The sequence below is a fragment of the Papaver somniferum genome, chromosome 7 (genome assembly GCF_003573695.1).
Source record: "Papaver somniferum cultivar HN1 chromosome 7, ASM357369v1, whole genome shotgun sequence".
In the NCBI taxonomy this organism is placed as follows: domain Eukaryota; kingdom Viridiplantae; phylum Streptophyta; class Magnoliopsida; order Ranunculales; family Papaveraceae; genus Papaver; species Papaver somniferum.
In genome coordinates, this window is record NC_039364.1 from 131,887,823 (window position 1) to 131,959,911 (window position 72,089).

The 72,089-nt window shown below is 36.8% G+C and overlaps 4 protein-coding genes and 1 long non-coding RNA gene across 6 annotated transcripts; 1 reads left to right on the top strand and 4 right to left on the bottom strand.

Annotated features, from left to right (window-relative positions):
- The first annotated feature begins 7,716 nt into the window (after positions 1-7,716).
- Positions 7,717-13,527, top strand: LOC113298442. The gene is made up of 5 exons (XM_026547191.1): positions 7,717-7,892; positions 8,785-10,296; positions 11,327-11,440; positions 11,637-11,786; positions 13,129-13,527. The coding sequence occupies exons 2-5, from the start codon at positions 8,899-8,901 to the stop codon at positions 13,264-13,266; spliced, it is 1,800 nt and encodes a 599-aa protein (XP_026402976.1). The 5' UTR covers positions 7,717-7,892; positions 8,785-8,898; the 3' UTR covers positions 13,267-13,527.
- Positions 13,528-14,392: 865 nt separating this feature from the next.
- Positions 14,393-16,065, bottom strand: LOC113298443 (vegetative cell wall protein gp1-like). Its single transcript, XM_026547193.1, has 2 exons — positions 15,618-16,065; positions 14,393-15,536 (listed from the first exon to the last, which is right to left on the bottom strand). Exons 1-2 carry the CDS (start codon positions 15,805-15,807, stop codon positions 14,557-14,559), a joined length of 1,170 nt encoding a protein of 389 aa, XP_026402978.1. The 5' UTR covers positions 15,808-16,065; the 3' UTR covers positions 14,393-14,556.
- A 1,274-nt stretch (positions 16,066-17,339) lies between these two features.
- Positions 17,340-21,706, bottom strand: LOC113298444 (probable galacturonosyltransferase 11). The gene is made up of 2 exons (XM_026547194.1): positions 21,046-21,706; positions 17,340-19,223 (listed from the first exon to the last, which is right to left on the bottom strand). The coding sequence occupies exons 1-2, from the start codon at positions 21,193-21,195 to the stop codon at positions 17,772-17,774; spliced, it is 1,602 nt and encodes a 533-aa protein (XP_026402979.1). The 5' UTR covers positions 21,196-21,706; the 3' UTR covers positions 17,340-17,771.
- Positions 21,707-22,254: 548 nt separating this feature from the next.
- LOC113298445 (AUGMIN subunit 5-like) lies at positions 22,255-27,962 on the bottom strand. The gene is made up of 10 exons (XM_026547195.1): positions 27,054-27,962; positions 26,374-26,904; positions 25,657-25,798; positions 25,209-25,385; positions 24,607-24,816; positions 23,962-24,147; positions 23,512-23,671; positions 23,107-23,302; positions 22,842-22,974; positions 22,255-22,621 (listed from the first exon to the last, which is right to left on the bottom strand). The coding sequence occupies exons 1-10, from the start codon at positions 27,593-27,595 to the stop codon at positions 22,490-22,492; spliced, it is 2,409 nt and encodes an 802-aa protein (XP_026402980.1). The 5' UTR covers positions 27,596-27,962; the 3' UTR covers positions 22,255-22,489.
- A 21,539-nt stretch (positions 27,963-49,501) lies between these two features.
- On the bottom strand, positions 49,502-53,283 carry LOC113298446. Of its 2 annotated transcripts, XR_003334196.1 has the most exons (5): positions 53,044-53,283; positions 52,574-52,758; positions 51,564-51,670; positions 51,011-51,443; positions 49,502-50,262 (listed from the first exon to the last, which is right to left on the bottom strand). It is a non-coding gene; the product is annotated as an uncharacterized LOC113298446 (long non-coding RNA). The 2 variants fall into 2 exon arrangements; XR_003334195.1 differs by having other exon boundaries at positions 49,502-51,443.
- Between the last annotated feature and the right edge of the window lie 18,806 nt (positions 53,284-72,089).

The following is a 72,089-nucleotide window of genomic DNA, read 5'->3' on the forward strand; positions in this document are numbered from 1 at the left end:
TGGAGAGGTTAAAAAGAGATAGCAAAAACAGTTGAACATTCTAAATATACAAATTTTCAGTTGTATGTGTAACTTAAAGTTACATAAGCACATTTTATATGTGTAACCTATAGTTACATAAGCACATTTTATAGTTACACATATAAAATGTATAACTTATAGTTACACATATAAAATGCATTCACTTGTGTTATCTTTTGCATGTGTAACTATAAGTTACACAAGCACATTTAAATGTGTAACTTATAGCTACACATGACAATTTTGATTACATCAAAGTTTTATCTAAATTATATTACCATAAATTTACAAAACCTAAACCAACTGACATATAACACTTACCGAAAACTCTGTCATGTCTGTTTTCCAAATGTAATCAGAAATCTGGTATATATCCCACCTCCCAACCCTCGGGATATCTTCTTCGTGGTTCTCAACTTTCGGGATTAATCCTCCTGGTGTGTGTTCAGCAAACAATAACTGCAACATATAAATTTTAATTAGTCGATTGAACAAAAATATCCACAACATAACACTAAAACTGCTGGAATAGAAATTACACATAAGCTTTTACCAGTAGGTATTGCACACAAGCCTTCACATTTGACAAACAACCAAGATTAATATGAATCTCTTCAAACAAGTGCTCGTGTATTAAATCAGGCCACGACACCTTGAGCACCGTATCATAAGTTTCAAAGATACTAAGATATTTCGCGTTCACTCCATTGGCATTTTTGTCGCCAAAAAAAAATACACAGCAAAGACAAAGACCTATCAAGCAAACTAGATCCTTCTCATCAACTTTCTTTCTTTTCCCACTTTTGCTCCTTTTTGTCATAAGTTGTTTTATCTTCTCTAAAATGTTTGTCTTAGTCACTGTCGTCCGATGCTTTGTAGATTTGATATCAGTGAAGAATTTGTTGTATAAAACATTGTCAGTCAAATCACTAGGACAATAGTACTTTAACAACTTCTGACCCTTTCTGCTTCCAATCCTCTGCATGCAAAATATACCAGCCAGCTTTGCCGGTGTAGACTCTATAATCTTATCATCACCAAACTTGAATGAACACGGTGTCTCACAATCCATGTCAAAGCAGTTCAAAAGCTTCAAGACGCCGTGTTTGTTGGTACTTATCTGTCTTGTTGTACTCGGTACAGCTGTATCATAGTCATCGTAATACATCATTACGAGTTCACCGTAAGCAGCTCTCCTAAGATATCTCTGAGCCCTATCAGTCAGTCCTATAGGTTTTATCACCTTTACTAAATCCTTTACTGCATTCAACGACTGCCTTAGGTTTCCTATACACATCACACACAAAAATAGCATGAGTCAGTATGTTGTGTACTTATCAAATACACTCATTTTTAACTGCAAAATGAAAATCATGTTACACACTATGTGTATTTTCCAAGTACACAAACTGAATCATTCTATTATGTGTTGTGTAACCTTAACTTACACATGCATATGAAGGTTTACAGGCGTCATTTTTTGATGTGTAACTATTATTTACAAACACAATACAGTCGTAGGTTATATTTTGCATGTGTAACTTTCTAGTTACATAGGCAATTAGCAAATCAGTGATGTTATTATGCATGTGTAACTTCTAGTTACACAGTCACTTGGCAAGTTAGTGGTTAGATTTTCAATGTGTAACTTATAGTTACACATGCATATGCACTACAAACATGAGATTCTAAATGTGCAACTTATAGTTACACAGCCACTTTGCAAGTCATTGGTGACATCTTGAATGTGTAACTTACAGTTAAAAATGCTCAATTGTATGTGTAACTACAAGTTACACACTCAGTATACAAACCACAACACAGTTGGTGGTGATATTTTGAATAAGTTACACAGGCCCTTGTTTGCATAGTTATACATTCAAAAGCATTTACATTAGATCATCACAACCAAAATCGCATGTATAGTTTTTACTAGCATGATATCATAAAAACACATATCATCAAATAATTTCAACTCTTAATACCTGTTATTGCAGTATCTGTTTCAGCGGTGTTGCTTCTTCCTCGCGCCATTTTACTTCACAAAGTGTAAATTGAATCTGAATCTGCAGTTTAAAAAGTAAGAAAACATCAATCTCCAGTAGTACTAAACTCCTTAACATGAGATTGAGATGATACATGAACAAAAAACATCAAGTAAACCTAACCCCTAAAAACAGAGAGGAAAGTAGAAGATCGAAAACAGATTCAAACCTCAGTTCGTCTTCTTCTTCTTTCTTCGTATTCTTCTTTGATCAAAAAAGGACTGAATCAAACAACGAATGAAGCAAAAAACAGATCGAATACATTGAGATTTAACATATCAAAAACATATCAAATACAGATCGCAAAACATATCAAATTTACTGAGATTAAACAGATCGAAAAACAGATCGAAAATAGTTCCAAAAACAGATCGAAAAACATGTTAAACACGAAGAAGAAGAAGAAGAAAAGATTAAACATGAAGAAGAAGATTTGACCGAAATCTACCTGTTTTAGTTTTTCGTTTCTTCGATCTGCAAAAAAAATTCTCTGAAACAAATTTCTCTGCACTTCTTTGAAGGTTTTCGACCGGCAATTTTCTCAGGTGAGATTCAGTTTCTCTCTCTTGAAATGAAATGAATGTGTCGGTTTGATAGAAAACCTAGGTTAGATACTTATATAGTGAAGGTTATTCTGGTCATTTCAACCGAATTAAAATTTATTTTTAATTCAGGGCCTAGTAATAAAACTCTTTTAACTAGGGGCCTCATATTATGGGTTATCCATGGGTTGGGCCTTAGCCTAATTTTCCCTTGTCTTTTTCATAGAGATGCAGAAGAAGGAAGAACGAGGAAATGTTAATAAATACGATGGGTCACGGCTTCAACCGGATAACCCATATAACTCTTGAATAATCTCAGCCGTTTTTGTAGAACGATTTTTTTGGGACCATGGTTTTTTTGGGGGACCATGGTTTTATTTTGGGTAAAGACATTAGAAGTAAATCTAGGTCACCCCTTATCTAGATATTTATATTAATACCTAAATTACCCTCCTGATTAATTTTGGGTGATGATTAGTTAATGTTAATAATAGTTAGTGTAATGATTAGTGAGATGATTAAGTTAAAGATAATTAGTGAGATTAAAAAATCAGATGGTTTTTTTTTTTAAAGAAGTAGAACTATTGAGAGAGTAAAGTTAGAGAATATGAAGAAGGAAAACATGAAAAACGATGGATTTTACCAACCACAACCGGAGGAAGGGTATTTGGGTACCCAGGTATGCTTCAAACTTAGATAATGTTGGTTGGATTGCTCCAAACTTTCAAAAAAAATGAAATTTTTTATGTAGATTTGGGCCAGTTCGGTTACCATATGTCAAGAACATGTAACCGAACACACCTGAAAGTGTAGTTCGGTTACGTTTTCCAAACACGCAGGTTACCGAACTCGCTCGTTAATGGAGGTTTTGGTCGTACAGTGTGATGTTCGGTTACCTAGGATAAAATGGTAGGTAACCGAACTTTGAACTTAACAATTTATTTGGGTACATCTTGTGTGTTCGGTTGGTTCGCAAACTTCAACATATTTTGCGAATCAACCGAACTGGGCTTATATATGCATATATGCAATTAGGCAAACGTTCGGTTACTACGAAATTTATTTCTTGGCGAATTAGGTAGAGTTCGGTTACGAAGTTTCAAAGGTAGAGTTTGGTTACAAAGAAAACTTAACATTTTTGTGAACGAACCGAACTTGTGGACTTCTCATTATTTTCGTAAACTAAAGTTCGGTGATATCCTTATTTTGCGAAGGAACCGAACTTATGGACTTGTGTTGTTCTAATACAAGGAGTTCGGTTAAAAGTATTTTTTTGCGAATCAACCGAACTCTGAGTTCGGTTAAGAAAAAATTAATTCGTGATAACCGAACTTTTATCTGAAAAAAAAAACCCTCCATTAAACCTCTCTGCAACTTCCATTTTCAACTCATTTTAATGATTACTTCTCATTTATTCAACCAAAAACGAATGACAAGTAATGGGTTTGTGAGAATATCTTTGTTAATGTTTTAAATTAAGCTATATATATATATAGCGGTGGTGGTGGTGGTTGATGGTGGTGGTAATCGGAGGTGGTGGTGGTAATTGGTGGTTGGTGGTGGTGATAATCGGAGGAGGTGGTGGTGGTAATCGGCAGTGGTGGGCGGCGATGGTGGTGGTAATCGATGGTTGGTGGTGGTGATAATCGGAGGTGGTGGTGGTGGTAATCGGAGATGGTGGGAGGTGGTGGTGGTAATCGGTGGTTGGTGGTGGTGATAATCAGAGGTGGTGGTGGTGGTAATCGGCGGTGGTGGGCGGTGGTGGTGGGAGGAGGTGGTGGTTATATATATATATATAGGTGGTTATTAGGTTGGTTTTAAATTAAATTAGGTTAATGGTAGGTTAGTCATTTCAACATTTTAGGACACCCCTTATCACTATAGGGAAGGTGGCCTAATAAAATCATGGTCCCCTCAAAACAACCATGGTCCCTAAAAAATCATTCTTTTTGTACATTCTCTAGTTCGTAATCTAACGGCCCAAACAAAGCCTGTTAAACCTTGTCAAAAGAGGCCCTGTCAAGGGAACGCTCCTCTTTAATGTTTTACGTGAATTCGAATAAATTTCATGGTTTCTAGGCGACCGCTGACGCCCTTAGCTATCAACAACTTACAAGTTGCGTATTATAGGAAGTAGGATCGTCTTTCAGGTTATGCCAAACAAAGTCCATAGAGACGAAAGAATCCACATTTACTATTTGCGTTGAAAAGAGTTCCTTGAACCATGGTATTACCGGTTACGGTCCATAAAACTCGCAAGCTACGATTCGGACATGTGACGCAGTCCGCTTCTAGGGGTATTTGTGTCATCTAACGAAGATAAATCATCCCGATTCAATGTGGTGTACGCGGAATGCGCATTTTTGGGTAGGTAACTGTAATTAACAGGGGGTTAGTCCTCGAGTGATTTCGGGGGAGTTGAGTGTATTTTAAATCTCAGGGATTTTGAGAGAGTTTGAGAGAGTGTAGGGAGTTTGAGAGAGTTTTGTGTTTTTGAGTTCAGGGAGTTTGGGGGAGTGTAGGGAGTTTGAGAGAGTTTATTAGAGGGAGTTTGGGAGATTTTGGGGGAGTTTGAGAGAGTTCACTCCTAACTCATTCTCTTTTAAGAAACAATAAACCCTTATTTGCAAATAACATTGATCTTTAATCAAAAGAAAAAAATAAATGAAAATGATCATATCTCTGTATCAATAGTATGTTATTTTGTGCAACGAGATAATTTTTTTTCCCTTCAATTCAACGGTCTCCATACAATTCTAACTCCCTTTGTTCCCGAACATTTTCCCACATATCATCCGCTATACTCTTTCTCCATGCATTAGCTTCTTGACGTTGTTGTTCTTGAGTTTGTTGTGTCAAAATTTCATCGTCATTTACAAGCGTTGATGGATGGCTATCTTACTTTTCCTCTTCCTCGACCGGAAACTCATCTGAACGGCATTCTTTTCGTAAGAAGTTGTGTAGGCCTGCACAAGCTGTCATTATCTCCGCTTGCACCTGATACGGAAATGGAGGTTGAGACTTAAAGATCAAGAAACGAGACTTCACATAATAACCATAAATATGTCAACCCATAAAAATTAGTAGCAATCAATCCATAACAATAAGTTCTCAACTAGGAGAAAAGAAAAATTAAATACTAATAGTTATGAAGAAAAACGATCAAATGTTGTAACTCTAAAAGCCCATTAAACCTAATAGAAACTTGCAAAGATGACAGGTTTATGCTTTTAACTTTGAACCAATCCACAACTTTCTCTCTTCAGGAGTAAAACGTATGAATAAGTTCTTCTTGTGATTGTTGTCCAGCATTTCAATTACTTTCAGCTTATCTTCCAAAGAAATTTCATTTATGCCATAAACAAGATCCCATACTTGGTTATATTTCTTATCCTTATCAATTCTGCGCATTTCTTTTTCAATTTTGCGGTCTTCTTTCTCTTTCGCAATAAGAGCATGCATTGAATCAATAGAAGAAGCAATCGATGAACTGTTGGCAATCAATTTTTCTAGATAATCAGACTGCCCAGTAGGATTAGTTGATGTAGAAGAGTCACCAATGTCACACCTTGGTCTTTTCTTTGTGTTCATATCTTGAGTTTCATCTTTATCTTGTTCATCACTTTCCTCTAAGCCATATCCCACGTATGATACGTTAAAAGCATTATCATATTGCTATCGTTGAGTATAATCAACATCGAAGTAATCATCTTGTTCATCTTCCTTATCACAGGTTCTAGCACTTGTACCCTCATGGGTAAGATCAACTGTAACTTTTCCAGAAGCACATTTATTCCCAAAAACAATAAGAAAGTCACCATAGTCTTTACCATTATCTTCCCTTAAGTTAGTTTGGTTTGGATGGCTCTGTTAACATACAAAAAATAAATAAAGGATAAAGCATGAATTAGAACTCTGCACAAAATAGAAGAAAAAAATATCAAATTTAGTTTTCAGTAAGTAACACACACATACCTCAAAGTAATTGTTCCACATCTCGTGGGATCCAGTAATCATCTTGTTAGGATCATCCCAAATTAATGCATGATGACATAACAAATTATGAAGATAGCTATAAAGGAATTCTGTTTCACCGAAACACAGTTTCAGATCGTCTAATATTTGCAGTACTAATACTTACCTGATCCTCTTGAAATTTTTACGGTACACTTACAACTTAATATTCCACAACACACTCAAAAATCATAGCATTCCAACGGTTCATTAAAAAGATACATTACTCAGAACCCGATTACTTTCAATACGTGCATACAGAATTCAGTTCCGGATTTCTCACACTTTGGTGTACCTAAAGTGATCAGAACTTCATGAAGTTTCTACAGTAGGTAATCTTCATATATACAAACATCATACTAAAATTTCAGCTTTGTCCGATAAGCGGAGAATGAGATAAATAGGAATCAGTCCCCTATTCAGGATTTAAACTCAGCAGACCATAGTCATATATTGTGCAAGCATTGCAGTAGAAAACGTGACATGATCCGCGTGAAAATTTTACTGTACTTCTATAACAAGGTAAACTACGACATACTCAAATTTCATCATATTCCAACGGTTGAATTTAAAGATATCATTATAATCAAATCATGCAATTTCTTACCAAGATCTTTTGAACCACAAATTAGGGTTTTGACAGAGAGAGAGAGTACCCATAAAAAAAAACTATATACACAATCAAAATAAACAATCATGGAGATTAAAGATATGAAAAACAATCAAAATAGTAAACAAATCAAACTATTATAAACAATCATGGAGATCAAAGAAGAAAAAAAACATACCTGGAAAAAAAACGTTTCCTCTTTTTTCTCCTATGGTTTTCTACGCACCAAACTCCTTCCCAAATCTCTACTATTTTGAGAGATTTGTTGTGAGACCAAAATACACTAAAAACTCCTTCGAACTCCCCAAAGCAACCAACTCCCTAGTATTGTAGGGTTTTATGACTAACAGGGAGTTCAAGAGCTTTTTTTAAACTCCCCAGCGACTAACAAGTGTTTTCTAGAGAGTTTAGGAGACGAGTTTAGGAGACTCCCCTAAACTCCCCACGACTAACGGAGATTTAAAGAGACTCCCTCAAACTCCCTCAGGACTAACGGGAAAAAACCTAAATACATTAAAATCTCTCGAACTCTCCCACGACTGATCCCTGTAAATCTTTCATCGTCCCGGTGCTTCGAGGTCTTTCTTCTTCATCTTCTTCTTGAATTTAGTGCTCGCTTTATTACCAAAGAGAATCAAGGGTGCGTGGTTTCAGAAAAAGGTGGGCTTGTTATCTTGTAATTTTTTGTTTTGTTTTGTTTTGTTTTATTTCTTTTTTTTTTTTAGGTCTTGAAATAGCACAGTTAATTTGCTTCCGTTTGACCTAAATCCCTGAAAATTCCTGAAAAGTTTCTTATTTAGGTGATCTAGTTCTTGTTAGGGTTTTGTTCCTTTCCTGTGTATGAAATATTTGAGATTATCGGTCTATTAAATGAAAAGTTTTGTTTTTGTTTTTAGGGGTTTTCCATGTGTTCTGGTTCTGGGTGTTTAAAATTTCTTTTTTAAACCATTAATCTGTTAGTGGAAGCTATGCCCGTATGTTAGGTGCACTAGTCATGTGCTTGAGATTTTTGAGCCGCCCATGAGGATGCAAAGGTCATGAACTAATATACTAAGTGAACCATTAATTATACCCAGTGATGTCGATGAGCTAATATACTCCAATGATAGAAGTTACCTAATTTATAAACTATAAGGGTGCTCTAATTAGCAAATGGAACTCGTTGATGGTCGACAAACTCGTACTCTTTATACTTGTATATTGATGTTCAATTTTAGGGTCTGACACTCATAAAGGACCTGCCGTCCTGTTCAGTTGCTAAAGTTGTGTTGGAATGTATAATTAGAGTTATCTTCCTTCTTGATCAGACTAGTGACTGTGAATTAATCATTGTGTGGGTTAGACTTGTGAAACTAGTCTTGATCTAGGAGTGTTGGTATTAGGTATGATAATATGCGTGAACAAGTTCCTGTTGGCTTGATAGCTTCAAATTTCCCATTTTCTGGCTTATTTCTAGTGTATGAATTGTGGTTTGATTAGATGGTTATTTGTCATGTTTAACTTTCTCACTTTTAGTTGTTTTATCATCTAAGGCTATTTTGTTTCTTGGCAGGGTCCTTATGTAGCACTGGTTCAGTTGATTAAGGTGCAACTCCTAATAGTTATTGTCAAGTAGCATATCGTGGCTTCCTCCGTAATTGGACACAGTAGATTTGGAGTTCCTTTCATGGGAACAAGGGAGTTCAAAAGAATGTCCAGGGGACAATCTCAAACACGTACTCAGTTTGGCAGGAGAGTTTTAGGAAAGTGTAGAGGGAAAGAAAAAGTTAATAATGCGGTCATAATCGATGTTGATAGTAGTGAGGAACATGACTTTATCATCGTCGATGAGCCAGAATGTTCTAAGAAGATATTTCAAAGTTCTAGGGTATCAGTTGAAAGAAAGAAGTCACCGTGTAGTGTCATTATTAGCATTGACGATGATGATGATGTTGACGAACTTGTAAATAGTGATGATGTACTGAGACATGCTGGCCAAAGAAATGTATCTGGTAATGCTTCTGACCAATCACTTTCTGAAGAATCAAACAGTGGTCATCATGGATTTGCCCATGAAAGTCCATCCCATCCGAATGTATTTAAGTCGAAGCCTAGACAATCTAATTGTTATGGCTTATACACTGACTCTGATAGTAGTTCCTCTGAAAGTGATAGTTCTGACGTTGAGGTTATGGAAGGTTCTTCAGGAAAAATACGTGAGCAGTGGGAAAGGGCTGCTTCGAAGAAAAAAATGTTTGATCATGTCGTAAATGATCAGTCTAATTTTAAGGATCAGGCCTGTGCCTCTGGGTCATTCGCTGATAATTCAGAAAATGCTGCCGTTCCAAAGACGACTGAGCATTTTTATCGTACAAACAATGGAAATGGTGATGGGCTTATTGATAATGACATTGTCATGGATTCAATATATGAAACGGGCAATAAAGACGACGAGTTTGAATTGCCGAATGAGGAGGACTTTGTGAGCAAAAAGAGAAATATGGATGATTCACATGTTAATCATGACAATTACCCTGTAGACAAAGATGAAGGGCTTTCGACGTCATATGACAGAGCCAGCACTGGCGTGACTTGTTCCATGGAAAAGGGAAAAGCGTTTGATGATTTTGATTTTGGGAAAGCTTGTTTCCTGGGTAAAGAAAAAGTTTCCCAGGAGAAGACTGAGTTACAGGATACAGAGGCATGTGGTAGCAACAGTAGAAAATCAGATGCAGCGGAGTGTAATTATGATAAATACAAGACTCGGGATGAAGATGTTGGGTATTTTCAAGAAACTCCTTGCGACAGATCTAATAATGGTATAGCCTGTTCAATGGAGAAAGAGAAGTCAGTTCCTGGGAAAACTGATTTTTGCAATGCTCAAACATCGCACATAAGTGAAACATTTTTTGAAGAAAAATCATCACCAGCCAATCCATTGTTGTGCAATGATCTAGAGGCGGAGACTGCACATGATATCCAGAATGATTTAATTGACGGAAGGGAAAAATACAAGGAAACTGCCGAGTACAAGCGTGCAATGGAAGACGAATGGGCGTCTAGGCAGCGCGAGTTACAAAATCAGGTTTGCCGCACACACAAATGTTCTTCGTTGAATTCCTTTTAATCTCATTAAGCCGTGTGGTTTATTTCCCAAAATTGTTTTCTTCGTCTTTTTGGTTGTGAAGTAGTAGTTTAGTCTCTTAATGATGTTTACTAGAGATTGAACAAGAAAAGGTACAACAGAAACTGTTCACAATTTTATGCATTTGGAGTTCTATCATGTGTGCCAACATGCTGTTAGAGCACTTGCATACATTGGAACTAAAATAGATAATTTCAAAGTTGTCAAACATCCGACTCTTTCCTTCCTAAGCAGTTATATGCTTGAGTGTTTTTTCTTATATTTTAAAAGGATACTCATCGCTGGAACACCCGAGGAAAGAAATGTGTATATACCATTGCAAGATATACTTGATGTCAATTTTGGTGATAATTATATCTTACAAAATTTAAAAATCCTTTCCTGCGTAGTCTCTTGGAAATTCCATTTATCATTCTTAGGTTGCCATTTCTAGTGTTCTGTGCTTCTACTTAATGAGAGTTTAGAATAGATATTGGGTTGACCATGACACCTTATCTGGAAAGACCCATAATTCTACTTTATGGTTTACGCAATGGTAAATTCTTGGAAAAGAAAGATGTTTCTTTTGCTAATTAATACTGCTTACTTGCTCTAGCAATAGGTGAAACCATTAGATTGTCGAAATCGCCTTTTGATGTAGCTGTGAACTACTGAGCTGTACAGCTTTACTAAGCTCTTTCATTACTAATTCGCTAGTAAACCTGACATTGACACGGTGTTTATGAGTATCTTTGCATACACTATTCCCTGACTGGTGGAATTACATTTCCCTGACTGGTGGAATTACATTGAGAATATGTAGGACACTACTCAGAACCTATTTTTACCCAGTTTTCTTTTGCATGTCTTGCCGGACCTTCTACTGCAATCTTTAGTGACCACAAATATATATTATGTAGCTAGTTAAATGGGAGATAGTGAGTTTACTACCTAAATTTTGAGGATCCTTTTAATGCTTTCATATTGGCAGGCTGAAGAAGCACAGCGTTTAAAGAAGAGAAGAAGGGCTGAGACTGCGCGTTTGTTAGACATGGAGAAAAGGCAGAAGCAACGCTTGGAAGAAATGCGGCAAACACAAAAGAAGGTCAATGTTTCTCTTTTCATCTATTCCCTTTATACAGGACCAGTTTTTTACAATCTCTTTATTTAGCCGTTTGTTCAATATTTTCCTACCCATGTTTCTTCTTCCTCTATCTTGCTGGACATACAATCTTATTATTATAGCCTTCATTCTATCACTTACCTTTATTTTGTTTCTTTTATGTGATCAAATAAATCAGGACGTTGAAACTCGGAACTTGAAAGAAGAGATTCGTGCAAAAGTAAGGAAAGAGCTCGACAAAGTAGAAAAGTTATATTATGATATGGCTTCTCTACTGCGTTACTTGGGGATCAATGTGCGAGGGGGGCCCCATCCCATGCCGCGTGAGGTGAGTTGCATGTCTTTCTTATTCACTTACATTGTATTGGCTTGTTAAGTTTACCTATTTTTAGGCAAATGACGTGATTAGACGAACCGCATCAAATGTTAAGTTCAAATGTCAAACATTTAGCTTGGACATTAAAAATTTAGAATATTATGCAAGTGGCTTCTCTACGACCTTACATCCTTGGGCATTGCATGCCTTACACTATATATAGGGATCTTGCACCATTCTTATGAAACCGCAACAGTGATAATGCTTTGCTCAATTTGATAACAGTATCCAAACATCATTCATTATAGTGTTATAGGAATTCTTGGGCCAGTTTCTTGAATATAGGAAGAAAAGAATGGTACTGCTTTGTATTGCGTGATACCAAAGAAAGATCATAACCATGGCTAACTAATACTCCTCTATTCAAATCTATATGATGTGAATTGAATAAAAATCTATAATCTGTTATTGAAGAGTCTTATCATGCCAGATACAAAATGATGATGCATGAATAATTTACCCAGACAATATCAGCAAGGAGTATTGGTGATATGAAATATAAATAGTTAATATTGAAAGACACATCTAGCTTAATTATTTATGAATCTAAGCATTCATTAAACATTAGCATTAATCATGTTTCCTAGTTAATGTTATTACTAATCAGTCCGTAAAACTTGTGTGTCAGATGCCAAACTAATTGTATATAATCATGGTTCAGTCTGGCAGATGAACGTTTCTTTTTGAAAACTTAGTTTTTGTGTTGAATGTAGACTTCAGGTTCTGTTGAAGAGGATATATCCGAATGTATTAGTTGCTCTTATTATTCTCAGGTACTCAAATAATGCGGAATCTAGGAGCTCTTTTGTTCATAATCATGTATTCTCACTGTAGTGAGAGAAAAGAAGGATTAATGCATAGAATATACTTACCATGGATTAATGCACAGAATATATTTACCGTATACCATATGAGAATTGGTTTTGATGTTCTTTGTTAGGTGGGTAAATTATCACAGTATTTTAGAATGGGCTTAAAATATTATGGTAATTAAACAAGAGTGTGTATGATTTAAGACTTATTAAGAAATATTAATGGGTGTCATTATATTCTTATTAGTTTGAAATCTTAAATTTTTTTAAGTTTTTATTGGTTGAAATTTTATTGGACTGCATCCAATGAGAAGTGAGTATTCAGGTAAGCACACTCGAACAAAGTGTACATTATGCATACAGTATGATGTGGAGTGGTAATTTCAGGTCTATTTTGACTTGTGTGTTAACCCCATGTTTTTAGTTGTCACCCTTTCTATACTGGTTACATTTCTTAATACAATTGGTGATTATTTATTTAGGTACACACAGCTTATAAACAAGCCTTACTAAAGTTCCATCCTGATCGAGCATCAAGAAATAACATCCGTGAACAGGTTGAAGCAGAGGAGAAATTCAAGCTTATTTCGCGCTTGAAGGAGAAACTATTACCAATTTGACATAATGGATATTGTGACACTGTTTTGAGTTATGAGTTCTGTTTATGCGTTTATTATAAGAAGGTGCTATAATTAGAGATGGTCACAACTGCCTGGTTCTGATTTATTTTTTGATTTCCCAGGTGCTGAGTCATGTTAGGTTCTTGCTACTTAGCTTATCAGGTTTCAGTTCAAACAGTAGGATTCTTGTATATATATATATATATATAACACTATACCAGACTTTCTTGGTAAAGAAATTAGTATTCTTTTGATTCTTTTTGCTGCGTCTTAATGGTTTAAAGATCTGACGTGTAACCTATAATTGGGTATAGTTGACAGATGTTACTTTGAAAGCACAGGCATGTTTTGCTGCATGGCTAAGGGAAAACTGCAGCTCCATCCAAAAGAATGAAAACTGTTTATGAAATTTATTCTATTATCTGTTCATTTTCATTTGCACAACTCTGAGTCTTTCTTTAAATTGGTGGAAAGCTGAAAATCCTAACAGGTGAACTAGTGCAGTTGCCATAGACATTAGACTTGTAAATTTTGTAAGAGGATTTAATTAGGAATTTTAGTTAGCCTTTAATCACTATCAAGCAGTCATTCTTACTTAAAAGTAGCCATGAGGGATATTTCTATTTGGTCATACATTCTCATTTGCAGTTTGGTGTAAAGCTGAAAATCCTAACAGGTGAACTAGTGCAGTTGCCATAGACATTAGACTTGTAAATTTTATAAGAGGATTTAATTAGGAATTTTAGTTAGCCTTTAATCACTATCAAGCAGTCATTCTTACTTAAAAGTAGCCATGAGGGATATTTCTATTTGGTCATACATTCTCATTTGCAGTTAAGGTTGCATAGAACTTGAAGAACGGACGATGGCAGGGCTGAACAGAAGGTGCAAAAGAATTTGGCTGTTGGTTCAGTATGCTATAATCTGGTGCTTATGGAGAGGGCTAAAGAGTAGAGTTGGTTTATGGGGGCAGACTGAGGACAGCTGGGGAAGTGAGAATGCTGGAAGATTAAAGGGTTTCTAATTGGGAAACAACTATTAATGTGTTAGAGCTCTTGGTGCTAACTCTTAGTTTTTTCCGAGGTTTTTTTTCTTCGATATACATATAACCTTTTTGCTTAAAAAATAAATAAAATAGAAATAGAGTTGCATAGATTTATTACAGTAAAGAGAAGGTTCCACTTTTACACCTATAATAACTGCTAAAGAACATGCTGAAGAAGACAAACCGAACGAATTTAGTACATCGTAGTTATATTTCTGCCTCGGAGGCATTAGACAGGGTGTCTATCATGGAGAGGTTTGCTTGGGATGGAAAGCTGGTGGAATCCCGGGGAATCCAGGTGAAGGTGGGAATGGGAGCGTAGGGAAAGGTGGGAGTGGGAAAGGGAATCGAAAAACTGGTGGTGGTGGCGGCGGAGTTAGCAGGGGAATGATTGGTGTGGGAAGAAGACCACCAGATGGTGGCGTGGGAAGGAGAGGTGGAAGACCGCCAGATGGTGGCTGTAATGGGTTAGGCAGAAGTGGTGCTGGTTGTAATGGATTTGGTGGTAGAGGAATTCCACCAAAAGTAGGCTGTGGTGATGGTAATATTGGTGGTATTTGTGGGGTTGGAAAGAAGGTTTTCTCCTCAGTTATAGTTGGTTTAGAACCCGATGACATCCTTCTTCTCTTCCTAGATTTCTTTACTTTCGTCTGCCTAATAGAGTTTTGTGCCAAATTCCCTGAAATTTTCGAGATAGTCTTTTCAGTAATTGGTGGGGTAGGAAGGAGTGGTTGCAGAGGCTGCATTACCATGGGCACGGTAGGAGGAAGGAGTGGTTGCAGAATATCAGGTAGAGTTGGGTTTTGAGCTATGGGTGGCAAGATTGGATTTTGTGTTATGGGTGAAAATGTTGGAATACTTGGAGTAAAGGAGAAATGTTTGATGAAATCAAACTCTTTAGAAGTTGCAGTGCTTGGTTTCTGGTTACAGAGCTCTGGTTCTTTTAAAGGTTTAAAGGTGAAAAAACCAGCTGAGAAAATATGAGTTCCTTGTTTTCTTGACTTGAGATGGAGTGATGATGAAGTAGCTGAAGAAGCAACTGCACAAAATGGTTCACTACTACTTATCAACTTCACTGTGCATTCCTTGATTTTCTTAACATGTTTACCAACTGACAATGGTAGATGAACTTTGAACTTTCCATGTTTGTTTGTTTTCACTTGCTTGTAGAAACTAGCTTTAGAACTGCTTTCATCTCTACCACACTCCACAGCAACAGTAGCACCTGAAAAAACAACAAGTTTGTTGGATTATTAGAACAAGAATTCAAATTCACTTGGTACAAAAAATATTAGTCTAAACTGACCTGATATGAAGTGACTACTAGTTCTTGAAAAATCTTGTTGAAAGCATGCATCACAATAAACTGTTCCGATGACAACTGCAGAAGGATGATCGTCTGTGTCAGGATTAGCTTCCGAACCATGATTGAAGATGATTATAAATCCTAAAATTGATATGAAAAACCATAACATTCTAAAACTGACAGTGCCCATATTCTCTAAAATTATCCGAGCCTTGAAGGATTTTCGAATGAAAGGAACACCTATTTAGTGAGCTTGTTTGGCTCTGCAAGCAGTCATATTTATAATGAATTGGTTTCAATCTTTTTCCTTCTTGAGAAGCTGTCTTTACCACTTTCTTTGTTGTTCCAAGTAAAAGCATCATACTTCTTAATGTTTATTCATGGAAATTTCAACTGTAACCAATAAACAGTGAATGTGTTGTGGGGCTTGTTTCCTTCACAACCTAACAACTAACACGGAAATGAAATCAACTGCAGATAAGATAGATAGATCGATATTCTTCTGTCGCATTGATCTAAATCGCACTGTGTGTGAATTTTCATATTTTGCCAGTTAAGAAAAATATCTTTTTACCGGTATGGTGTGGGCAATCATAAATTTGTGGTTAGGACAGTAGAGGTCCAATTTGGTTCACGAGAGATGTTGGGTAACAATAAATTTTGACAGCCTAGTAATCAGCAGGCTTGACAAAATACATTCCTAGTCCCTCTTAATTTCTCTTATGATGAACAACCTTGCTATTGCTAACCTAAATAATCTTTTGGTCTCGAATATGCACGCACAAGCTAAGTTTTAACTTGTTTAATTAGCCTAAAATGAAAAAGCGATAGCAACATTTTGCAGAAACGGAAAGAATGTATTTTATTATTATTTCTGATATAAAGAGTTGATATTTTTTACCCATCCCTGACATGTATTCTGGATACAACAAGATAACAACATCCATTATTACATAGTAGGTAGCATTCGTTTCGATGAATGAGAGGTCAGAATGTTAGATGGTGTGGAGAAAGAGTATATTAATAACAACATTTTTGTAAAGTTGTTGGATGTTCGATGTAGTAGTAATGCATCAGTGGTATATAAAAGTGTTCATCTACTCACGGGTGCTCAAGGATATCATATCACATGGTCTATGAATTCAGAGTTGTTCTTTTTCGGAATTGAGAAGGGTTGTCTGTTGATCCGTGATCCAGAGATAGATTTTTGTTTTGTCTTTCTCTTTAACAAGTCAAAGAAACTGTATGTCTGTGTCGAAACTTGACAAATTCATGAGAGTTATGCCAATCAGTTAACTTCGAGAATCTAGCTGATGATCCACAGAATTTGATGGCCACAGTGATCCAATGTTCTTTTGTCTCCTCTTTTAGATTTCTTAAACAAAGAGTCAAATGATTACATAGAAACATTGGTTACATTCCTGGTGATGTGATTGTGAGGTAATAAGAAAGATGGTTACATTGGTTAATATGGGCATGTTGAACCCTTTTTAATGACCCCTTGGCTGCAACAAAGTGTCGATCTATGATTTCAAATTAAGATGCAACTTCCGGCTAGCAAAAAATTACAGTGAAATTAACAGACTAGAAACCTTTCACTAGATATGGAGGAACTCATGAGCCTTGGCCTTAGTTTCATATCAATAGACTTCAAAAAGCGAATAAACCCAGACTTCAATGTAGTTAAGAAACAGAAATGAATCTTGTAAGGAAGAAAGATGGTTAAATAAATTATCTATGATGAAATTGATTAACTGATAAATAAATCTGGTTTACAAATACGTTCTTATACCCAAAATAAATAAAACATTCATGCCGTAATGAATCAGAACATGGGGAGTTTATTTCAAAATTTGCTATAAATAAAGAATTCTACACCTTCCTGAAAGGGAAAATTGGGAAACCCCTTCAGCCAAAATTGAATTTCCCCCCAAAACCTAAAGGCCTAATACAAATTCCTGTCTTTCTGATGTATATAAGAAGAAAAATAATTGATGACCCGTTTAAAGCAATGAAGTAAAGGACAGGCATATACAACCAGACCAAAAGAATCCACTTTTGCCTTTTTCTTTGCTTCTGTATGACTGAGAATTTGGCATTTTGGGCAAGACCAATTGCATCACGATAAACCCTGAAGGTATAGTATGTGCAGTTTTAGCTTGTAACACAATTTTGAACGTATGGGTGGGTATGATTTACGTACCGTTCCCACAGAGGCTTATACCTGCCAATAGCCAGCTTCAGCCATGGCTTCATGTTCCCATTATAATGAATGACTGCTGCGCTTTCAATTAGGCGGTTATCAATATTCGTATCGAAACCTAACCCTAACACATGCCATCTCCTATCAAGTGGCTCTGTCAATCCATAAAATGTCAGAAGACCTGGAGGAAGGGTACCAAGCTTCCAAAGATTTCGATCATTATTCTGCTCCTGCCAGTAGTGATACCGCTGGGTGACATTCGCTTTTTTCCATGCGATCAAATCAAAGACATTCATTCCAAATGCCCATCCACAGGCCTGTGGGTCAAATTTTGAGCTGATAACTGGGTTGGAAAAGTTGAGATATTTATAGTACCGATGGAATGCCTCGAGACAAGTTTCCACTGCACCATTCACGTTTCCATGTAAATCCAAAGAGAAAAGAGGAGTCAGATCCTTCTGAACAATGATATCATCATCTAGGAAGACCACCTTCTCGAGCGATGGGTATATCTCAGGGATATAAAACCGCAAATGGTTCAGCAAAGAGAGGTATTTCGGATTTCGAAACTTTGCATCACTTTTTGGATCCTCAGACGAACCAAAATAGTAGGCACGAACCTCTTGATTAAGGAGCTGTTTCACCACAGGGGAGTAGGAGACATTCAACCAAGAAAACTCCTCTATGTTCTGGATTTCGATAGCGGCACCCTTGAAATCGTTCTCAATAAACCATGTTTGCATCGATCCATAACTGATTCCATCTGTGATGATATGGAAAACAAGTTGCTTTGGATGGTCTGCGTTGGAAACAGTGGAGTTCACGACAGCTGAAGTTGCAAGGAAATTATCTGAGAAAATACAGAAGTGATAGAGATTATTATCCACGACCCGAGGGGAGTTTTTCTTTTCTCCAGCAATTTCCCTTAAGACAGGGTTCCCATGCCAATCAGCTGTGAGCTTGATATTCATGCAATGAAGATTCTTGGGTAGCATTTCTGCAGCCAACTGCCCAAAAGCTGTACTTTGAACTGTTGCAGCATTTGCACGTTCTTCAATGGCTTGAATGTGAGACTTCATCGTCATAATCGTGGTTGCAATATCATAATGGGCATCTTGTGCTTTATAGATCAGTGATGATAGGCCTTTAACAAGAGGCTTTGCTTCATCAAGTGTGATGGGTTGCTCTCTCATGGCAGCTTTCGAAAGTAATAGTTGACAATTTCTGATTTTGGAGCTGAGATCCCAAGCAAGCTGAAGATTGTTGTGTTCTTTTGCAATAATAACATAAGCCTTGGCCAGAGTCATTTGATCGCTCAACTGCCTTGCAAACGAAGTCACACTTAATATTTCTTCAGTAAAGTTTAAACCTTCACGGGGAAACTGTTCTCTCACAATGCTTGTCTGAAGAAAAAAGCAAAGAGGCATCACTAATCAAGTCAACAAAAGAAACATCAGGAAAGTTCATATTTGAGCTTACTGATTTTCTAACAACAATCAAGTATTAATTTAGAATGACACTGAACTAAACCTTTGAACAACACTAAGCTCTGCAAGAGATATCAGATGAAACTAAAAGATTCAAGCATGTGGAAAGTTCATTAATAAGACTGAATTCCTGAATAACACGACAGCTCTATAGGGAAGAAAATAAAGACGGGATCCCAAATTAACTATTTTCCACCAACCCGTGTATTAATTTTACAAAATTCAACAGGACCAAATATGGTTTTAAGATAGGAATGCTTAGCTCACTTAGTAACAAGAGCATTTAATCATAAAAAACATGTACAGAAACAAAGGAGACATAAAATGCAAAGGTGTAACAAACTAAAAAACAACATTAACAACACATGCATCTGAAAGAAACACAAGGAAGGTGGACAGTTGCTGGACGTAAGGCAAACCAGAGTTGCACTTCCCCACAAGGTATCGTGAGAAAAACAATTTCGAAGAGGAGGACGTAAGACAAAGTAGATTTTTAGAACACAAGAGTGCACAAAACGTGCAATGGGGGCTTGATAACGTACTCCAAATGAAATCAACAATTAACAAACTACAACGCCTAACATGAGAACATTGGGTAGGTGATGACCACGAGTGGGATATGACAGTAACATCTAAATACCGTGTAAATGCCCCAAATTTTGGAACCCACATACTTTCTTTTTCCCTACAAACATCGTTAGCTGTAACAACTATGTACCCTCCTTTGCTGATGCAGGAGAATCTCACATTTCTTTTCTAATTAGTTTTGTTTACCAGTTTCTATAGAACCGTGTTTTGGTTTTCTGTTTCTGTGTCCAGGATTTTCTTTTCTAATGTAAGTAGTTGTTAGAGGGTCTTTCAAATGTTAGGTTTATGTTTCTAAAGAAAGTAATCAGATGATAGTAAAAGCATATCTTGGTTTCTTCCCTGGACCTCAATTTTATCGTTTTGTAGAATAGAACCACTAGGAAAAGAATCAAGATACTTATTCCAGATCTAAACATCCTTCTATAGAATAGAAACTAGTAATGATCCTAAGTAGAAAGGAAATTTTAATGTGCTCCAGCATCATTTGCCCGACACACATACCCCTATGAACAAAGTAATTAATACGTTACTAGATCTTTATGAACACTTCATCATTAAAAAATCTATCAATCCTTATATGGTATTAGTTAGTTTAGGAGAGTTTTCTCTTTGGTATTTGTTGTCAGAGAAAAAAAAAAAACTTAAAACGCTTGCCACATTCTAACCCATTCCAAGACTTTATGTAAAGTATACATGACCTCCCCCTATCTACCAACATATGTGCTTAATTATGTTCACTTGGAAAGACTGGTTCAAGCATGAGAGAAAAGGCTAATGCGGTAATGCCCAAAACAACGCTCATTTTTAAAATGGCACTATTGATCTTATTATTGATCACTGTTAAGGGTTTACAGGATCCCTAAATAACAGATAGATTATACTTTCAACATACTCAGATGTGTTCTAGTACTTGAGTTCAGTTTCAATGTCTCGAGAAACCTATTCCTGCCGCTAAATTTCAGTGTCCACAACTGAGTAATTTCCATTAAACTCCAATTTCAATAATAATCAAATCATTTCCTCGGACATTTCGTCTATTTTAAAGTCTAAATACTAACACATTTCGCTTAGATTTACCAAAAATGTATTCTATGCTCAATCCTGACGAAATATCGAAAACTAAGATCATAATAAAATAAAATAAACTTACATTTTTTGGTGGTTCAATCCGATCTTCATGATTATGATGAATAACAAACATAACTAAAGCTGCAATAGAGAATAATCCAAGAAGTCCCCAGATCCAATATGAAAACCTCCTTCTTACCGGGCGCCGGTACTCGGCAGCCCGTCGCCGCATCTTTAACAGATTAAACTCTCCACAATTCGAAACCCCAAATCAGCGATTTAGACAAGTTTTTTTTTAGATTCAAAATCAAAAGAGTTAGATCGATCTTCTCTAATTCCTCTCAGCTTATCATATGATATATCTAACCAACTTAAAATCAAATTCAAGGGTTGTAACTAGAAGCCAAGTAAGTATTTGTGTATCTTGAGATGTATATAGAAGTGAAGAAGAAGAAGAAGAAGAAGAAATCGAGAATTTACTGTGAGAAATGAATAGCAATAGAAAATCTACGGATTTGTACGAGAGAGTGAAGATTTAGCGATTTTAAGTGTGAAAATCTCTGTGCGGTGATGACAGTGTGGTGGAACAAAAAAAGTGTGAAAATCTCTGCTTATTAATTTCAGGGTGTAGACTGGAAGGAGAGAATTGTGATTTGTGAATGGTGCTCTCTGGTTTACAGATACCAGCGCATGTACTTTTTGGCCACACTTGACTTGACTAGGGTGCATCTTCTCACGGCAAGACTTTGGTCATTTTGATGGAAACAAGAAATGGCTCAAGGGGTAGCCACTAGCAACAAAAGGAATACTTTGTCCGAAGGAAACAACAAAAGGAATACTTTGTCCGAAGGAAACAACAAAAGGAATACTTTGTCCGAAGGAAACAATGTATGACAATGGGCATTGATTTAGATTCCAATCTTGAGTCCCAGGGAGAAGTATCCCAGGATTTTGGAATTAAATGGAGAATGATGTGCACCTTAGAGCATCCATGCAGCCAAGTTACATTTACGCGAAACCAAACCAGCTAACGAGGTGTTCTTTGAAAATGAAGAACACGGTCTAAATCAATCATAACCTAGTCGATCACATTCACAACTAGCTAGGTTTATAATCATAACTTAGCCGATTATAACCAACCAAGGGATCTGGCACAAAATTCTTTTTGACGAATTAAAAAAATTTGAAGGAAAAGGATAACAGAACTGACAAGAGAGCTGGAAAATGAATTTGCTTTCTCATTAGCGCTGGGGCTAAGTCATTGGGAGACCCCAATTTGGATTTCAAACCGTACACACAAAAATCATATGAATTGAAATTACATGAATCAAAATGTACACAAACGCATGACCCTTTTTTTTCTCCCTACATGAACTTTTTTTTTTCTTTTTTTTTTTGAAGCATTCCCTACATGAACTGACAGCTTATTAATCAACTCTGAGATATAAATCAAAACCACCTCGACAACCCAAGAACTACAAATGCTGCACTATGTTACAAATAATACACAGGAACGAAAATTTCACTCAAAGAAGCTGCTTGTCATAAAATGCCATTTGCAGCTGTTTAACATGGTTGAGCCAGGCAGCCACATTTTGGCCATCAACCTTTACCCAGTCAACAACTGTTGCAGCAGGTTGCTCCCACCATTCATCAACCTACAAAACCAATATCCATCATAAATATAAAGGATGGGATACAGTTGGAACTAAAGTTGGACAGGAATAATTGGCTTAATTGAAAATTTTGCATTCCATAGTTTGAAAATTCATAAAAGACAAGCTTTTTAAAGGAAATAGCTGCATGCTTCAAATGCAACGACCAATTAATAACATATAACATGTTGATTAATCGTTCCATTTGTTCATAGTTACTTACCAAACCCCTGACATTCTTACAATCTTCCAAGCATTTTTGGGCGTCCAAAACAGCAGTTCTAAGTTCCGGCAACCATTTTTCTACAACAATCTTTTCTTGTTCAGAAGCTAATGTCAAACAATGGCTTGTTGTCCTGCAGGCATAGAAAAGTTTAATACCAGATCACTTCCCAAACCAACGAGTTAAATACACAAGAAATATGTGAGTGTTCAGAGAATTAACTCTGCCCTCTCGCGTAAAAGGAGAGAGTACTTCCAAGTTTTACCTATCACATTCTTGTTGTGCACGGAATGCATGGTTTAGCAGTGAATGACCACTTTCAACAAGATCACGACGTAAATGGACCAAGTTAATAGCCTTCGATAAGTTCTCCAGAACACTTGCCTCGGAACCCCTTAGCTTCAAACAGAACTCAAGAGATTCTAAAACTGATGCTAATCCAGCATCTGAACCTTCCAGACCTAACCAGCATATACAGTAAACATTATCTATGAGAGAATTAAAGAACCAAGAAAATCCATAACCACATAAAGAAATTCATAAAATTTCTTAATGAGATGAAATCAAACTGACAGAGATTTGAGAACCACAAAAAAAGAAACACATGGAAGTGCCACCGACTCCCGGTAGCGATGCTGACGCATACTTGTGGACAAATGTGCAAACTCACCAGCATTATATTGAAGGGCAGCAGATACGCGGCATATAGAAGGAATTGCTGATGGATCTCTAGAACCAGCCCTAGCAGTCAATAGAGCGGCACTTTTTTCTGCAGCTGCAACTGCTTCGGGTCCTGTTGACCCACTCACACCCATGGAATCCAAGAGACCCTGATTAGGAAGATAAGTAACTCAGTCAGTGCCTAGAAGGATATGCATTTTAAACCCTTCAGCCATGTATTGGATTACTCCAATAAAAGATCTGTCTAATTTGAAGAATCCAATGAGATCAGTTTTATATATCATTCTCATGAACCTCTTTTTCTTCTTTTACGTAAGGAGGGGTTATTAGCTGACTCTAAAAAGCCACAAATATCATGTACAGATAATGATTAAGGATTTCTATTGCAAAATGATAAGTAAAGAGGCAGGGAAAGAATGATTACTGAATCTGAACCTACCTGTGGAGTAGACGGCAGCATGTAAAGGCTGTTATCAGGACTTCTATAGAAAGCTGCAACCTCCTTCTCGATAAGATCCTTTGCATTATTTGATATGTCTGTGACGACTGCACATGCCGGAATTATGGTACTTGAAGCATACTCCCGTGCAGCTAATGGCTGCTGATGCCAGAATGCAGAAGCGTTCTACAAGCACAAAGATTTATGATTAAGAAGTTCTTTATAACCAATTGCATGCTCCACCAAGTTTTGACGCCAAAAATTCTAAACATCAAATTTAGTACAATAACTAGTCAGTGAGATTGGTGGACAGACTATCCAAGTATCATGTAATAAGTAGATATATATGTAGCCAATAATGGAATGCATTGTATTTATTAATACCATAGTTTATAGCAACACTTGGACTCTGAATGACAAGAATAAAAAAGATGGTATCTAAAATCTTGCGTACCATTAGATCTGTCGTGGAAGTGATTCAAAACTAAATTTTCAGCGGTAAACATAACATATATAATGAATTATGTGGCATGGCTAGTCAGAGAACCATGTTGAGATTACACCTTGATTGAACTTTGCAGTCACATGATTAGTTACTACTTACTAGTGTACAGATAGGGTAATCTAAAAGGCCAGTGAACCTACCATGTTAGCCTTAATGAGAGACGTAAATATGGATTCTAGCTCTGATCTGCGTGCGTCAAACTCTTCAATCTTCTCCCACTTTTTTCTCAAAGACTCTTCAGCTTCTTGCCACTCTGTACACAGTTTATTCAAGCGCTGGACTTCAGATGTCAATGTGTTCAAACTCGCTTTTAATCCAGCTGCTTCTCTTTCCTTGGCCCAGACCTCCAACTGTCCAACAGAAAGGGAAGATTGTTACAACAGGGATCTGAATGCTAACATCAAAAATATCCACGTCCTCATGTTAGAAACTGACAGACACAGGCAGTAAAAAGCAATTTTCGATTGAGTCAGCAGCATGAAGAGGAAATGACAAAAGTAAATGTCAAACTTGAGTAGTTAGAACTTAAAGAGTTCATAGAAATTCATAGATATCTATGCATATTTTCTAGGCACATAAAGTAAGATGTAGAAAAGTGCCTTCACAAGTAAAACTCCACTTACAAAATGCAACTTTCACAGAAAAGAATGCTTATTAAACAATTGCCGGTGAGAAAATCATCTGAAACTCTATAATATCGCCCATGTGGCTATTAATGGATCATTGGAAAGACTGCACACACCTCAAACTGTCTCAGACTGCCTGCATTCTGTGATGTGCTGCCAGCAGAAACTGAGTGTTGGTTATCTACATCAGAGTTCCCATGCAGATGCTTTATAAGCTTTTGGCATAGATTTCGAGCTTCTGAAGCTTTATTTAGAGCATCTTCAGTAGCCACAAACTGCTGAACATGTGCTTTCTGTAAAAAAAAAGTGACGTATATATTTATCAAAAGCAACAAGATAACTGCATCAATGAAAGTAATACAATTAGATATCTCGTAGTCCTCTGACATCAGATACGCCCTAAAAGTAGAGTCCAAAACTATTTGGGTATAATGCTTCAACTGAGAAAAAAGGTAAGTAGTCACTGGAAGTAAGCATCACAAGATCGACAACTTGGATAACTAACCAAAAACAAACACACCGTAACTAACGAAGAAAAATTGAAGGATGGAAGATATTTAGCACCTGTCTCTCGAGAAGCTGACTGTGAGTACCTTTGCTCGGAACATCAACTCCTATCTTCCCAGGGTCATATAGTTGAGAATGTAATTGTGATGTTGCATCCAAAGACAAAGCATCCATTACTCTGTTGTTCTCATACTTGTATCTAGAGACGAAAATTAGAAAAATAATAATTATTCAACAACCAGTTCACCTGGAGCTTGCATACCAAGCGTAAGCTTATCAAATATTCAAAAACATTAGAAATCCTAAATCACGATAAAGTACCAGAAAAATCATGAACCTAAAGCATGAATGCATAATGGGGCTTTCACAGTATACAACACTCCTCAATCATAGAATGGAAGTAATTATTAGGCAAGCCAGGAGCCAAAGATGAAGACAAATGCATTACAATTTTAGAGACAAATATTCTCCACTCAAGTCACGGGAGAATGTGCATATGGAGCAAGTACAAGCCTCTAATTTAAAAAAAAAATAAAAAATAAAAGGTTCCGCTGAATGGAGTAGATGTTAAGAAGAAGGTCAAAATTCTACATAAGAAGACATTTGAAGTCTGAACCCTTCTCATAGGCATATGCAGTTGAAATGCAAATGTGTGGGGGTAATACTAAAATTTGAATATTTCACAAAACCAAGGACAGCAAAGTTTTGCACAATTCATCTATTATAGCCTTCATTAAACAACAGAAATTAAAAAACAAAGAAGTACAAAAATACCTCAAGAGTTCTGCGTCAGCTCTGATATCAATTTTCTCCGTCTCTCTACTAATCAATGTTTTCAGCCGCATGGTGTACATTGTAATTGACTGAAGAAGTTGAGGAGGATTCTTTAGGGCTTTTAAAACAGCAGCCTTCACCTCATCAGGTACTTCTCCATCAGAATCAATGCCTAATTTGGCAGCTTCTAACTGAGAGTTCACATGAATACCACCTCCTTCATAAGCAGGAAAGGAATTGCGTATTTTTTCAATCATATGTTCAGCAAGGGCTTCACAAGCAATCCTAATATTTCTGTCCCTAGCAGTCTCAACAAGACTGATATCATCAGATGATTTGTTGCCCTTAACAGTTGAATAAACTGCTTCTTTCTCACTATTTGGGTGGAAATCGTCAGTTACATCAAATGTGCCACCAGTAGACCTCCTTGCTTGATTAACATAGTGATGAATTCGTCTTTGATACTCGGCAAATATTTTGGTGGCTTCCTCGCATTGCTGATCATAAGCCTCCAGCATAACTTGCCTGTGTCTGAATATGCAGATACATAAACCGGTTGAAAATTTGATCCATGTATATAGTTAAGGCTTCAACCTAATTGCAATGGTACTAACCAAGCAACTAATTATCATACAGTGCAAAAAATGAGGTTTTTAGGGCAGTGTAACCGTAATACATACCTGTGATTAGACTTCTCATCAAGCATTCTTTTTCTTTCTGCTTCCTCCCTAGACACCTCCAACATTCTTCCCCTTAGTTCTTTTCTCTGTCGCTGAAGGACTTGTCTTAACCTTTCAACTTCTTTCTCAGCTAAATCTCTTTCTGCTAAAGCAATCTCTCTACTATCTGAAGAAGAAGAAGACCCATCTGATCTTTCTCTATCAAATCTTAATTTAACATTTTCTTTCTCTCGTTTCCTTCCTTTTCTTCTCACATCTTCACTAGTAGATGTCGATGACCCTTCAGTTGTACCATCACTACTTCCATGAACAAGTATATTTCTCCTAATTTTCTCCACTGTTTTCTCTGATTTAACTCTTTGCAACAAGAAATGCCAAACTGGAACCATATTTCCACGACAAATTTTTCGAATTGAATCGATTGAAGGTAACATTGGTTTGTTTGATGACAAGTAAGGACCTTGTGGTCTGTAACCCATTTCTTTTTGAAGCCATTCTAATATTGCTTCTGCTTGAGCAATTGAGTTCCCTGAACTCTGCATTTTTTTTTTCAACTTGAAGCTCAGAAGTTCAAATCAAATGATCTTTGAAAAACCATGACCAATTGAAAACCCTAGATTTGTACAGATCCGAATCAGAGAGAAATAAATGGTTGAAGTTATGATAAATTTAAGAAAACATACAGAACAGACTAAACCCTACTTATAACTTATTTGAGAGTCGGGACATTAGTGGGAAAGGGGGAGAGAAGGGGGGATTTGCAGGCAGAAATGTTTTAGTTGGTGATAGAACCAGAGTTTTTGCTGATCTTTTTGATTATTCAAAATTTCATGGGTACTCTATATCACACGACTCACACCCCGTATAAGTTACACCTGCGAGAGGTGTGCATTGATCGGTTCGCTCAGTCCATAACAAAATAGCTCATGTGTCCTTTCGTGCTATTACACTAGGGTATATAATATCCCAAATTCATCGAAAACAATTAGGTTGGGAGGCTACAGATCTATGTTCATCATGAAATTGGAGCATAATGTGAATAGCAGTCTTCAGACTGGAGTCGTATCGAGAACAAATGTTGGAGCCAAATGTTGGAAGGTCAAAAAAGTTGTACTTTTGATATCCATAGGAACTTAGATGTTGTATAGGGATTCGATGCAATTTATTGAAGGCGCTAGTCAGGCATTTGCATCCATATGGTGAGGTGTACTGCCCGAACGATATTTGTCTATTTTTTTTGTTCTCGGCTTTACTCATGACTTCTAAATGAACTTTTAACATTGGTTGTGGTTTGAAGTAGTCTCCAATCTATGTCCTTGAAGGTTTTGGTGCTAGCAGAAGATAATTCGAGAATTCCACAACCAGAGCCCATAATACGAAGAAGAAAAAGAAGAATTGAGTAGGTGCTCAATTACGTCGAATCTATCTGGGCCAAAGGCCTGAATAATATTACTAATAGTCTTTCCAGGTGTTATTCACCAAAAACAACGGAGATTACTAGTAATAATAATAAACTTCTACTACAACTTAAGTTACAACTTACGAAGACAAGGACTAAAGAACTAATACACTTTATAAACTAAAATTTAACATGCAAACAAAAACAAAAATAAAAAACAACACAAAGTTATAAATTGTTGTCACAAGAAATGCTAGATATCCCACCGTCCCATAAAGCACACAATTTAAAATTCGTTGCTCCGATTTGTGATACCAGGAATTGTAAAGAGTTTATGGGAACTATGTTCACAACATATATAACTGCTGATGGTGTTTGTTGATGGGGAAAAATGATTTGCTATTTTTTTAGGAAAGCAGAGACTCGAGCGTACAGGCGGAGACTCCTTGAACGAGAAAATTGCCTAAACCTTTTTCAAACAGATGCACTGCACGGGTTTGGTTTGAGTTCGAGGGATCAATCTGTAGGACTCCGACCTAAACCAAGACAATGGTCGTTCCAGAGTCAATTCGGTCACAAAGAGGGATGAGGTTCGATCTGTAGGAGGGAAGCCGAGAAGCGTGTGTGAGATCAATGATGATCAAGGATTGTGAATGTTTCTGCAAGTTTGTGAACTGCTGGTTCGGATGAGATATGTTCTGATTGATTGAATGTTAATTTCTTGTTGGTCGAAATTGTTGTCTTTCAATCGTGGATTCAGAAACTTATTCATATTGCAAGAATAGTAGACACATTGATCCCAATAAGTGTGACAGTTGCTGGAGTGAAAGAGTGGGAAAGTGGGAAATCGTGGTTAAACTAGTTCCACGTCGTGCAGAGACTTGGTTGATTGTCCATCCACTACTTTTATAACTCCCTCAACTGCTTGTACGACTTACTCACATTTATCATCGTGGTTGTACACACGTTCCGTAGGACGCCATACCAAAACCCTAGTGAATATCCCCCATGTGACATGATTGATGTCTCATGAATGTGGAGTCTGCAAGGCAGACATGTATTTAATTAGTCAGTTGTTGACTTGACTAGATGATGAGTCTTATCCTTGATTAGTCGAGCATAATGAACGAATGCGGTATGCACTGAGATTCATGGGTTAATCATAAGGTGTCTGCTGGGGCACAATGATGAAAAGACGGTGAGTCTTCTTGAATTGTGAATCATCATTTTACCGGTAGAATAATGCACAGACTGTGAGTCTTGATGGGTTATGATACATCATTTCACCAGTTTAGGTAATAATGACGTCTTGATAACTTGAATCGACGAGCGTTCGACGAGATTGCTCGATCATGGAATTGCTAACAGAAAATGTTGTTGAGCACTTGTATGTGCCCTAAGTTGTCGAAGAAAAAAGATTATAATGGTCGACTGACGAACCAAATATTGGTTGATGAACCAACGAAATATTAATAGCTGGATAGTGGAATTCTCGAATGTTAATAGTTGAATCAACATGAGGAATATTGCTCAGTCGAGCAATTAAATATTGATAGTTGAATCAATACTGCTAGAAGTGAGTTCTCAACCCAGTTGATTGTGTATTTTGCTAACTTAAGCAATTTAGTGTTGATAGATGAGCAAAGCAAATATTGCTGATTTAACCAATTATTGCTCGTTTGATAAATTATTCGTAGCGGGACTGTCACAGTGTGACAGTTAGAGTATTACTGCTCAGTAGTTAAGTTAGTTACTTTAGGGTCTGTTGTAAATAACTTTATATGTGTTGATATCATTTCTGAGTGGAGGTATCAGATGTCGACACGTGTGTTGAATCCATTGAGTCTTAGCTAGGGTATTGATTGGTATTTATTTTCCTGTAAGAATACCTTCCGGATCTTATCTGAACATTAATGAAGTTTTACTTCTTTGGCTACGCTTCTTAACACAGAAATTGGTCGGGGTTTCGGTTCAGGAGGTGATTTATCACCAATCTATCCAAAATCTTCCCATCTGTTTGACAAATTGTTGTAATTATACAACATTTGGCATCAGAGTCGTTCCATTTCACTCAAATCAACCCACAATTTTTTTTCATCATGACTTTGGAGGATGTTGAATCAGATGTTGATAAACTCAAGGGATATTATGATAAACTTACTATAGAAGTGTTTGATGTTCGTGGTGTAGTTGATAAACTATCCAAACAGTTCGAAACCCTACTCGAGTTCTTAGAAAAATCTCAACACGCTTCTGAGAAAGACAATGGTTCTCACGCAAAAGCTAATGAGACTCACACTGCTCCTCAATACAGAGTTCCTAAACTAGTTTTCCATGGTTTGATGGTGATAATTCGAGGGGATGAATTCGAAAAAGTGAAAGATATTTCAAGCTCAATGGAATTGAAGACCATCTGAAGGTAAATATTGCTGCTATTTACTTAGAGGGTAAAGCTGAAAAGGCTTTTAAATTTTTAAGTTAATCGAAATCGTATTACCTGGCCAGATCTAGCTACCCATTTAATTGCTAGATTTGAAAATCCAATTGAGGAGAATTTTGTGGGTAGCTTCAATAAGTTGGTTCAACTCTCTATTGTGGATGATTATTATGAAGCATTTGAGTCTTTAAAAGCATTAATGTTGAACATGAATCCTACTCTTACTGAGGTTATTTTGTTATGAGTTTTCTGAGTGGTCTCAAGGAGGAAATTGGTAAGTTTGTGTCCATGTTTCAGCCTGAAACACTTACTGAGGCTTTTTCACTGGCTAGACCACAAGAGCATAAAGTCAATCTAGCAGCTACACATAACAAGCAATTCACTAGATCTTTCAATACCTCATATTATTCTAACAGACAATACTCATCACCCTCCTTTCCACCTAAACCCATTTTAACTTCACCAAAATCCACACCTCAAACACCAAAATCTTTTTCCACCCCTCAGTATAAGCCTACCACTACAAGCCCCGCAATTAAAAGACTAACTCCAGAAGAGATGCAAAACAGAAGAGATCAAGGACTTTGCTATAATTGTGATGTTGTTTACAAATCAGGCCACATTTGCAAAGGAAAACAAAAGATATTCATGTTACAGATGGAACCTTCTGACTCACAGGAGACTGAGGAAGAAGATGATATTTTTGAGGAAGCTGTAGAATCACCAGTGCAATCTGACATGGAGATTTAATTAAATGCTCTTACAGGCACTGTTACAGGCCGGAACAAAATCATAATACCTGACATTCTCCATAAGCACAAGGTGTCCATCTTAATCGATTCAGGTAGTACAACTATCTTTATAGATAGTACTTTAGCTGCTAACATTCATTGCACTATCAGTCAAACTGCTCCTATGATGGTGACTGTAGCCAATGGTGACAAAACTGTGAGTACTGGTGTATGTCCTAAACTGCAATGGAGTATGCAGGGCCATAAATTTATTGAAGATTTGAGAATTTTACCTTTAAGAGGCTGTGATATTGTGCTTGGAGCTGACTGGCTCAGGAAATTGGGTGAGGTGTTATTTAACTTCTTTAAGTTGAGTATTTCTTTCAAGCACCATAACAAGAAAATTACATTACAAGGTGCTCCTCCAACCACTTCATTACTCATGATGAGTGGCTCAGCTGTCAAAAAGTTCATTTCAAAAACTATTCATGGAGTTATAAGTCATTTATTCTCTATCTCTGCCACTCCCACACCTCCTACCCCTCATACAGCTATCTCACCATTGTTACAAGAGTTCAATGACATATTTCAGGAACCTACCAAACTCCCACCTCAAATAAGTTTGGATCACAAAATTCCATTGCAACCATTTTCAACACCAGTTAACCAAAGAGCTTATAAATGCCCATACATTCAAAAAGATACAGTTGAAAAACTTGTGAAAGACATGCTTAATTCTGGTATAATTCAACCTAGCGACAGTCCCTTTGCTTCTCCAATTTTATTGGTCAAAAAGAAGGATAACTCTTGGAGATTCTGTGTTGATTATAGAAAACTCAACAACATCACCATTAAAGATAAATTTCTCATTCCAATTGTGGATGAATTATTAGATGATTTGAAAGGTGCAATTATCTTCACCAAGATTGACCTTAGAGCTGGTTATCATCATATTAGAGTTAATGATTTGGACATCTTCAAAACAGCTTTTAGGACACATCAAGGGCATTATTAGTTCAAGGTCATGCCATTTGGCCTGAAAAATGCACCTGCTACCTTCCAGGCATTAATGAATGACATTTTTCAGCCTTACTTGAGGAAATTTTGTTCTTGTTTTCTTTGATGACATCCTGGTTTACAGCCCAAGTATGGATGAATGCACCTGCTACCTTGAGGACAAGGATCTTTTTCAGGGGAAGGCAATGTCACAGTGTGACAGTTAGAGTATTACTGCTCAGTAGTTAAGTTAGTTACTCTAGGGTTTGTTGTTAGTAAATTTCTGTGTGATGATATCATTGCTGAGTGGAGGTATCGGATGTCGACACGTGTGTTGCATCCATTGAGTCTTACCTAGGGTATTGATTGGTATTTATTGTCCTGTAAGAATACCTTCCGGATCTTATCTGAACATTAATGAAGTTTAACCTCTTTGGCTGTGATTCTTAGCACATAAATTGGCATGGGTTTCGATTCAGGAGGTGATTTATCACCAATCTATCCAAAGTCTCCCCATCTGTTTGACAAATTGTTGTAACTATACAACAAGGACCAAATAAAATATTAATTAAAAAATACTGGTAGTTGGACCGAATATTGTATAATTAAATAGAATTTTGATTGCTGGATCAACATAATTATTAGTGTTTGAACCTGTCTAGAATTATGCTTTGTAGAGCATTTGGTTCGAACCCCTAATTTTGATTGATTGTTGATCAGTGGATGATTTACTTAAAATCAACCATGAGTGAGATTGGGACCGGCTACATGAGATGGTAGGACGACCATGTAGTACCCAGATGCTCAAATGAGCATGCACGAAAGTCATTTGTAGACTAGTTGGTGAAAGGATGATTAAATGATGGTTTAATCATAATTAAAAAATAGTGCTCGTCTGATAATTAGGTAATAAAACCTAATTATGGAGAGAGGAGGGACCGACCAAGAGGTATGAAATCGGCCCTTGGTGGTCATGGGACCAGCTGATGGTCAATTAATCAAATTTCAAGTTGTTTGGAAAAAGTTTGAACCCAATATGAACTATAGAAGATTAATTAGGTCAGGTGTGGGACCGGATTTTGCAAGCCAAAGGACCGACCTTGGTCAATCAAGGTAGCATTCTCGGGTCACCATATTGCTCGTGGCTCAATTATGAGAATTTTGATATTTCCTGGTGTGCGTTTGAGCAATATTTTGGATTTTCAGAAGAGTTTGATCTTGACTGAAACTCTCGATTTTTCTTGAATGAGCAAGTAGGAATTTGCTCGTGCGACCAATATTTTAAGAATTTAAAATATATCAGAACTAGTCATAAAAACCCAAGGTGACCAAACTTGTGATATATAAACCCCATTCAAATGTTGGGTTCCATTAAAACTCCATCTTAAACAAAATTGATATAAAAACACCAAAATTTTAAAAATTGATACAAAAGCCCCAAATTTCAAAATTGGTTTCATCAAAATTCTATGATGTTTCGTCAAATGTTATGATGAAACCAAAATTGGTTTCATCAAATTCTTTGGGGGTTTTGTGTTACTTTTGTTTTTTGGGGTTTTTGTGTTACTTTTGTTTTGATGGGTTTTTTGTGGATGGATAGTGACACCTTTGGGGTTATAACTCTCGGACCGTTAAAATAATTATATTTTAATATTTTCCATGAGAAGACCGGATGGTCATGTGACCATTTTGACTTTTTGGCTTTTGATAGTTTGAGCAATATTGGAGAAATATGAAGAAAAAAAATCAGTTTTTGCTCAAACGAGGGAGTTCCATGAGATGAGAGAAGTAATAATAAATATAAAATAATAAATTGGAGAGGGGTGGGACCGTCCATGGATAATGCATGGCTGGCCGGCCAGTGGGTCCGGTCCCGTGACGCTTTCCCTATTTTATATTATTATTTTTCATCTTTGTGTGAGGAAATATGGAGAAACTAGGAGTTTTGCTCAAACAAGGGAGTTTTCATGAGATGAAAAAAATAATAAAATAACATAAAAAATAAAAGGGGAGGTGTGGGACCGGCCACGACGGCATGACCGCCGGCCGGTTGGCCCGGTCCCGTGCGTGCCTTTTTTTATTTTTTATTATTATTTTCCTTTCCTATTTTGCATAGGTTTCCTCGTTCGTCCATATTTTTGAAAGCTTGTTTATGCATTTGGGTGCTCGTTCGTGCATTATTGTTAAGTACACTCGCACCATTTTCTCGAGGCTTACTCGATGTTAGCCTAAATTCCCAAAAAGTGAATATCTATCACTAATCCATGGAATTCAGTTGAGAATAAGCCATGAAAATGAGTAATGAGATAAAATAGATTATTTTCTAGGAGTTAAATTGATGAATGTTGCGTTAGAATTAATCTATGAATGGCTCTATACTAGCATGCAATATGTCTAGGAGCATTTATTCGGAAATCGAGGTATGAGATGGTAGAGACATCATACTCGTTCTGAATATTAATTCTATATATTCGGGGAACATTGAGACATCTTGAAGACCTTAACGCTCTATACAAGCATGCAATATGTCTAGGAGCCATCCAATCATCATCAATTCCTATACATAAGTATTGATGAAATGTACGAAGTGTTTAAAGCTCAGTTGAGAGGCTTTAAGGATCATATATTCATGCATGCTCTGAGAGGGTGTACACTTAGTCAGAGATTGTGAAATGAGCTTTCACGAATCCTAAAATATGAGTTTCACATACGTGTCTTAAGCCGTGTTATAAATATGCAAGATCATGATTTTAGTCTTTGTCGAAAATTACCATCAACCGTGTTGTTTTTTGCGCTGCTTATAGTGGATGCTCTTTGGTGTTGGTATAGGTTGATTGATTTCGTTGATTTAAGTAACCTTCAATGATATTTACTTGGTGCGTGATCTGGTAGAGCATAAGAACATCATTCTAATTTTCATAGGTTAATTATAGATCATGAAGGTCCTTTTCAAGGTCCAATATCTTCACCGTGACATCTAAATCTTCTAAACACAAAATCGCTTCCTGGCTTATCATACAATCCAAAAAGATAAAAACAAGCATCCTCTCTGACAATTGCATAAGATGAGAAAGTTTTGAAGACAATTCAAGAATTAAAATCTTCACTTGTTAACACCCTATGAAGAAAACCTTCCAAAGCCTCAACTCATCGACATACCCCCATCTCAATATAAAGATCTTGATAAAAAAAATAAAAAATCAACAAATAGAAAGAACTCAAACCTAGGAAAAAAAACTGGAAGTAAACTTATAATAAAAAACCAATTCTGAACCTATCATTAAAGCTAATCAAGCACAAAGAAACTTCCAACACGAAGAAGCCACCAACAAAAACAACAATAATAAAAAACAAGTGAAGAAGAGATGCAACTAGGATTTCTGGTAGGGTTTGAGAGTATTAATGTTTATAATTAATCAGGTTCAAGACATGGATAGGGTTAAAAGTGATGATTCACCAGACCAAGGATTGGTCAAGGAGAAAAAATATTTCCGAATCTAGAGCAAAAGGTTTACATGAAACTAGAATCAAGAGGAATAACAAGACCAAAATCGATGGGTCTAATTAAATTTAAAAAAATTGAACATGGCTAAAGGATTTGAGCAGGGTAGTTTGAGTAGATTTAATTTTGAACTGAAATAGGTTTTATGCAGACCTTGAGAGATTTTACATATGTTAAGGCAAAGGTAACCAATCAATACAAAAGATTGAACTAGGACGGAGGAAGCCTAGGTTTAACCCCCTCAATCAAGGTGCTTAAAATTGATCACAAGGGTTTATTGGAATGATTACTTGTCAAACCGAGAAAAGAAAAAGCCTTGAGTAGCAGGTTAATTCCAAATCTGAAGATGATTTTTTGATGAAAGGAAGACGCCTTTTGAAACCCAAATCATAGCACATCAATACATCATCTTAATAGAGAGAATCCCATGAAAAAGTAAGATATCACATCACATCAGTAAGCAAACGAACTAATTGTATCTCGTAGGGGTCGGCGAACCGAAGTTCACGCATAATGCGCTTTTTTTTGTTATTATTATTCAAAGTAAATGTTGTATTAAAATTACTTAACATCATAATGAAAGACTATAAAAATAATAATAATTGGATAATGGTTTAGGAAACAGTTAGATACACCCTCTTTACAGGCATACTTAGCCAACTCATCTGCATAGTTATTAACAAGCCTATTTGTGTGCATACAACACCAACTCTCTAAATTACTTACCTTTAGCGATGCCTCTAAATTCACTAGATGTTTACCTTGAATTTTTGATACTAACGACTGATAATCTGTCTCCAACAGTATCTTCCTGAAACTAAGAGATAAAGCCCATTATGTGGCAACCAAAACAGCGAAACACTTCATAAATACATACACGAGTGCACTGTAATACCCCTATTCGGAAGGTAGGCTTCGTTGATTAAAATATAAGTAATGATGTGTATTTTCCTAAAAACGAGGCCTTTTCAGCACAATTTGCTCCAGAGTTGGCAGAAAACTCTACGCGACGACAATAATCCAGGGATGGGTGACCTCCAGAGAAGTTGTTGCTGGACAACTGCAGCGGCGCCCGTTGAAAACCCCACACTGGCGTATATCCGTAATGGATAAGTGGGGAATATATCAGTCAGGTCATTACAAATGGTATCAAAGCCGACAAACACGTCACCTGTCGAGGGTGAGAGAGTACACTGGATGGATATGTCAGGTACTTGTCTCATGAGGGGCAAGAAACGTCGAAAACATGGGCTTGAGTGTATTCCAGGACCGAGGACGGCTCCAATTTAAAGTGGTTGTATTGTAATACCCGATTCGGCAGATAGGATTCGCCGAATGCGATATAGGTAATGGTTTGTCCTTTCTTAATACTGAGGCTTTTAAACCTTAAACGTCTTCAAATTTCCATGTAGATTTTGATGTCGCTCCCTTTTTAATGATGATGTGTGTTTCTATGGACCTGTTCTTATCGAGAGAATGGTGCTAACTGCAAATCAAATTAAAAGAATGAGGCTTTCACCTATAGACGTCACCCTGATGATTGACAAAATTAGCACTCAAGAGATCAAAAATAGTGCTGAAAATATTGTGAAGTTAGGTAGCTCACCATTCTACCGAAATTAACGTTCGGTGACACACACTCAAAAGAAAGCTCTTTAGTCATCTACAAAGAATTTTTGGTCTGGTGCCCTCTATTGATATGGAAATAGGTAGTCTCCATTAATGATTGATCAACAACTTTAATAATGTGTTTCCCTCTACACCTCATTTGCCACCAGCATGGGTAAGTTGAGCCATAAACAGTAATGACTTCTCACAAAGATTAATAACACCTAATGTGTAGTATTCTCTCGCAATTCTAAGTTTCATTACTTCGGTTACAATTCCTTATGTAAACATAGCTAAAAGTATACTAGTGACTCCATAATCTCTAAAAGTTGGAAGTTTGTATATGTATTTTTTTAAGGAACCTTACCCCACACTTAAATCAAATATTGTCCTCAATGTTTCAAAACATTGCAAAAACAATAAGAGGAATACTTGAAAAAGACAAGGAAGTAAGAATTGGAATTGTTCACCTGATTGACGCATACGAGTAACATTCCAAAATAGATTCCCCATATATCAACAATCTGAAAATTTGGGGGTCTACCCATAAAAAAATCTGCATATATAACAATAATTTTATAAGAATATTAGAAAATAATGGGAAAAGTGAAACTATCGACTCAAATGAGTTACCCCCACACTTGGCCTTTTCTACACTCGGAAGTGTATACAAAACATAAGTGGAAGGAACTACTATTGGTTCCTCTTGGAAAACCTGCATGGTGTTAGATTCAAACACATATGTTGGATACTTAGAAGAAAGAAATTTTGATAATATATTTGAAACACACAATTCCATCCCCAAATGATGTATCTTCCTAAAAGTCGGGTTAAAAACTCTATGAGAAACTACTTCAAGTTTGGGAGGATCATCATTAGATAGAGATTCATGTAAAGGGTTAAACAAACCTTGCAAAACCTCATGTATTACCGGATCCTCGGTACTGTTGGATAACTCTGTTCCCACATCATAAATAATCATTCTCATTCAACCGTTCTTCATCAGTCTCTTCCGTATCTATAACTTGCAAATCTTCATCATCAGAATCCAAATCTGCTCCAAATAAGTCATCGTAATCCATACAGTCTTCATCAAAAGTTGACTTCTCATTCAAAGTATTCACAATCTCTGAACTAGGGGTGTTATTCACAAATAAGTCATAATCATCATCACTCCCATACACAACATAAGTTTTACCATTGATAATTGTAGAGTTTCTAAACTCAACTTCTTCCTTTTGAGTAGGTGAATAATCATTATCACGATCAAGAGTTGAGCTAGTTACACCATTATTATCAACATTTAAGGATTCGTCTTCTTCGGAATCATCATACTCAATATTGGCATCCATAGGAATGTTAGAATGGGTTCGAACCTCTTCCTTGTTCCGCTCTTCATGAATTTGATTCATGCCATTTCTGATGTTGTCTATATTTTGTTGAAGTTATTGGAGTGATTCATTGCAACTCAGCTGAAATTCACAAAATTGTTTTGTTGTTTGAAGCATCTGTTGCATTACGAGAATAAAAGATTCAACAAAACTATCAAATTTCTGATTTGAAGATTTCTCCGTAGACTTGGATGCACATCACTTTCATAGTTTCCAGCCCAAGCCTCATCACTATGAATCGGTGAATGATCATAAAAATGATCACGTCCTGGGCTAGACTCATTGTATCCAGGTCCGGTTGGTTGTCTACCAAGTTGTTCCACTGCCTTTAGCTCACAAAGAATATTATCGAGCATCTGCACATGTCTAGAATTAAACTGAATAAAAGTACAACTATCCTCCCATCCTTGTGATCGTTCATTATATCCAAAAGATTGGTTTTGATTATATCCCGAGTATGGTTGGAAGTCATAAGAATAAAGTTGAAAGTTAAATTGATCACACGGTCTTGTGAACCATATGCATTACTCTCAAAAGGATTCATCTTGAAAGATATGTATGCACACAACTAATTTAGAGACTCATCTCTTGTTCCATTTGTGCACACGCAAAAGGAGTGATTTATTGTTCCTGAAAATAATATTCTAAAAGAAACAAATGCAAAAACAAAAAACTAAATAACAACTAAAACTATCGACCGCTGCCTAACAGCGGCGCCAATTTTGATGAAGTGTCAAACTCAAAAAAGATATATTCCTTACTCTTATTACACTAACAAGTAACAAGTAGCACAAGATAAGCAGGTTCGTTCCTAAAGGAGAGTTGAGCTAAAGTTGTCGATTAAATTTATGAAAATATGAATAATGCAAAAACTACAAAACAAATATGAATGTGAACAATGAGGATGAGAATGATTAGGGGGTCTTTCTCCACTAGTGAACATGAATATTCTTCAAAATACGTTTACTAACAATCCAAGACAAGTTATAAGTTCAACAAGTACATTAAACTCCAAAGTCACTTCGTAGAATAAGTTCTCTACTCGTGTCTAGTCAATCAAGCCACTTTCAATAAGCTCTCTAATGTAACTTAACTAACCGGTTTGTTCTATGAGTCGGATTGATCCTAACCACATGCTCATAAACTCGACATGTTAACTTAGGGTTGTCAAATACACATCAAAATCCACAAAATCCCATTGCAATGTTGATGCTTTGCTACTTGTGATTAAATTGTCTTAACAGTTACTGATTAAGACTCCAAAATCTAGCATTAGTTTCGCAAACAAGTTATCTAATTGGTTGGAGAGTTGGCTGTGAATGGAGGTAAGGGGGATATGGGATCTTCTGTAGCTTTAGGTTATACACTCTTTATAGATATTCTTTCTTCAATCCCACGCAAGCCAAATTCCCAATCCATCGCGACTTATAAATCAAGTCTTTAATCTTCACCTAGTGAGTAATTCAACGGTAGAAACTGCTTCTTGTTCTCTAACTTCTCGAAAAAACTTTGCTCACAATTCTCTCATAATTCGTTGTATCTTGAATCCAGAAGCAACCCAACTTCCTATATGGAATCAACTTATAAAACACTTCTTTTTCTCAGCCATTGATTAGTCAATCAACCGTAGCAAACTCACTTTGTTCCATGACTTCTCTCACTCTATCTAAATTCTTCTCGTATTTGAGTAAATCATCTCTTAGTCATTCTAACTCTGGAATACATGACTTAACCCCTTTGCACAGACTCAAAAAACTATGGTAAACCGGTGGCAGACACTTGGTTCAGTGAAGAATCTGTGCTGCTCAACTTAGTGGTCATTCAGACATTTAGGAAAACACCTTATGTGCCTGTCTCGAACTGATGAGGGTTGTGCATTACATATTGGATACTGCCGGAACCAGTTCCTTCCCTGCAAAGATTCCACATTCAACCACAAGCATACACATTATTTACTGGCAGCAAATTCTTGGCTCAAACAACCCCCAAAATTATCAACCTGGACCCGTTCTTCTTAAACTCTGAACTCATATCATACAAAAAAAAACCAATACACATTTTCCTTGTCCCAAATTCGAACCTGATGAGAATCCATTTTTCCTAAACCACTGGGAACTATTTATCATCATCAATCTCCACCATTTACTAGGGAATCAATGGCAGCAACCTCAGTCTTTTCTATATTTTCTCGGCCCAAAACTGAACTCAAAATCCTTACCAAACTCCATTTCAAGCATACCCATCCTTCCAGATCTTGTTAGAACTCTAAAAACCATCGTGATCTCCACAACCATCAAGTATTTCAATGGCAGTGAGCTCCTCTTCCATTACCTGTCTTTCCGGTGAAACCTCTGTCCAAATAGCCTTACCAATTCTCATTAGAGAAAGTCTTATGGTGGAATCCATCCATCTTCCATCTTCCACGCCACCTCAGCACTTGGAACTGTGGATGGAAGCGCAAGTGTAATGGTGGAATAGTAGAAACGCTATTCTTAATGGAGCTAAAAAAACGCAATTAAGAATGGAGCTAAAAAAACGCAATTAAGAATGGAGCTATTTTTTTCAGCCGTTAGATTTCAACAACTCATTTTAAATCTACGGATAAAAAAAAAACGCAATTTTTAATGGCGTTTTTTTAGCACCAATCTTATTTGCGTTTAGCGCTATTCTTATTGGTGTTTAGATGGATTTCACGAACCCTTCCACCAAACCATGGAACCCTCCTTAGATTTTTTGTGGAAAGCCCCAACTTGGAAGCCACTAGACTTGACATTCCATGGTTTTTCCACACTTGGAATAGGTTGGATTCCACCATAAGACTTGCTCTTACAACTCCATATCTGGGTTGCAAGGACGCACCAATAAATTTACGTCGAGTCAGCGTCCACAGCGCGTCCCGCACCATTTCTATGTTGGACGCGAGCTGGACACTGGGTTGCACGGTGCACCAGTAAATTTACGTCGAGTCAGCGTCCACGGCACGTCCCGCGTGATTTCTATGCTGGACGCGAGCTGGACACTATTGGACGCTTAATCATGTGGCAGACGCGTATTTTCTTCCGAAAAAAAGAGGTGCTGGTAGATACAGTCGAACCTCGATAAACGAATGTTCGATAAATGAATAACCTCGCCAAATGAATAATTTTTCCCGGTCCCGACTTGGGCCAAGGTGATAAATGAATAACCTCGCTTAATGCATTAATGAATAAAAACAATTGGATCCTTAAAGGCCTTATAGAAATATAAACGAATAATCACTGAATTATATATATATATATAATATAAAATAAACCAAAATACATAATCAGAAATTTTACATAAAAATATGTGCAGGAATGAACTCAAAAAAATTCATCAATGGTTGATTGTCTTTTTCTTCCACCCAAACCAAATGCACCGTATCCTTAATTTTATGCAATGCTTGCACAATTTCTGGAATATTTTGCTCGTATTCAATTCATATAACCTGATTAGTGGTCTCGATACACAGTTCCGTACTTATTTTACACGTATATTAACGATTGAACTTTGAATGTACACTAATATAAAATCAAAAGAAAATGAATGTTAATTGAATTGTTGATAAGAATTTTGACCAACATTTCCTAGGTATATTTGTACATTTTCTCCTATACAATTTAACTTCTTAATTAAGTAAATATAGTCTAAATGAATAAATATTCGTTTATCGTTAAATGAATAAAATATTCATTTATCGATAAATAAATAACTTCGCTAAACGAATATTTTTTCTTGGTCCCGAGGGTATTCATTTATCGAGGTTCAACTGTAGAGAGTTTTGAATTGAACCTCGAACCTTGATATCCCTCACCTAACCCATAACCATCACACAGGAGCTCTTTTTTGGATATTAATTGTACATATTTTTTATTTATTAAATATTTGTATTGTTGCAAATCAATATTTAATATTGTTTCAAATTTGCTTAACATTTACATAATATTTATTTTTTGTTAATGAATTTTATATTCACATACATTTATAATAATATATTATATTTATATATATATACGTGTCCGCATCTTAGTATTTTCAGCATTCGGTTGTGTCCGCGTCACCGCGTCTGAGTCCGTGCAACCCAGCTCCATATACTTCTTTTCTGTGCCAACTTGTCCTAATGCATCGAGCTTACCCACGACGAACCATGGTTAGCCGATGGGAACCCTCTTGGCAGTGAACAACGAGTAACATCAAAACCTGATTTAGAATTAGGGCTGCACAAAACCGACTCAAGCCGATGGGCCAATCCAAAACCGAGCTAAAAATACCGAACTGTGCATCAAACCGTTGATCCAAAACAGTAGAAAACGATATTAAGAGTTAAAAACTGATGAATTTAAGGCTATATACGAGTGATGATATGGAACCGACCGATCAAAACCGAAACCGAAATTCCAGACGTACTAAATCATCATTTTCCTAGTATATAAATTATTCTTTTAGGGATCCATCACTTTATCTCAGCAGCCTTTCCTTTTCTTACCCTACCTCTCTATTCCTCTTCCCCATTTGAGCCATCTCTGTTCTTTTCCTAATCCATCAAGTAATATATTTTGAACTTAAATGGAACATATTAACAAGAGGGAGCCTAACAGGGAGGTAGTCAAATGAGATTTTGAATGACTTCTACAGAGTAAGCAAATCTACTGTTAGTCCATAGAGATTTTTGGAGAATCTCTTAATGTCTCTTGTTATTGGTTAGATATTTTTTTCAAGTCATTTAAATTCTCTAACAGGGAGGTAGTCAAATGGTATTTTGAATGATTTCTAGAGAGTGCGCAAATCTACTATTAGTCCATAGAGATTTTTGGAGAGTCTCTTAATGTCTCTTGTTATTGGTTAGAGACTTTTTTCAAGTCATTTAAATTCTCTAAAGCTCCATGTTATTGGATTAAGATTTCACAAGAGTCACTCCAACACTCTTGTTATTCGAAGGAGAATTAACAGTCATTGATTTGTTGTTTTCAGAGATTTTGAGAGACTTTTTCCTGAAAATAGGCATGATAGAAATCTCTCCTCAAGAGGTGATATTTCGTGAGACTTGGAAATTTGGAAACTTTTTGGTTTTGGGAGTGAACCTGATAAGACCATGTTTTATGGAACGTGTCAACGATATTGACCCGATATGTTACTCAGGCATATTTGGCATATGTGATCCTTTATACGGGTCAAGTCTCTCAAGATTGTGGAAGCCACCCTGGATAGCAAGTAAAGGGCGCAGCGAGCACACAAATCCAATGGAAGCACAAGGCGTTGGATAAGCATAGATTATTTATTATTAGAGATAATATATTTATTTTGGTATTTTATTATATTTTAAGTATTTATTTATTTTGTTTAGAGTTTATATTTGTCTGGAATAATATTTTAGGAATAGTATTGTCTTCTTATTTTTCAAGTAATGTAGCCTATAAATAAGCCTTATCAGTTGATTAATCATAACAAGAAAATTATCAAGCAAATTGCTACCCTTTGGTTTATTGATTTCTTTGAATCATGACCTTTTGAGCTTGAGCTGCTGGCGCCCGTGATCAAGAAATAAATCGTTTCTTATCAATTGGTATCAGAGAAAGTTCGCTCCTATCCAATTTCCGCCGCCATCATCTTCTTCCCTTCACTCATTACCACCACCATCTTCACCGTATTCATCAAATTAAAAAAAAAAAAAATGAAAATACGAAGGAATGATCAACAATCTTCTGTTGGATATTTACAATCAAGTTCTACATCGTTATCCGGATTTATAAATTTTCATTATCGACATCGTGGTCAGCAGTCAGTTATTATCCGCTTCAGATTTGACAAGCTCTGGTACAAATTCCAGGGTGCGGATCCCCTGTCCCCATTCTCCATGTTCCCTCATGTCCCTCCAGTTACATGCCAACACCTGTCATTATTTACTTCCCTTATTTTTAACAGTCAAAGCATTTAGTTATTCTGAGAAATATAAATCGAAAGATAATCGATTTCCTTTATTAGCATTAAGCCCATTCCAAACCCATATCTCCGGGTGTATCTCCTTGCTAATCAATAGTGTTTTTCCATCCAAGGGAAAAAATTAACACGATTTTTTTTCTCTTTTCGAAAGGTAAATCAACACAGTTTATAAATGATACAAAATAAAAACTAAATTGATTAGCAAGATCACCTGATAGGTAACTAGAGTTACCGGATTCTTCGCTAAACAAGATGCGCAAACATGCATCGTTTACTAATGCATATGCTCTATCGGCTGAAACCTTTTGACCAATCTTTAAATTTCCTAGTTATGATAAGACTAAAACTAAAGCTTATGTTATTTGTGTTTCTTTGCTTATTGTTTACAAGTCTTACAATCAGGATTGATTGATCATCTTTTCAATATCTGATTGCATATATTTTTTGAACTAGCATCGTAACATGGAAGCTATTATCAACTAGACACGGCCGACATAGTTTCCAGGATTATTTTTTTGTTCTCGACTTGTTTTAAACTCTCATCATTATAGAGTTTGATGTTTATTTTTTATACTAGGAACGACAAGGAATACAAGAAGGACAAGGGTTTCCTATGACTATCACCAGAGAGAATATTTCAAACTCAACTCATCTGTGAGAGATTGGGATATTTATTACAAGAGAAATGTTTTTTTGTTTAATGGTAACGCATTTAAAAACCATAACCCCCTTATTATCTTGAGCACTTGGTCTCATGCCCAAGAAGCTAATGTAGATTGGATTACCAGAAAAGCAAGTGATCATCTGAAGCCTGGATAACATCCGAATGAGAATATTTTTTATATATAATGATGAACTATACTCGTTTTCTAGAAAACCAATATGTAAAATAAATTAAAATTATATCTAGCTTGTCTTTGTTTATATTTTGAACTTTTGCAACTCAAAGCCAGTAAGCTTAAGAGGTGGATAAAGTTCAGTAGAGAAAAAGAAGACCGCGATATAGGTTAGGAATTGGATAAAGAAAAGTTATTATCTTTTGGCGAGTATTTCTCAGAATAACTAAATCCTCTGGCCGTAAAACGTAAGGGAAGTAATTAATAACAGGTGTTGGCATATAACTGGAGGGACATGAGGGCACAGGGAGAAGGGGGACAGGGGATCTGCACCCCAAATTCCATGTATTTTGGTGAGTTTATGGTTGGTTGTTAAATTAAGGCTTAGTTTTAGGTTTTAGAAGTTTGCTTGCATCTTTAACTTCACGAATCAGCATATATCACGCCACCCATTAGTCCTGTTAGAGCATTGATCGGTTGAACCCACCAAGTGTTGGTATGTCAAGTTTGGTTGTCATATTTTAGTGAATCAAAACTCATGTTAAGAGTCGCTTGATTATGTACTAGAGTTAAACTTCGTATAGGTCAGCTTGAAAGCATTAGTATATGAGACATTACAAGTATTGCGAAGACTTGAAGATGTGAAGAAGCAAGGAGCTACAACGACAACAATCATCCTTCCATTTGAGGTTAGTGATATTTGACTTGAACTGTTTCATTTCCCTAACGTATCTTTCAAGTCGTGCATATTGAAAACATAACTGCGAAGCATATTTGAACTCTAGATAGACATAGTATTAAGGAATACAATACGAGGTTTATTGCTTAACCATTAAACTTTGTAGATAAGACATCGCCATAATCAATTGAATGCTATTGTGATTATGTATGGGTACAAGGCGAGGATTTCATCCTAGGGAACAATGTTTAATGTGTTCTAAGGAAGTAAGTTCATAAACTTGTTTTGTGAACCGAAAAGGAAATTGCCAGGTGTTATTGGTTTTGTTATTCATTGCATATATTATGAACAACCAATATGTGTGATAAAGTAGAACTGCTCACAACTTGTTGTGTTCTTGGTAAAACTATTCACAAAGGCCTGACTTTTGTATTGGTATAACTTTTATTAGTAAAATCAATCTTAAGTAATCACCTTGGTATGATCGGATTATGTCTGCCATGGGAAAGGGAACCGATTCTTGTAAGGGGTGAAGGAAACCGATCCTTGTAAGGGGTGAAGGGGAACCGATCCTTATAAGGGGTGCAGTACATCAAGGGGAACCGATCCTTGTATGGGGTGCAGCAAGGTTTACAGCAGAAAGGGGAGCCGATCATGTGAACATGTGCAACACATATAAGTTAGATACCATATATATGTGGGGAACCGATCCTAGTACCTAGTCAACCGAATTTTTGGGAAGCTAGTGTGACTATGCTTAGTACTCACATGGAGGTAGAACCGAAACTTGTTTTGGTAGAATCGTAAACCCATGATTGTGATTGAATGTTGGTTTGATCAATCACATAGTTTTTGAAAGTCAGATGAACCAATTCTAAACTTGTTTAGAAGTGTGGCAAATCGGTTTCAAGGTTGTAAGTGTGAAAGAGAACTTACAAAGTAAAGATGTCGACAAACTTTGAACACGTGCTGAGAATGTTTATTTCTATAATTGTTCAAAGATATTCCTTAACGACTAAGGGAAGAGAATCCCAGGATCGAAACATAAGTAAGTTAAGAATCTTTTAATTAAGGTTATTAATTTCATTTTATAGGGAAATTTCAGAATTAGTAATGTGCATTTACTAATTATATTTTCCGAGAGATTTTGATCGTTATTTCTGAACATAGCATTTCCAGGAATTATGGAAACCGAATTTGTGCTTTAATGAATATCTTGAGAATATTTTCGTTTTTGGAAATTCCTTGGTGTCCAAACTTCCTTGTCTATAAATACCGAAGTTTGTCTTTTCTAGCAAACTAATCCTTCGTAACAACAAACTTCCTCTTTTGTCTTTGTTACTTGTTTAGCCGCCTATCGGAGAGGAGAGTAATCTAATTAGGTGAAATCTTTTACGACCGCTCGTTTTAAAGTCTTCTTTGGGATTAAGAAGCTCTAGCGCGACCCGTTGATGGGAAACTAGATAATTGCGGTTTATCTTTGTTTTCGATTGATTTGATTGACTAACGGTGGTTGAAATCTGATTATACCTAGTTTGTTTATTCTTGAGAATCTTCTCTTCTGATATAAGATTCACTCAAACTAGTTCAGAGTTTCGACAGGGATCTTTAGACTGTTGTTAGTTCTAAAGGCGATCTTGTGATAATCCATTGTTAACAGACTCCGTTGTGTGCGTGATTGATCACAAGAGATTCAAGTGATTGTGTGCAGGTTTTTATTGAAGATTTAAGAAGATTTGAAGACAAAGAAAATATTGAAGATCTGACTTGGGTTTTATAATCTTTGGTGTACACAATACTTGTTTGGGAAAAAAAGATCCAATTAATAACCGGTTTATCCCTGTGGTAGATTGGATTGATCAATTGAGTAGATCGGCATCAACACGTTTCCTTGTGATTAAAGGTGTTGTTGGCTTAATCTTAACCGATTACCTTCGGGTGATTGAACATAAGATAGATCTAGACCCGACGAAGGAGTTTATGTTAAGATAAACGGAAGAGCCTTTGTCCGACTCATATCACTTGGTTGAATAGAGTTGTTACCAAACATATTTCTTGTTCCTTTACTGTTTGGAATACGAACCAAAGGGATTGTTCCAAGTACGTGATTTATTCATAGGTCGGAGGCGTGAGAATACAGACGGAACTAAGTGAACTATAGGATTAGTTACTTGGTCTCAACTATACGAAGTTAGGTGTAATTTTGTGTAGCGGCTTAATCCTGAGAGTATTCAATTCTGGACTAGGTCCCGGGGTTTTTCTGCATTTGCGGTTTCCTCGTTAACAAAATCTTGTTGTGTCATTTACTTTTATTAAATCTCACAAACGTTAATCTCCTAATTACTTGATAAGTGAATCCTATTGTGTTTGGTTAAGTCCGAACCTTTTTATCAAGTAACACATTTTGTCGTTGTATTGTCTCGATCTCGCATCCATAGACGATCACACAAAATGTGAACCGATTAGTTGTATTGTCTCGACTCAGTCCATAGACAATCACTTTCGGAGAAAAGACTTATAGGTACGAAAAGTTTTAGCTTGAGGTATATTTGGGTACCCTCGCCTTTTAAATTGGTATCAGAACAGGCAAACACGAAAAGATCTAACAATCTGTGTTTGGTGCGATCCAACCTATAAGAATGGAATCTACGATCGGTTCATTTAACGTAGTTGCAGGATTTGATTACTTTACAAGATCGTACTCATATATAAGCTGTAAAGAAAGAGAAAAAGTTATTACCCAAGCGATCTTCACTTATGTTCCAGTAATTGCTGCGGAGCAGGTATGCCGGGAGTTGCCCCTCCATCTGGTAAGGAGGGACTTCACCCCTCACCCAGCTCAAAGAGGATTTCAATTAGTGGGGGTTTAGGTTAACAACTGTGGCACCAAACTATCAAAATTAAATTAATAGATTAACAATCAAAATTAAATTCACCAATTACCATTTAGTGTCAGAGATTAAGAAATCGTCCCAAAAGAATACATTTAAAAATAAATACTGCACCTGAGTGGGGTATTTGCCCCACTGACAACACAATACACGTTTTTGACACTGAAAAAATAATCTTCAAAAGTGAATAATCCAAACAGGGCTATTTCTTCCTGACCTATTAAAGGGGTTTGATTTTAATACATGGTTCAGGGAAAGATTTCTTAGTTCATTTTTTGTTCTTGACGTGTAAAAACATTTGTAAAATTATCTAAGACAATGATGTAGCAGTCTTGTTGAACTCTTTCATAAAAGTCACATGTGGTAGGCATTGCCACCCACATCATTGTCATCACACATTATCAATCATATCATGCGGAAACTCAATCCATTGAATCAGTAGTTGTACTCATCATCCACTACAATGGCTATCCTCCGATTATTTGAGTAAGCAACATCTTGATAATAAAATTTGAATGTCAACTAAATTTGAATATCAACTTAAACGGTGGGTTTCCTAATAGATGAACGCGGAATGAAAAACGGTGGGTTCGAGCGGTATACATGTCGTTTACAATTCTTGGATATATGCTCATCAATGAAAATCAACATAAAACCCTAACAATCATAAAAATAAACCCTAACAATTTTTGCTCTAAATGATGAATTAGAAACGATAGATAAGATTACCGAGGCAGCAAGATGTTCTTGGAGAAGAGAAGCAGCTCTACAGTGTTATGACCTGCAAAGAAAAAACAACAAAAAAAAATCAAGTAGACGACAAAAAAAAAATCAAGCTGAAGGAGAGTGCCGCGCAAAAACAATGAGATTTAGGTTTTGCATATATGGACGTCTCATATAGCAAAAAAGAGATACCGGTTTAGGTTTTGCATGGGAGTTTTATTCATATTGAGACCTCTATATTGTTTGATCAGATGAAGTAAACTATCACCAAGGTATTCGAGAATTGGAACCCTAAAGTGGTAAATTATATTAGTGGAACAACAGAATTGGAATTCGTATAATCAGCATTGGCAATGGCAGATAGAATTTTAGTCTATAGGAGATCAGCTTCAGCAAAATCAGCTGCACTTATTTGGATTTAAAGTGCAACAAATCTCTGCAAAAATGGACAATAAAAAAAAGAATGCACATGGTACAAATATTTATGCACAATTGCCAGATGAGGATCAACAAAAGTCACAAAGAAAATGCCAGGGAAAGTTGATCAAAATTAATTCCCAGTTGAAACAGATCGATGTTCAGAAACTTATGAACATAAGAGAAGTAAATTTTGTGTGAAGACATTAAAGCAAGAACACAGTTAATCCAGACCCATTAAGAACAAATAATGTCTACAAAAAGGATTAATTAGAAGTAATTCAAGAGAGGGATCAAAATATGGACACCACTCCACTTGGATATATGAAAGTTTCCCTTTCTCAAACAAATAACACCTTTCTACCAACACATATAATACGTCTACTTACTGTGTTCTCAGATCACAGACCTCTGGTGCATCTAGACTGGCAAAGACCCTTGATGTAGACACAGTAGGTAAGCCATAACAGTCATTGCAGGTTGTTTTTGTTAAATATTTGAAATACCCAACTACCCACCTTGATGTTCCTTGATAGTTGTAACTGTTGCATAGTTGTACCTGTTGCTATCAGTATTATTGGATCTTTTCCATTACCTTCCATCACATCATTAACAACATTTGTCCATTCACCCATAGGTTTATATTCATTGTATCACGCGTGCAAAGAAAAATTAATATCTCCTCAATATAGAACAACATTACTTCCAATATAACTGGTTCAAATCTATGCCTTACTTAACAACGGTATTAGAATGAGCACTTGCCTTTTGTAAACTGCCAAATCAATTGGAGCAATTCTCTTTTTGTTTTCCATGTGTGGCCTGTAGAGAAACAATAGAGCTAAACGTAAACTTTTGGTGAACCTTTTTAAAAAATTGGCAAAAAAGATGTTACAACAGGTTTGTATTAGATGATGAACTTCAACGGGAAGTATAAGTTACCTTGTAGGAGAAGCGCCGTGCACTTCAAAATTGTTTGTCAAGCTACCGTAGACTGCCTGGTTGTTGATTGCATCAATTGAACATGTTCTGCGGTTCTGTAATGCTAGCTGTAGAACAAAGCAAGAAACTACTTGATCAAAACTCGCCGAATAGTAGATAATAAGAGCAACAATGATAGGAGTTGCAGTCCTAATAAAACCAAATAGGGAGGAAAAAGTATAAAAGTGCAAAGGCATAAGAACCAACTGTTGCTTTTTAGTGTAGGACTAATAACATAAGAGGAAAATAATTTTGTTTGTCTTTAAGAGAGGATGATTCAGACAAAAGATTTTCAGGCATTAATATAGGATTTTGTTAACCAAAAGTATAGAGTTCATAAAATGTAACGTTTCTGGTTTAAGCCAAGAAAATGCAAAAATTACAGATGACAGCATGCAAACGGTATGCCCTGTAACACCTGCGCTAAAACTAATATTAACAGTTTGGCTCAATTGGGGTCCATAAATAAAATAACCAACAATGCAACAAAGAAAGCAGAGGAGAAAAATCAATGGATCATCTCCACAAAACAAAAACAAATCACTTATTATACATAAGTTTGGGGGGATTTGAACTCACAGAAGAATAGCATTTCAAATGCTTGAAATGAACTCTTAAGTCAGGGAACTCTAGATAAAGAAATTAACCGGAATTGAACTGAATTGAATTAAATTCTAGCTCAATTAACAACAAATTAAAATTAAAATAAAAAATATCTAGCATCCCATCCAGTGCAACCTGGGTTTAAACCTTACCTCAAAGGAACTTAAACCAGCATTAAATAATAAAACAAACCAAATACAAATCCAAGTTAAGTCAAACAGAAAACAGAAGAAATATATCATAAATCAATGAAAGAAAAATAAATCAAAAAACCTAAACTGGACAGTCCAAGACCTTATAAACCTAGTTCCAATCGATCACAAATTCCCGTCAACGTGTAAGATCAACTTAGTGTAAGATTAATTTACCTTTAGAAACTGTTGTTGGTAGTGGTGGTGTTGATCTCAGTATACAGTAATTATCTCATCAGATACTCTCGCCAAATAAAACCTAAATCAAATACAAACTGAAACCCTAAGTTGATAAATATAGGGACATGTAAGAGGCCGAAGCAGGAGAGGTTTGATTTCCAACGATGAAGAATTGTATAATTCTGCAAACAGAAAAAAACACAGACCTCTGTTAGAAAAACAAAAAACAAAAAACAAAAAACAAGTATTTTTTATTCAAACTGGACTGAGAATGAATTACTATTTTTTATGGAATGAAAGTATGATGGAAAGAAAAAACAGAAATACTATGTTAAAATTGAAAACTTCTAGAAATATTATTTTCTCTAAAATGGATTTTATTTTTTGAAGCATTTAAAACGGAAATAATCATCATTATACCAATAATAAGAATTCGCAAACCCTTATATAGTAAATCAAAAATATACCGCATCATATCCTTTATTTTTAGATGATTTTCAGAAATTTCCAGAAATTCAATCATATATGCTTTTTGCAAAATTTGGCATACGTTGCCAATGAATGAATCGCTAAATCTGACATGTATGATGTTGTTTAGTAGTTCTTAGATTTATTTTTGTTCTTTTTTCTAGATGAAGATCGGTATAAAATCTGGAAAAAATGAATTTGAGGAGGAAAAAAATGGATTTGAGGAGGAAAAAAAATTATCCAAATTATGGTCAATGTTTACTAACCCCATGCCTTATGAATTTATAATCAACAAAACGTGACAAATGCGAAAGAGCAGGTACCGTGATAAAGAATATGAAAAGCAAGTCGTACATAAAAATTATGTCACACACGTTTCTTAGGATAAAAAATAGAAAAGAAGACATGTGCAATACATTAGATGAAGTAATCACAAAAAATAGATTGTTGGTCATCCACTTGTCCGTGCAATGGTCGATCAAGAAGTACATTTGAGTCTTCTTCTGTCCTTACTAATTTAATTTAAAACGCCATATATAACAATGTCACGTACTCCAGTAAACACACCAACATATCATTCATAGGACATACGTTTTAGTAGCTTTAAATTTGACCAGTAATAAAGACTTTTGTTTCAAATTCATTGTTCTACTATTTTCCCTGGGTTGAACCTTGAACCACACATATCCACATGTTTATTCTGCACTCGTTTCGTGACGCGTTGTTTTGCGATTGCTTGATGATGTCATCACAGTCGTAAATCTATTCATTCATTCTCTAATCTTAGGCGAAGCAACTCCTCTTCCAAATGAAAAATGGTAATACAGTTGTTCTTTTAACTGCCCCTATGGAGAAAGTGACCTCGTTCTTTCGCAGTTAGCAGCAACTGAAGTTGACAAAAAGTGTTCGAATTAATCACATATTCCCTCCACCACAACTTTCAGTATTAAGGAACAACTCCTTTTTTTACTCGGTCAACTTATTAAGGAACAACTCGAATTATATACACCGGTGCACTGGTTGAATTGTTGATCTACGACTCGCATTGCCTAAATTCTCTATAGAGTATAATTTCTTATAAAAAAAATGTACCAATTAAAATGTTTTCTAAAATAGTCCCTGAAATGTATACATTTTTTTTAGACACTGTCGCTATCCAGGGATATAGGGTGCTAACGCTGGGCAGTCGTTTTTCCTTCCCACATAAATGCTCATATTGGCAAATATCTCCAGGCACTATAACACTTGACAACCACCCAATGCCAATTCACAGTATTCAAATATACTCCACTTAACAATATAAGAGTTTTCCATAAAATCAAAATCATAACTCAATTTTACTCCCTCCATTCTTTTTTAATAGACCAGTTTCTATAAATAAAAGTTTCAAAAAAATAGGCCAGTTTCCTAATTGGAAAAGTCAAATGTTATTTTAATTTTTTGGGACCACTTTTCTCTTAACTTCTTTTGATGACAAGTGTCATGTGGACCACTTCACTTCTTTTGCCAACAAGTGTCATGGGGACCATTTCACCTCACTTCTTTTATTGACAAGTGTCATGAGGACCACTTTCAATGATTAGTTCTCTTAATTTCCTTAAATTTCGCTAAAAACAAAACTGGCCTATTAAAAAAGAACGGAGGGAGTATATTTTTATCCACAAAGGTAATTAAATCACAAAATTGGTTAAAAAGACCAAAATCAACAATTCCTGGGTGAAATGGACAGTTAGATTTTAATACTGTTTAAATGGACAAAAATGTAAATATAGGCAGGATGTAACAGTTTCATCGTGCCCATTTTCAAATATTTTTTCTTATTTTTAATTTACACAGGATGTATCCAGTTTCATCCTTGCTATTTTTTAAATTTAAGCTATGAAACCAGTTTCATCCTTACTATTTTTTTTTTGACCATTTCACCCAAACTATTTTTTACTCATTCATTTGAACCGTAATTTAAAAATATTTGGACAAATGACCCATTTTTCGTAATTAAATGTGTATGCCGATTGGCTGGAAAAAGAAACCTCCCTGGTAACTCTTCACGTTTCTTCGGATTTCGATGATGCAAACTTTAACGATAACAAAGACTTAAGCTCCTCAAACTTAGGAAGTTAATGTAAATATCATAGCAGATTTGGAGGATGCGTATGAGAACATCCTCCATTCCATAGAAGAGCATTCTCCATAGAAAACGTGTCGCAAACTAAATTCAACAGAAAGGGTAGTTGCCTAGTCCCATGAAATGACATTTAAAGTAAAATATATTATTCCTATTATTGCATAACCTCATTGCTTAAGCGTCAATACTCGTGTAAGAACGAAACTGCCAAGCTAAAGAGAGGAAAAATAGAAAATGAAAAAAAATGAACTAACATAGTGTGAACAGGAGAAATCTAACCATGAGTCAGGGACGAGAATGGCAGCTTCGGGCCATAATCGAGGTCACCATCAGTTGAACCGGGATCATCATCAACAGAGTCTGGGTCATCATCAACAGAGTTGGGGCTATTATCAGAAGTGTCGGGGCTGCTATGAGCAGCGATGCCACGTGGATGGGATGCCCCGATGACAGGGTGCCCGAAAGAGATAACTAGTGGGTGCCTAAACACCCCAACTGTAATAGTACATGTATACGGCTAATAATAGAAGACTTACTAAGAAAGGTATTAAGGTACACGTGTACGGTACTTACATGTCAGGCTTTGCCTATATAAGGAGAGAATTCTCCCAGAAAGAGTTAAGGTTCTCTAGATAATTGTATTGTGTTCTGGGATTAGTCTCCTCATTACCCTATAATAATATTTGGGTGTTCACATTTGGCGGCTTCACTGGGGACTAGTCCTCGGAACCAATACCCAAACTCGAAACACAAACTCGGAATCGAAACCCAAGCTCAAAACATGAACTCGGAAATGTCACGATGTCGGGCAGACAAAGGCAAGACGAAAACAAACTTACTCATTGATCATTTGATCAAATCCCGTCAGATAACACTCCTAAAGTGTCAACGGAAAGGGCAGAATCTAGGCTCTGATAATAACCAAGGAAAGGCCGAAACAGAGTCCGCGCCTAGAGAAGACCCGGAGGATGGGGCTGTGCGAGAGGAGTGTCGGAAGGTTTTCTCCCGATTCTTCGAAGAGATCAGATTTACCGAGCACCAGCGGGAGCTAGCTTGCATGCACATTCTGAACATTTTTTCCGGAGAATATCCTCGAGAGTATATGGAAAGACATTTCCCGAAACAAATCACGTTCTCAGAAGAAGACCGGATGGTGGAGGTAGAACACTTGCGTCCACTATTTATCACAATCGAAGTAGGAAAGAATCGTCTTAACAGGGCTTTCGTGGATACGGGCGCCTCTCTATACTTGATCTCCCAAGAAACCATCCGTCGTCTGCGTATACCCCCGGTAGCAATCAGACGTTTCAATACCAAAGTGCAAGACTTCAGTGGAACACGGTAGAAAACGATTGGAACAATGCAAGTAGAGATCACTGTCGGACCGCTCAAGGATGCCGAACTTTTCCATGTGACTGAAGCAGATCTAGCATGTCATATCATCTTGGGCAACCTTGGCTACGAAAACATGGGATAGTGTCGTCCACAGACCATCAGTGTCTTAAATTCTTGTTTAAGGGCAAAGAGTGGCGTGTGGCAGCCACGAAGAGCCCATTCACGAACGAAGAAAAAACCTTCTTCCCCGGGGCAGCCTTTTACGATATAAAGAATACGGATGATGCCAAAAGAGAACTTGGAAAGGAAGAACAACACAAAGGGGAGTCCAGCAAACGTAAAGGGTATCTTCGAAGTTATGTCCTACCCAATAGGAAGAAGATGTACCGATATATTGTTGAGGAAGACGCCATAGCGCAAGATGAACAAGTTATGCACGCACTGGAAACTCTAACTGTTAAAGAAGAAAAGCATGATTGGGAACACACGTCCTCAACACCGAACGAAAGTTTAGAACCGACTATCCCACTCAACTTAGGGACCTCGGAAAACCCGAAACTAATCCAAATTGGCAGTGGATTAACCTTGGAAGAAAGGGAGGAGCTGAAAAACCTAATGGTGGAATTCCAAGATGTATTCGCATGGACATATGAAGATATGCCAGGGCTGAACCTGGCTCTCGTTTCACATGAACTCAAAATCTCACCAACATTCAGACCAGTAAACCAACCCCGCCGAAAATTTTCTCACGCAATTGAAGAACAAATTAAGGAGGAGGTGTCAAAATTACTAGAAGCGGGATACATCAAACCCATACACCACTCGACATGGTTAGAAAACATTGTGTCGGTCGAAAATAAGAATGGTAACATACGATGTTGTGTTGACTTCCGTGACCTCAATCGAGCTTGTCCTAAGGATGATTTCCCGCTCCCCCTCATCGATCTCGTGGTCGACACAACAGATGACAATGCGTTACTAGCCTTTATGGATGGGTATAGCGGATATAACCAGGTCAAGATGAAGGAGTCTGATGCACCGAAAACAACATTCTCGACACCAGTGGGAAACTTCTACTATGTGGTGATGCCCTTTGGTTTAAAGAATGCAGGCGTCACATATCAACGAGCAATGACTCTCATCTTTCACGACCTCAACCATAAGGAGATGGAGGTGTATGTGGACAACATCATTATTAAAGCAAAGAAAAGAGCTGACCTTGTACCCAATGTCAGACGAGTCTTGTCTCGATGCCGAAGCTATGGTCTCAAAATGAACCCAGCTAAATGTACTTTCTGGGTAACGTCGGGAAAAGTGTTGGGTTTCAAAGTTACTAAAGCCGTGATCGAAATGGAAGAATACAAAGCAAATGCCATCATGACAATGGCAGCACCGAAAAACAAGGACGAACTCCAGGCATTAATAGGAAAGGTGTCATATGTCCGTCGCTTCATACCAGTTTTGGGGACCAACATGGCGAGTCTTCTTCCCCTACTCAAGAAAGGAGTTAAATGGCAGTTGATAGACGCATTTATGTGTCTAATTTATCTCAATTGTGTATATTGTTAGTGCCCATTGTTGTACTTATTTTGGTTTTTAATCTCTTTGTAGGTGCTTTTGGATAAATAAGGCTTTGCGGCAAAAATTGGCTAAAAATGTGGCCCTTGGATTGTCGTTGATAGTGTACCGGAAATATCCCGGAGGAACCCTGAAAAAGTGCGGAAAACATCCCAGAAGAATTGCTAAAGGCACCCCTAATTTGGATAAGGGGCACCCCATTTCAGGGCATGTACTAAAGGGACACCGTAACTGGATAGGGGGAGGTCATCTTCAAAATTCAAAACAGAAATTGGCGGGAAAAAAAGGCAGCAGCGACAACAGTTTTTAAGCAGAGATTTGATCGACTTAGGAGGAGATTCAATGGGCATATTTGGTACCTACGGACTCTAGAAGACATAACAGGCCTAATGCAATCGTCTAGACCCATCCAATTGGGCTGGATAAGTCGAAATAATTGATCAAAGTCCCAACAGGATACAGCTTCTCTGTTTAGGGTTTGGGATTGGTCAGAGAGATTTATGGGATTTTCTTGCGTGGGATATACTTCAAATAAGTTGAGTCCAAGTCCTAGAAGATATTTGAGACGAGAGAATAGCTAAAAACAGGGTGGAACGCAACAAGAAGAGGATTATTCTTCAAACTGCCCGTAGAGAACAATGGAGATTTTCAACGAGTTTGATCGAGTTTCAAGGTGATTCAAAGCCTATAAATAGTTGGGTTTAAGTCATAGAAGGGTTAGAAACCTTTAGGAGAGAGCTTAGAGTCCAGGAGAGCCGAGGAGAAGCGATTACAGAGAGTTACAGTGCTGTTGCTGCTGCTGTTCGAGGAGGAAGAACAAACTCGCAGAGTCCGTCGTTATTCAACAGTCTTAATTTAAATACCCAGTGTCGTTGTTTTACAGCACTTGGCTTGTATCGTTTATTTTCAGCCTTTTCCACTTTGTAACAGTGACGCTGTAACACTTTTACAGCGTTGCAAATTCCTGTTTCATCTTATATTCATCAATAAAAACACCTAATTTAGCCATGAATTTATCTTGTGAGTGTGTTTTTGGGATGAGGAGCTAAACCCATTAGCCGAGACGACGGAGGAAGCCATTGACACAAAATTTATTGGTATAATTCTAATTTTTCTATTTATTTGCAATATTATTATTTAATTATTTGCATGAATTGAATTTGAATTATTAGTTTTTTTGAATAATTGTGAATTAACTTGATGAAGCATGCTGGGTTTTAATAACTTTTGATGTTTTATACTTTTTGATTACAATTATTACTTCAAAAACATATTTGAGGCAAATATTAGAATTGATTTTAAAGATAGAATTGCATAAAAACTATTTAGAGTTTACTATTTATTTGGTCAATGGTGGAATCCTAGTCTTGGTAATTTTCTCTAAACTTGAATTATTTTATTTATTTTCGTTTTTAAATTAAATCTAAAAAAAAATTATTTTCTTCACAAGTCTGAAAAGACCCTTTTTACCACTATTACAATCACTATTTGAAAATACATCAAATTTTTGGCGCCGCCGACGCGGATTTGTGTTTAGGTAGCATTTTATTTTTAGATTTATTATTATTATTTTATTTTATTTTTTTATTTTTTTATTTGTTCCTTTTTACGTTTCTTTTTGTCTTTGATTTACAGGTTTGAAGTGAACACTAAGGACTTGAAAAAAAAAGCTTAAAGCGTAAAGAGAAGACAAAAAGAAGAAATTTTTTTTTTAGGATTTAGTTTTATTATTATTATTTTTTAGAATTGTATTAGGAAATATTTTGTAATTTACTTTTTTTTTTTTGCACTTTATTTTTGTGGACTGTGGACTTTAAACTTTGGACATTTTTATTTTTAAACCCTACGGAAGGGTACCCTTAAATACAAATTGTGTGCAGGGAAGGACGACGATTACGATATCGTCTCGGCCCCTCGGGTTCGCACATGACATAGGAGTCGTGGCCCGAGTCGACTTCAACGGTTCATCGCCCGTCTGGTACGGGAGGTAAGTCCAATCGAAACACTCGCGAATCCTCTGCAAGCGAGTTATTGTATTCCTTAAGGTGATAATTGTTTGAGGACGAACCGTACTGTCTTTATTTTCCTAGTAAAGGGCAAGGGATGGCCTAAACAAGATAAGGGTTCGGATTTCATCACCGCTCCCTTCTTGCCCGCCTTAGGAAAACGAAACCTAAAGCGAACCTAAGCCTAAAATTTGGACTAGAAAGAGACCTATAGGGTATCGAGCTTAACAGGCAATCATTCGAAAAATATTGGTTACTCTTTTAAGCACACCTCGAAGTTCTTGACGGTTTCTGCGAGTTGAATGCGTGACTGCGCCGCATTGGATCGGTGAGGTTTTGGGTATCAAAGCTCCACTGAGCTTCCCTCGCGTCGATTCAACTTACTTTAACTTGGATTGATTCCAGAGGGGTTTGCTTAAATTGTAACGAATTCCCTTTCGAAGGATTAGAAGCTGGTCTAGAAACAATCTAAATGGAGCCATCATACTTGTTGTTTGCTAGAAATTTTTAGGTTTGCTGTGGTAAAGTCGAGTCAGCCTGCTATGTGTTTGTTAGAACAACCTTCCTGTTAGGATTTTTATTTCTTTTTGAATTCTTTTTAGTGTATGCCCGATTTTGTTAATAGGGCTTGGAAAAGAGATACTCTAGGTCGATTGATTAGAGAAAAACCTAGTAGTTCTTCTGATTTAAGCAGGGAGCTCGAAGATTCTTCCTTTGAGAGCCCTGTTTTTGGAAACTTCAGTTTTGAGAATTTATCTCTGAGTGATAAAAGTACCCCTGCTACTCCATTTGTGCCAACGATGACAACTTTGAAAGATTACATGTTCCCAACTAGGACCAACCGAGCTTCGTGCATTAAATTGCCAGCCACTACGGCTAATTTCGAGATAAAACCTAGTATTCTTCAGATGATTCCTATATTCTTAGGAAAAGATGATGAGAACCCTTATTTCCATATTAGGGACTTTGAGGAAATCTGTGGGACAATTAGAATAAAAGACCTTACCGATGAAGTCTTGAAACTTAAGATGTTTCCCTTTTCTTTGAGAGACAAAGCCAAGACCTGGCTGAACAACCTACCGTCTGAATCCATAGAAACATGGCAGGAACTTATCGCTGCCTTCTATATGAAGTTCTACCCTAAGCATAAAACTGCAGCTGTTAGGCAGAACATTAGTACTAGTGTGCAACAAGAGGGAGAGTCTCTTTATAGATTTTTAGAGAGATTCAATGATCTTCTATCCCAGTGTCCTCACCATGGATTTGATAAGATGAAACTTGTACAGATTATTTATAATGGTTTGGACTATTCGACCAAAGCCATGGTTGAGTCTATGTGCGCTGGTGAGTTCACTAGTAAAAATGCTGATGATGCTTTTACCTTCTTAGGAGCTATCGCTGAAAAATCCCAACAGTGGGAATCTTGTGTTGAACCCCCTAAAAGACTCTTGGTCAATAGAAGTAGCACCAATATGGTAGATACGAGTTTTGCGTCAGATGCTAAGTTTGCTGCTTTGTCCAGAAGGTTAGAAGCTTTGGAGAATCAGCTAAAAATAGGTCCCTTGTTGAACCTAATAGAGCCTCTCAAGTCTCTAGTTGTGGAATAGAGCCCGATAACTCATTTGGGAAGGTCAGGTTAGTGAAGAACAAGCCATGCTGTCTATAACAATGCTAGGTTTGAAACCGTCAGAAGTTTGACCCCTACTCAGACCTACAACCCTGGTTGGAGAAACCATCCTAATTTCTCTTGGTCTAAGGGCCAGAATCAAGGCCAGTCTAGTAATTCTCAGCCTCCCCCAGGTTTTGGTTATACTAAGAACTCTTCAGGTCAGACCCAGAACCCATCTGAGAATAGAATAGCTAGCTTAGAGGAAACCCTTAGTATATTAAGGAAGAGCCAGGAGATGCTATCACAAAGCCAGGAAATGTTAGTAAAAAGCCAGGGTAATTTTCAAGAGGAAACCAAACAGAATTTTAAGAATAGTGCCCAGTCTTTTGCTAAATTAGAGCTTCAAGTCGGCCAAATAGCTAAGTTTATCAATGAGAGAGAAGAAGGAAGGTTCCCTAGTCATACTGATCCTAACCCTAGAGGAGAGAAATCGTACAATCATGTGAATCTGTTACAACCCTTAGGAGTGGAAAGAAAGTTGATAATAAGGTCGACATACCTGAAAGTGAACATGCTGTAGTTCACCCTTATGAGCCAGAAAATGAGGAGACTGATAGAGTCTCCAAAGAGACCAATGAGGGTCCTGTTGAGCCCGATTTGTTCCCAGAGCCCCGTTTCCCAGCTGCTAGTTCCGACTAAGAGGGAGTCCAACTTTAATGATATATTGGAGGTTTTTAAGCAGGTTAATATCAACCTTCCATTATTAGATGCAATTAGGCAGATTCCCTCTTATGCCAAGTTCCTTAAGGACTTGTGTACGCGAAAGCGTAAGCTCAGTGTCCAGAGGAAAGCCTTCATAGCTAGTCATGTGAGTTCTATTATTCAGAATACCACTACTCCTAAGTATAAAGACCCAGGGTCCCCGACCATTTCTTGACAATAGGTAAATACCGTGTTGAGAAAGCGTTGCTTGACTTAGGAGCCAGTGTGAACTTAATGCCATACCATGTGTACCTCAAGCTAGGACTTGGTGAGATGAAACCTACCCAGATAACACTTCAGTTAGCTGATAGGTCCGTTAAAGTTCCTCGTGGTGTGATCGAGGATGTTCTCATAGAGGTTGACAAGTTTATTTATCCAGTGGATTTTATTATCCTAGATACCCAACCTGTCCCTGACCCAGAGAACCAAATACCAGTGATTTTAGGTCGCCCGTTTTTAGCCACGTCTAATGCGATCATAAACTGTCGAAATGGTATTATGAATCTATCTTTTGGTAATATGACTATTGAGTTGAATATTTTTAATGTCAATAAGCTACATTCTGAGCTAGATGACACGTGCATTGAAGAGGTCAACATGATAGGAACCTTAGTTCCGAAGTCTGTACCAAACACCGAATCGGAAGATCCATTAGAGAGTTGTCTAGCCCGTTTTAGCATGGATTTTGACGATGATAGCAACATTGAACAAGTAAATGCTCTGTTGGATTCTATTCCTATGTTAGATACCGATAGATGGAAATCTAGGTTTGAACCATTACTAGCTACCGAATCTACCTTAAGCCCTTATTTCGAAGAGCCTAAATCCTCCTAAGTTGGACCCCAATTATGCATTTGTAGGCCCATCTGAGATTTTGCCTATAACTTCCGATTTGGATAGTGATCATGAGATTAGGCCAGTAATGTGCTTCAACACAATAAGGAAACTCTAGGGATGACCATAGAGGATATGAAACATATAAGTCCTATAGCTAGTATACCTCAAAAGAATTTAGAGGATGAACCACCTGATTATAACTCAGAGAAAGCAATTGACCTTTTTCAGGAACCGGATGGTCTAGAAAGGAATATTGTGACTAGTTTATCTAGAGACACCCAAAACTCTAAGTTTGGGGGTAGTGAACTAGAAGAAGCTCTAGAGTATTTTAAATACTCTCCGGATCCGGAAATTCAAGCCATAGTTAAAGGTCTTACGGAGAATAGTGATTACCCTAAATTTGGGGGTAGAGATTGTCAATTATCCCCAGTAGAAGTCCCTAACTTGGGACTCAAGCCTAGTGCATCTGAGGTATCGCTTGAGTCTATTCAGACTCCACAACCTGATCCGCCTGATACTGTCCAGGAAAAAATCCATATGTTAGAGACCCGTTTTTCGGATGAATCTGTTTGCCGAGACACTCATATGAAGCCCAAGTGGGCACCTCAGATAAATCCAGTTGTCTTGCGAGAAACTTTAGATCAGGTTGTGCTCTATCTGCTCATTTTTCTGATCTTGAGCATTTGTCTCCTATTCGTGGCAGTTCTATTTGGTCTTATGGACCCACAATTGTTTCGACTATTGGTATACGACTTTGGAAGGTGACAATTCTTTTAGAGGTATTTGATGTCTAGCTAATGACTATAAATTTAGCATTTACTGGGAGGCTCCCGCGTTCATGTGATACGGTAATATCCTTCCTTATTTCTTTTCCCTCCAGTGGTAATAGTTTCTCCTTGTTCATGCTTTTAATTTCATCTTTAGAACATTGAGGACAATGTTAGATTTAAGTTTGGGGGTGGGGAAGAAACACTTTTTGTCACCTTTTTGCAATAAATAAACTCCAGAGCCTAGAAATTTATGCCTATTAGGATGCACTAACCAATCTAAGTGGATGGAAGCATTTTGGTTTAGGAGTTGAGGAACCAATCTGATTAGATGGAAACATCTAAAGAGTCTATTCATAAAAGCACAGAGCTCAGGTGTTAGAAATAACATGATAGTTTCACCATATCTCGTTGAGTCCTTTTCACTTCTTTTTTTTTTTTTTTTTTTAAATATGTTTCTAAGTGATAGGTGGGGCCACGATTCAAGTTGTTACCAATGCTAGGGTGAATTAGAGTGATTGAGATACCAAAAAAAAAAAAAAAAAAGAAAAAGAAAAAAATGAAAAAAAAAAGAAAAGAAAAAGAAAAAAAAAAAAAAAAAAAAAAAAAAAATTGAGACCAGACCATTTGACCAAAAGGAATAAATTCAATAAAGTCGACCACTGGTACCCTTGTATATGCCAGTTGTGTTGACCTAGAGTTAGGTTATCGACCACTGGTACCCTTGTATATGCCAGTGTGTTGATATTAGTCAGACTAGTATCTCAATCCATTAGGATAGGTTCATTTTGGCGGAGGCCTTCAGACAGATATGGGAAACGCCGTTCACTTAGTAAACATCAAAACCATATGTTTTTCTATATCCATCTTCTTGATCTATCCATGTGATTAGTTTTGACTCCGAATATGATGTCCATAGTGCAACTATCTGAGTAGAGCTCTGTCACTTTATATGAATTTTAGTATGCTTGAGTGCAAACTCGTGTACAAATTGGAATTTCGCATCAGGGTACTTCTCTGTAGTCAATAAGTATGCCAACCAAGGAGATTCTTTAGTGCCTTCCAAGGTTCGCGTAGATAGCGGTCTGGAGTACAAGGTTTTGTGGGTATATCTCTGTAAGCCCTCCCGAGACTATAACTCGGCCACTAGGGCCACCTAGGGGTTTAAAGGCTTATTGCATACGCTAAATGCAATCGACGATGCCTGACAGTGAGTTAGGATTTTATTTTGTAGTTTTGATTTGCTCGGGACTAGCAAATAATAAGTTTGGGGGTATTTGATAGACGCATTTATGTGTCTAATTTACTCAATTGTGTATATTGTTAGTGCCCATTGTTGTACTTATTTTGGTTTTTAATCTCTTTGTAGGTGTTTTTGGATAAATAAGGCTTTGCGGCAAAAATTGGCTAAAAATGTGGCCCTTGGATTGCCGTTGATAGTGTACCGGAAATGCCCCAGAAGTGTACCGGAAATACCCCGGAGGAACCCTGAAAAAGTGCGGAAAACATCCCAGAAGAATTGCTAAAGGCACCCCTAATTTGGATAAGGGGCACCCCATTTCAGGGCATGTACTAAAGGGACACCGTAACTGGATAGGGGGAGGTCATCTTCAAAATTCAAAACAGAAATTGGCGGGGAAAAAAGGCAGCAGCGACAACAGTTTTTGAGCAGAGATTTGAGCGACTTAGGAGGAGATTCAATGGGAATATTTGGTACCTACGGACTCTAGAAGACATAACAGGCCTAATGCAATCGTCTAGACCCATCCAATTGGGCTGGATAAGTCGAAATAATTGATCAAAGTCCCAACAGGATACAGCTTCTCTGTTTAGGGTTTGGGATTGGTCAGAGAGATTTATGGGATTTTCTTGCGTGGGATATACTTCAAATAAGTTGAGTCCAAGTCCTAGAAGATATTTGAGACGAGAGAATAGCTAAAAACAGGGTGGAATGCAACAAGAAGAGGATTATTCTTCAAACTGCCCGTAGAGAATAATGGAGATTTTCAACGAGTTTGATCGAGTTTCAAGGTGATTCAAAGCCTATAAATAGTTGGGTTTAAGTCATAGAAGGGTTAGAAACCTTTAGGAGAGAGCTTAGAGTCTAGGAGAGCCGAGGAGAAGCGATTACAGAGAGTTACAGTGCTGCTGCTGCTGCTGTTCGAGGAGGAAGAAGAAGAGGAAGAACAGACTCGCAGAGTCCGTCGTTATTCAACAGTCTTAATTTCAATACCCAGTGTCGTTGTTTTACAGCACTTGGCTTGTATCGTTTATTTTCAGCCTTTTCCACTTTGTAACAGTGACGCTGTAACACTTTTACAGCGTTGCAAATTCCTGTTTCATCTTATATTCATCAATAAAAACACATAATTTAGCCATGAATTTATCTTGTTAGTGTGTTTTTGGGATGAGGAGCTAAACCCATTAGCCGAGACGACGGAGGAAGCCATTGACACAAAATTTATTGGTATAATTCTAATTTTTCTATTTATTTGCAATATTATTATTTAATTATTTGCATGAATTGAATTTGAATTATTATTTTTTATTGAATAATTGTGAATTAACTTGATGAAGCATGCTGGGTTTTAATAACTTTTGATGTTATACTTTTTGATTACAATTATTACTTCAAAAACATATTTGAGGCAAATATTAGAATTAATTTTAAAGATAGAATTGCATAAAAACTATTTAGAGTTTACTATTTATTTGGTCAATGGTGGAATCCTAGTCTTGGTAATTTTCTCTAAACTTGAATTATTTTATTTATTTTCCTTTTTAAATTAAATCTAAAAAAAAATTGTTTTCTTCACAAATCTGAAAAGACCCTTTTTACCACTATTACAATCACTATTTGAAAATACATCAGTGGGGTGATGAACATCATACAACACTCGATAAAATCAAGGAATGCCTCACTCACCCACATGTAATGCGACCACCTATCCCTGGTGAATCCCTATATCTCTATGTCGCAAACACGGATAAAGCGATAGGCGCAGTACTAGTCTAAGACATGGGAAATGACAACTTATCCCCAATCTACTACATCAGCAGGGCTTTGAGAGAAGCGGAGTTACGGTACTCACCAACAGAAAAGGCATGCTTACCACTAATACTAGCAGCGCAGAAATTACTACATTACCTATTGGCACACCAAATGTATGTGGTTGCATCGGGAAATCCAATAGTCTACTTCTCTGCAACAACCATCCCATCTGGGAGAATGGCCGGGTGGTCAGTACAGCTCTTTGAATTCTCCCTCCAACCAGCAAAACCAAAAGGAATCCGGGGCCAAGCCATCGCAGACTTACTAGCGGCTTTTCCGGGATGTGACACCACCATACTCCACAATGACATTCTGGCGAAGTAGCAAAGGCAGACGAAATAAAACCATGGTCCCTTTATTTTGACGGATCATCCCACGTAACCAACAGAGGGGCCGAGATGGTCTTAATAACCCCGAATGATGAACTAATATCCAAAGCGTTCAAGCTGGACTTCCCTTGCACGAACAACTCCGCGGAGTATGAGGCTTTTCTTTTGGGACTAAAAATCGCCAAGGAACTCGGAGCCAGGAACATTGAAGTCAAAGGCGATTCTCATCTACTAATACAACAAATATTAGGAGAATTCAGTGTCAAAGAACCAAGCTTAGCTGCATAGAGGGACAAGGCCCAGAGACTAATTGGCGAATTTGACAGTGTCTCTTTAGCGCATACGGGCAGAACTACTAACAGATACGCTGATGCTCTAGTCACGTTAGCCTCGAGTCTACAAATGTTAAATGTGACTGAGGAAACCATCACAGTGACCAAGAATGTATTACCATCGACCTGGTTCGAGGACGTCATTTTTGAAACCAAGGACGACAGGAGAAGACCGATCTTGCAAGATCTCAAAAGTTCACCCGAGGATCGTCAATTACCGTGGAAAACACTATGTAAATACAAAATCATCGATGGGAGCTTATATTTTGTTACCACTGGGGGAATTTTATGTCGATGTGTGGGAAATGAGGAAGCGAAGAAATTATTACACAGACTCCATGAACGCACTTGCGGTCTCGGACTGAATATACCTTCGCAAAGACGAATCCAGCGAGCTGGATTTCATTGGACGGACATGGTGCAACAAGTACAGAATCTTCAAGATAATTGTGCAATCTTCCAAGCTGCCCCGCAGCATGAGGAAGCCTTCATGGTCGAAGAAGAAGATTGGAGAACCCCCTATGTCGACTACTTGACAACAGGTACTTTACCCGATAACATCAAAACAACCAAAAAATTGGAAAAGAGAGCTCGTAAATTCTTTGTCATCGACGGGGAACTTTTCGGTCGTAGAGTCTACAGAACAATGGCATAATGCAATGAGCAATTCAATCCGCATTGAAATTTCACTAAACAAACAACCTTTCGTCACACCATTGACAGGCATGTTACAATCCCTTCTCTAAAATATACATATATTAATGGGTCACAACCAAACCCATATGGAGAAATCACATTAAAATATTATACGCTTAAGTATAAGGAGCTTCCCTTGATCAACTCAAATTGATGGCTATAAGCCATAAACAATATACTAGAACACCAACAGTTGTTACCCCAACAATTGATGGCCATAAGCAAAATGATAGAAATTTGAGGTCTTGGTTAAAATTCAAATCATACAATACCGTTTAAAACATCTAGACCATCAGAACATGCATCACCATTCAAACTCCAAATGCTTACAGCGCAATTCAGTAAATTTACTATGCAAGCACATGTTTACATTATGTACTATTCTTATGAAGCCATTATTTTGCACTGCTAGGATCATACTGAACTTTTCACCACACATTCATAACTATATCAAAGTCATTGTGTAAAATTTTTAAAGAAAAGTAACGGCTAAATATTGAGATATGATTGAACTTATATGTTCTAACGAAACTGGATTCTGACAGCCATAACCACAGAAAATCCCCTACTTAGGGTACTTAACATGATCCATTTATTTTGAAACTTTTGCAGGTTAATCATCATAAAATAGGGTTCCTCAAATCCAAAAATCAAAGGAATTCATGCAGTCTAAGTGCCTCATTTTAATTCTCAAAAACTATGTCATATTATACAAATTCTGCAGTGGGGTGCTCTGTAACTCAGCAGTTTCTACCACTTACGTATGTCTGATCATCCTGAAATTTTAGTGGAGTTCTCATGACATATATAAAAGTAACATATCAAAAAATCACTGAGTTCCAACGGTTGGATTTCATTTTATAGCTCCAACGGTGCTTAAGAGATTTTCAAGCAAGAATGGATAATGAGATAGATCACTATAATTAAACCACTACTACAGCAAAATCAAAATAATTTGAAAACATAGCCATAATTTCTTTTATGAAATGGATTACAATAAAATTCCCAATCTCGCAACATGAACCCTAATTCTCAAATTCCTCAAATCAAACTAGTATGCAAAGGAATTCATAAATTTATTTCATGCAACGCGAATTCACCATGATTTCCAACGACCCAATTCATGGATCTCCAAAGAATTGTATTTCAACACAAATCCCAAATTTTAGGATGAAGAACCCTAATGTTTATGTTCTCAAATCAAATTATTATTATAACATGAAATTGATGTTCTTTGTTAACTACCAAATATTCCAAAACAAAGAAAATACTTGAAGCAAAACTTTATTTGATCCAAGCTATAAACAATAACATTAGGATAAAATTGATTCATACTAAAATCAAAGAAAGTTACCCCATACCTACCACTACCACTCTACCAATGGTTTATTGTGCAATTCTTCACTATGTTCAAGCTCAACTTCTTGATTCTTCAAACGAATTTGCTAGTTGTTTATTTTTCTTTTGAGATGCCATTGTTTTTCAAAGTAAAAAGAGAAGAGAAGGAAAAAAAATATCAGCCCCTCCCTCCCATAATTTATTTTCTTCTTTTTATTTGGTTATTAATGGCGAAAATACTGAAGTACCCCTAACACCCTCTCTAATTGACATGTGTGCATGTGATGTGTCTCAATGCTTGTGAGCCTATTATAACACCTAAAATCTCAATTGGGGCAGATCTTTGTATTTAGGCACTAAAGTTTATTATTATGGCAAACTAAAAGTGTTGAAAAACACTTGAATATCAGAGTTCTAGGCACTCTAGTCGCAAAATTTGACTAAAGGATTGTAATAAGCCTGAGAAATACTTTGGGATCTTACACCAGTATTTAAATTAATATTTTATTTGGTCATGCTACCAATAATTCATCAAATGAGCAACATTCGCTCAGATGAGCAATATTTGCTCAAACCAAGGAATATTGGTTCAACTATCAATATTCAACAATTCATCAAATGAGCAATATTTGCTCACGTTAACTATCAACGTGCATTCATACATTATACCTCTGTCTCAACAGACATGTTCAATTCATGAGTCTCAGAACATTTTCAAATTATGTTCGACTCAACAATACAAGGACTCATCGTCCCATGAAGTCAGCAACTGACTAACTAATCACGAGACGTCAATCGTGTCACGTGGTGGATATTAACTAGGGTTTTGGTCTGGCGGTTTACGACACGTGTGTTCATACACACGATGAGAATGTGAGCAAGTCGTGCAATCAGTTGAAGGAGTTAACAAAGTAGTGGGTGGAAAATCGACCAAGTCTCCGCACGTTGAGCAACTGGTTTTAACACGATCTCCATTTCTCCACTCTTTGATTCCATCAATTGTGACACTTCATGGGATCATGGTGTTTACAATTCCAGCAATATAAATAAGTTTCTGAATCATGATTGAAGACAAAACAATCTCACGTCAAACAGACAACACGATATTAACAACTCAATATCTGAGCAATTACTCTCAACAGAGCAAATTCAATCATTCAGAACTTATCTTATTCAGAATACACAACACACCTACAATCTTTGATTACCATTGATTCCACACATTTCTCATCTTCCCTCATACAGATCGACCCATCCTCTCTTATGACCGAATTTACTTTGGAACGACCATTGTCTTGGTTTAGGCCGGAGTACTACAGATTGATCTCTCGAATTCAAAGCACTCCCTTCTTGCAGTGCATCTGTATGAGGTTGAACATTTCGCTCGGTTCAAGGAGTCTCCTCCGGACGGTCGTCTCCTCAATTCCATAAAAACCAGCAAATCGTTTTGCCCCATCTACAAACATATCAAAGAACACAATCTCATCCTTAAAAGTTGAGAGAGAAATAACCATCCCTTATTGAAAGAATTCAGGTTCGAGAGTGATCGAAAGTCTCGGGACTGCCTCACCAGAAAGGGTTTTATGAAATTGCACTCAATAATAAATAACTTTTTTATGGGTCACACAAGTGTGCAGGTAAGAATGAAGAGAGAATTACTGCGACACGTTTGAATGGTGGGAAGGTAAAAAACCCTCAGAAGTATTTTAAAAACCCACATCTTTTATCATTTTTGTAGCGTCCCAAAAGCTAGCAGCTTACTAATCCAGTAGATTAACTATATTAAGAGGCATTAAGGATCTAAATCATTTACTTAAACATTCAATTAAGAAATATGCTACAAAAATTAACCTAAAAACTATCCCCTCTCTGAAATATATATAAAATAACTCCTCTCAAATGATACATATACAATAGTCATTTGGTTTGCAAATAGAATACACAACACAATAAACATAGCAGAAGCTAAGCAACTGACGGACTCAACTCCTCAAAGTTTCCAAAACCTGAACGACTATCGCCACGTGCACATCTTAATCTATCTCTGAAACTGAAAGTGGGAATGAGTGAGCACATCATCCATAAAAGGGGTGCCCCGTAGAAATAACATTTAACTTTCAAGTAATCATCGATATGATTTGGAAAACAATACATGTTTTCCCAAACACTAAAAGACGACTAATGCACTGAAATAAACAATCATGTATATGAAAAAATTCCTTCTTTGAATAGTAATAGTGACGCTCGTTCTACGCCTAATAGGTAATATTGACGCCCGT

Bases quoted from the DNA above. Each gene is read 5' to 3' on its own strand.
- LOC113298445 (XM_026547195.1), bottom strand. From the start codon at position 27,595: ATGCAGAGTTCAGGGAACTCAATTGCTCAAGCAGAAGCAATATTAGAA. The intron at 26,905-27,053 runs GTATGTATTACG...CTGCATATTCAG, and splicing joins GATGAGAAGTCTAATCACAG to ACACAGGCAAGTTATGCTGG. The intron at 24,817-25,208 runs GTGTGTGCAGTC...TCTGTTGGACAG, and splicing joins GCAGTCTGAGACAGTTTGAG to TTGGAGGTCTGGGCCAAGGA.
- LOC113298444 (XM_026547194.1), bottom strand. From the start codon at position 21,195: ATGCGGCGACGGGCTGCCGAGTACCGGCGCCCGGTAAGAAGGAGGTTT. The intron at 19,224-21,045 runs GTAAGTTTATTT...TTTTTTCTTCAG, and splicing joins GGATTGAACCACCAAAAAAT to ACAAGCATTGTGAGAGAACA.
- LOC113298442 (XM_026547191.1), top strand. From the start codon at position 8,899: ATGGGAACAAGGGAGTTCAAAAGAATGTCCAGGGGACAATCTCAAACA. The intron at 11,441-11,636 runs GTCAATGTTTCT...CAAATAAATCAG, and splicing joins TGCGGCAAACACAAAAGAAG to GACGTTGAAACTCGGAACTT. The intron at 11,787-13,128 runs GTGAGTTGCATG...TTATTTATTTAG, and splicing joins CCCATCCCATGCCGCGTGAG to GTACACACAGCTTATAAACA.
- LOC113298443 (XM_026547193.1), bottom strand. From the start codon at position 15,807: ATGGGCACTGTCAGTTTTAGAATGTTATGGTTTTTCATATCAATTTTA. The intron at 15,537-15,617 runs GTCAGTTTAGAC...TTGTTTTTTCAG, and splicing joins TAGTAGTCACTTCATATCAG to GTGCTACTGTTGCTGTGGAG.